This window comes from Notolepis coatsorum (genome assembly GCF_963971535.1).
Source record: "Notolepis coatsorum genome assembly, chromosome: 1".
In the NCBI taxonomy this organism is placed as follows: Eukaryota; Metazoa; Chordata; class Actinopteri; order Aulopiformes; family Paralepididae; genus Notolepis; species Notolepis coatsorum.
This window is the reverse complement of record NC_140165.1, coordinates 154,181,919-154,253,753: the sequence shown is the minus strand read 5'-3', so window position 1 is coordinate 154,253,753 and position 71,835 is coordinate 154,181,919. Positions and strand designations below refer to the sequence as shown.

Genomic DNA, 71,835 nt, shown 5'->3' with positions numbered 1-71,835 from the left:
TCTTTCCTCCACATTGCCTGTGGTGCATTTTCTTCCTATTGCTAGGTTTTAGTGAGTTTTTCCTTACCTTCGCGTGGGGTATGTCTGGGAGTGTTGCATTTATTTAGCATTTATTTAAAAAATGTTGTTGTTTGTTTTGTTTTAACACTTGTTTTGTTCTTGACTTATTGTGATGTTTTTTCTTGACTTGTTTAAAGAAGACATGTCCGGCCCATGGGGACATTAACATGCGTTGTCGGGCCTTACAAATAAATTTGATTTGATTTGATTTGATTTGATCCCTGTGGGACACCTTTCCTTATACTGTTGGTGGAAACTGACTGGGCAATTCCAATTTTGACACATTGAAGTAGCTTTTGAACCAACTGCAGAACCAACATTATGTAATCTTTGTAAAAGAAAAGAAGGGTCAACTGTGTCGAATGCCTGTGTGACCGGTGTGATAAGGCTCTGCATTGTCTCATACAACGGAGACACTAACGTACTTATCAAAAACAGATCGAATACGTGCTGCGGGAGGAATTGCCGATTTCAAAATAAAAGACTTAGCTTCCAAAAGTGCCAATAAATAATAACAAAGCAATAAAAATAAAAACAAAGCAATGAAATAAAAGATTAAGGATTATTGGTGGGATGTATTAAAGTGTATTTTGTGATGGGGTGTAATTATCCATACAAGGCAACAAGGCACTTGTTACATACATTCACACCCCAGAATTACACCCACATTGAAGAAAAAAAACTGTGCCTGCCTCGTGTCACACTAGTTACAAGCTTACTATGAGAACCACACACTGCAGAACAATCCAACGATACCTGTTGCCTTATAAAAGGCCAGGAGGGCACCAGGAGTGGCCAACTCCCACCATACCTCCAGGGATAACGACGGTGCCTTATACACCATCCAGCTATAACTTGACTATCCCTTGACGAGGGCACATACACAAAAATAAAAACGATACTCCTTTGCACACAAAGGACACTGTATCAGGCTGTAAGTGCTATACACAGTACTGTGCTTGATAGAGGCTTGTGGCTCAAAGCCCATCATACTCTCAAGCTGGACCATGGTCTCTATCAGCCGAAAGGTGCGATCCCCATCAGGTCCATCTCCCATGGAAGGCTCTGCTGCCACACTGTCCATGTCTGAGGCGCTAGCTTCAGGCATGACTGAGAGGGAGGCTTCACCAGGCGCACAGGTGTCGCTGCCTGAGGTCAGACCAGCATCATCGAACGACCCATCCAAGGGGAGGAAGTTGACCTGAAGCAGAAGGTTTCTGTGGACTGTCTTCTCCCATCCAGTCCGGTCTCTGATCCGATATATGTGGCACTGTGGTCTGGAAGCGATGACAGTGTAGACGTCCGGCTCCCATTTGTTGGCCAGCTTCCGCTTCCCTCTGCCACCCTTGTTCGCCACCAGGACCCGATCACCCACGGAGAGGGGCAAGCCCTTGGTCTTCTTGTTGTACTGCTCGGCCTGATGCCCCTGCTCCACTGAGGTGTGCCTCTGGGCCAACAGCATAGCAGACTGGAGATCGGCCGCCAGGGACTTCACATAGGCATCATAGTCACAGACCACCTCGTCCTGGAGCACATTCTTAAACAGCAGATCAACTGGCAGACGTGGGACCCTCCCGAACATCAGGTAAAAGGGGGCAAAGCCAGTCGTCTCATGCTGTGTACAATTGTAGGTGAAGGTCAGGCTCTGGACCATCTGGGGCCATCTGTGCTTAGACTCCGGTGGCAGGGAGCGCAGCATTCCACCCAGGGTTCGATTGAATCTCTCAGTGCCACCATTCCCCATAGGGTGATACGGAGTGGTCCGGGACTGGGCAACCCCTGCTAACTCCAGCAGTTCCGCCATCAACTCACTCAGGAAGTTCGCTCCCTGGTCAGAGTACAGACACTGTGGGAAGCCATACACGCAGAAGAAGTTGTCCGACAGCTTTTTAGCAACCTTCTTCGCAGTTTGGTCTTTGCAGCGGAAGGCGTGGGCCAGCTTTGTAAAGGGGTCAGTTATGACCAGGACATCCACCGACTTGTTGTTATTATCTTCAGCTGACCAGAAGTCGATGCACTCCAGCTCCAGCGGTGCAGAGTTTGTTATGCTCTCCAGAGGGGCTCTGGCTGCCGGCTCTGGAGTCTTGCTGAGTTGCTCACGTGGCCCGCACATCCTTCTCCATGTCATACCAGTAAAAACGCTGACGTACGAGAGACAGTGTTCTAGGTTGACCTTGGTGACCAGCCAAGTCATGCACTCCAGACAGTGCCTCCGACTTCAAGGACTCAGGTAGAACATACCTCTTGCACCTGGTCATGTGGTCCTTAGTAACCCTGTACAAGATGCCGTTTTGCATAGCGAGCCTCTCCCACTGTTTCAGCATCCTCAAGGCGGGCTGATTTTCATGGCTGCGCTTGCATCTGGAGGGTCTGCGGCCCCTCTCTACGTAAAAGATGACTCTGGAGATGGTGGCGTCTTTTCGCTGGCGGGCCTGAAGATCGGCCAACGACAAGGAGGAGACAGGCGGCCCGCCATAGATACAGCCCTGTGTCTTGGTGCAGAGTCCCAGTCCTCCTGGGAGGAAAGCACCATGGAGGTCTCATCTGCCGACATGGACACACCAGCAACTGCACACACAGAAGGGGTCTCTAGAGCTTGGGGCTGTCATGTTAGACGAAAGATATCCTGCACCCCCCCCATTCTCCACATCACACACTTGCTCCAGAAGAACAGAGTAAGGCTCAGTCAAGAGACGCCGGCTGAGCGGCCTCACGAAGGGATCTCTGCTCAGTGCATCAGCCACTGTATTCAGTCTTCCAGGCACATGCTTGATGTCAAAGCAGTAAGGGGCCAGCTTGGACATCCAGCGCTGCTTGCATGCGTCAAGTTTAGGCTTGGTCATGATGTATGTGAGCGGATTATTATCAGTCCACACAGTGAACTTGTGACCCTTGAGCCAGTGACTTAATTTGTCACACACTGACCACTTGAGGGCCAGGAACTCCAATATGTGGGCAGGATAGTTTGCTTGACTGCGGCTGAGCGACTTGCTCGCAAAGGCGATTGGTCTGGCCTTCTCCTCCCCGACAGGGACTTGAGAGAGCACTGCATCAGTGGAGAGGATGAATGGCCTCTCAAAGTCCGGGTGAGCCAGCACTACACAGTTGACGAGCACCCTCAAACGCAGTCTCACAGGCGGGAGTCCAGTGCTCAGGAGTCAGCTTGCGGAACGTACCAGCTCTCGTATGACCACCACTGGTCTTCCCTTTTCTCTTCTGGCCAGCTGTCAAGGCGAAGAGGGGCTTGGCTATACTGGAGCAGCCATGGATGAAATTCTGGTAATATAACACCATGCCGAGGAAGGATCTTACTCTCTTCTGAGATGGAGTGCGGCCATCAGACTCCATCAGATCCTCTCTCTGGAAGCCAGAGATGACAGAGACCTTTTCTTGGTCGACTGAGACTCCACTGGCATCGACCACATGACCCAGGAACCTGACCGACCTCTGTAAGAAGTTGCATTTTTTCTGTGAGCTTGAGGTTGTTCACTCTGAGTCTGGAGAAGACCACCTCCAATAGCTTCAGCGCCTCCTCCTCAGACAACGCAAACACCAGCAAGTCATCTAAGTAGCACAAGAGGCTGGAGTAGTTGAGGTCGCCAAAGATGCCAAGCATCATACGCATGAAAGATGCTGGACTGTTGCACAGGCCTTGTGGGAGTCTGTTGTACTCGTATAAGCCTAGTGGTGTTGTGAAGGCAGTGTACCGTCTGTCAGACACATGGAGAGGGACATTGTAGAACCCTGAGGTCAGGTCCATGGTGCTAAAGAAGGCGTTCCCACCAAGGGCAGCAAGGCAGTCGGATTGATGGGGCAACGGATGAGCATCTTTGGTGGTCTTTGCGTTGAGCCAGCGGAAATCTGTACAGATTTTTCATCCACACCATGACCAGAGGCGAGGTCCTTCTGTGGGACTTACCTTCACAGAAGGACCCGCGACCACTCAGTTGCGCATCCCACATGCCACTAGGGAACAAACAGCAAGGGGGAAAAAAACCTGTTACAGCCCCCAACATCACAGGGTCAAGGTCAAGAACCCAACCCCATGGCAAGGCCATAGCAGCGGAGCGCGGAGGAGGACCCAGCCCCAGGAACAGCCTGAGGGCCAAGACCCCCCGAAAAAGGGGGCCCGGTGAGGTCAACGATGCCGTAGCATCGGGACCCCACCAGACGGTCACTGATGACACCACCCCCCACATCGCCAGCGTATCGGACAGGGCCCAAATCAAGAGTAGGCCCTTCCCCCCTTTGGCACGCCGCTCTGAAGCACTCTAGCTTACTGCACCTGGTATTCCCAGGGGGTCCCCCATCCAAGAACTACCAGGGCCGAACCTGCTTAGTTTCCGAGATCTGACAAGATCTGGCGTGTCCAGGTTGGCATGGCCGTAAGCCCCAAGAGGCTACCCCCCCACAATACTGTGGGGCCAGATGGCGCACCGGGGAGACAACCCCCAAGGGGGTTGATCCCTCAATCCAGGCAACAGGCCAGAACTCGACCTGTGCCTGGAGCACTGCAGACTAGACAGGCGCCTAAAGGGTCTACTGCAACAGTACCCGGTGGAAGGGGTGTTCGGTATGCTGTGCATCATGACCTCAACAAACCCGACCCCTCCAGCGGGGTCTAGGTTCAAAGGAGAGGCCGACACAATTGGCAGACGTCATGAAAAATGCGGAGGCACACTCTCGGGCAGACGGGGTCAAGCCCGGCCTCAACCCGAGAGTCGACTCTGCTACCAACACACCGGAGAACCGACCACCTCCCTATGTTTAGTTTAACAGGAGGCGGTTGTTCCCTTAACCCACCAAGAAAAACCTAGAAAACAAAGTGTTTCAGTTTTCAAAGGGTTAACCCAGGCCAACAGGTCGACAGGAACGAGTCCGGACCTGGGCCTGGCGGACCGGGACCTACACAGGGATGCCTAGAGGGGTTGACAGCAACCACCTCGACAGCCCCCTCCCATACCTGCCCAGCAGGGGGAGGGATGAGCGAAACAATGGAGAAGGACCAGTCCCCCTAACACAGCACAAGTTACAACACAGTATGGACCAAGCACGTCACTGTTATGGGCAAGCCGTAGTGGCATACACATGACACACATATTCACAACATCAATCCCCGCGAAGCCCGGACCGACCCGGCATTTTCCCCCCGGAAAAGCACAAAGTCCTTCGGGGGACCAGAACAGCAGATCTGCGCCCCGGCGGACAACGGGTTAACTGACTTGGTCCGGCATGACCCGAACCAGTCCCGTGTCCTAGTCACGCCACCATCCCCAGTCCTAAGAGGGGGGTAGGTACGCGTGTCGATCTAAAACATCACAGAGGGCGCCACAAAGATGGACAGAACGTGAATGCGCTGCTCCTGGTGGCCCACCTCATGGGCGTGAGACCCCTCCACCAATGTAATGATCTACTCCGTCATCTCCCGCCGGAGATGCACGTGAGTCATCGAGTCTTGCACTGGCGCTCGGTAGAGATCAAAAATCCCCTTCCTAGTCGCCCACATAAAAAACGCCGTTTTTATGAATTGGGCAACCAAGGCGTGCCGGCCCAAAACGTGGTTCCACATTGGAAGCACCCAGGGCCAGCGCTATATGCACGTCAAGAACCCGAAACACATCAATGGTGAATTTTTTTTTTTATCTACTTTTTTCTCCCATTTTCTATTTTTCTCCCATCCCAATTTCCGTATTGTCCAATTCTACCCTCCCCTGTCTCGAACGCTGTTAGGCCATGCCTCCCACAAGCCGGCTGCAATGTGTATAAAGCATTACATCACGTGTCCCCTCCGGTACTCGAGGAAGCAGCCGTCGCATCTTTTCACCTGCACAGCGCGATCTCTCAGCGGCGGGGTCTGCGTGGGAGGGACATGCCGCCCCTGTTGCTTCCTGATTCTGCTGCACAGGTGCACCAACCGACCTGTAGGAGTCGCTGTCCACAATGTCCGATCCCCACCCATCAGCTTTCCCACCCCTAACACTGCCAATTGTGTTAGTATGAACAACCAGCCAAGCTGATAGCAATGCGGAGAGCTGGGCTCGAACCCAGCGTCTCCTGCATTGGTGGCGAGCGCCTTGCCCACTACACCACCTAGCCGCCCCATCAATGGTGAATTCTAATAAGAAAACACCAGACGACATTCCCGCCATGCTGTCTGGGACGAGCAGCAGGAAGCCGGTCAATAAGACACAGACACAGGCCTTATATGACGCGACTGAGGGCAACCCTGTCAATTCCGCTCCTCACATAAGAGGGGAAGACAGCAGTTCCCCCAGAGAGACCTCCATGTGAGTACAATTGAAAAAGATACATGCAATAATAATTGGGCCAAGTGACCAACGGCCCAATACACACTGTAATAGAGAGCAGAGCAGAAAACAAACAGTTTTCGAATGCAACGCATCATCCAACTTTGACAAAGACAGCGGTCGGCAGCACAGAGCCTGTAACCTCACGGATGTCTCCTGGCCAATAGGAAACGCACCTAGTGACGTATCCCATGGCCGGGGGGAAATCCCGTGACCCACCCATCCTAACAGGGAGTGGAACCAGGGAAAATTTTTCAGAGAAATTGCCTCCCTCTAAGCAAGAGCACAACCCCAGCAGAAGCTGAGGGATTTACACTGTATCCCCAAATTTGAGGGGAGTGGCGGCCAGGGGCCAGGGGCAAACCGGGGAGTCATTTCACCCACCCACCCCTCACCACCTTACCCCTGATAAACCCAGTTCATTTTTACTCACGTAAAAAACAACGCTGTTCCTAGTGTAGCAACCTGAATATGTCTGGCTATTATTCAGATTGGCTAACGTAATCTTTTGCATTCCCCGTGTTCACGAAGACGTTGTGGACATTTAACGTGCTGTTCTCTTTGATCACCCCTTCATAACATTGGCTTCATAGCAAGACAGGATTACAAGTGCCGGCAGGCGGCGGTGGTGGTGGTGGTGGTCGCTGGGTAGGAAGGATATCGGGAGAAGAAGAAATCATTCATCGCAAGGTGCAACGGGGAGTGGCTTCCTCTTCGGCGTTGGACAGATATGAGGATGGACATCAACACCGGAGAGCACCAGTGAAGCGAGCGTGCGAGGGATATACTCCATTCCAGTTATTCCAGAAATATCTGCGGTAGCTTAGCGTTTGGTCCGTGTGCCAGAGACACGGTGAAGGCTTCACCCGGCGAGGAAAACCGAAGACCAGGTGATAGACATTGGTCACCTCGCGGTAGCTGTGTATATAGGCGTCATAGTAGGAGGGTGCAATACGACCCGCAGTTTAGTTGTGTGTAGGACAGCACCACAGTTTAGCATGCGTGGCGGCTCCCCTCTTCAGCCCAGCAGAGGACGCCATTACACTGCACGTTTCTCCAGCCTCTGCAAGCTGTTGCCCGCAGCACCTGCTCCAGCGTCTACCCCGCCCCGCTGGCTGTTATCGCCGGATCTCCGTCTGCCATCTTAGCATCCGGACTAGTGGTGCTAAGATTGGGCCCCATCTTGGATAAGTATCAGAGGTGCTCTGAGTATTGGAACGTGTTCGGTAGACAGTACACTGTGTGGAGCGAGCTCTCTATAGGGGTGAAGATAAACAGTGCTTTGAGTGCACACTGGGGAGCGGTGTAAAAGGGGTGCCCCACCCATTACAGCCGGCTTTATTTATATATATAATAGGAGTTTATGTGCTAAAGGTGGGCCCACTGTTAATTTCTTTTGAGTGTAATAACATGTGTGTTCCTTTATAAAATTCCCATTCAGTAACACCTTTTATCCCTTCCCTTTCCTCCCCTCTCTCCCCACATTTGGAGTAGTGGAACAGTATATGTAAACCCTTAAAGGGAAGGTCTTGTTACTGTGTCTAGCCCAGGGTGGGAAGCAATTTAGTCTGTGTTACAGAGCGAGAGCACTTGGTGCCCGGGGCGTAATTAACTGGAATCAGACTGTATTTATTTGTAACTTGAATCAGACTGTATTTATTTGTAACTTGAATCAGACTTCTCACTAAACAGATACTGAATGGGAGCACTGTGTGCGTGTCTGTTACTGAGTCTGTGTCCTAATCAGGGCTTGACGTTAACTTTTTGGCTCACTAGCCACTGTGGCTAGTGGTTTTCCAAAGTCACTAGCCACTCAGCATTTTCACTAGCCAAAAATCCCTGCACTTGCGCCCCCACCCAAAAAGTAATAAATATAGGTAATTTCTTCTTCACTAACCCCTGCTGGGGACAGTATAATTGTAATCATACTGCTACACGCCAACTGTACAACTGTGCTTCTGACTGTTGACTCCATTGTTTACTACTGCCTCCGACCAGTGACTCAGCCGCAAAAGGAGCTCCAGTTGGGGCAACGGCTGACTGGGACAAGATGGAGGGTGTAGATGTGGAAGAGTTGTGTTGAACCTAGCAATTACATTGTTGCTCCAAACGCTGTGAACATTATCATTGACACACCTATGCCTTGGCTGTGTTGAACCTAGCAATTATATTATTGCTCCAAACGCCGTGAACATCATCATTGACACACCTATGCAGGGCTTGACGTTAACTTTTTGGCTCACTAGCCACTGTGGCTAGTGGTTTTCCAAAGTCACTAGCCACTCAGCATTTTCACTAGCCCTGGGCAGGTGGGCAGGTGTCAACGTCAAGCCCTGGTCCTAACCCTTTTTGCCCGGGTAATGCTCATCATTATTTAACCCTTTCCCCACCCCTGTCTATAATTCATTGTTAAATGTCTCTACAGGTCATTAAGGAAGGGTACTGCTTTGGGGAGCGAAAACATTATCCATCTTACTGCCATCAGGTGTGGGAGGGCTAAGGAAGTATTGGGGGAAGTGGGGGTGTGTGGGGAGTTACTGATGATCGCCCTGGAGGGCAAGAAGGACCAGAGTACCACCCCTAGGTCAGTGAATCCTAGGCCCCATCCGCTCCTGCTGCTTGACCTCCATTTCGACATTCCTGGCCTAAAGTCGGGGGTCCAGCTAGACTCAGCTCTGCTGCGTCCCGCTACCAGGTGGCCGTGTACAACCACTCCCATAAAGCAGGGATAATCCACCCTGCTACACTAGGTAGAGAGAAAGGCACAAGCCTTGGCCAACGCTAACCCAAGCTATACAAGCGACCAAGACAATTCTCACACAGCACACATCGTATCTCCAAATGTAGTGAAGTAATATGTTTTGTAGACAAAGACATCGTTATTAACAAAAACATTCGGGAGGGGAAGGAAGGAAGAGTGGGGTAATGTCCATTGGACATCTTACCTGCACCAAGGAATGCAGGACGAAAGGCCGCAACACAAGTTGGTCCACCACGTCGATGAAGGCCTCTCGCTGGCTAGGCCAGAAGAAGCAATGGCCGGTGCCTACCTCCGGTGTGACACCCCCCTCCTGCAGCCGGTCATGGCGCAGGCCCGACGACATCTTCTGCCAAAGATGACATCATAGTCAGAGTGCCAGGGCCTGCTATTCTCACGGCTACGCCAATGGTTGTAGCACAAGCTAAACAGCTAACTCTAGGCTAACTGATAGCATCAAGCTAACGTTCCCAGCCGAGCGCAGCCGGCAGCTAACGTTGTAGCTAAACAGCTAACTGGCTAACAGTTAGCTCAAACCGGCTATCGCTAGCCACTAGCTCACGCAGAAGCAAGCTAAGCGGCTACTACTGAAAACGGTACAACGTGAGAAAAGCAATACAGGCCAACACTTCAGACAGCTGCTGTCTTTTCCTCTTCTTATCCGAAGAAAAAAGGGAAAAAGGCAACACACGTCCCTCTTCAGAACGGTGTTTACCAGACACAGCGGTGTCGGCAACAAGCCCCTCGCAGGCTATAGCCGACCTGAGCATGGAGATATTCTCATAACGAACACCAAGCTCACCTCCCTCGTACCGGGTGTTTTTTATCTTGAAAAGCGGGGCCAGCACTGCGACAGTGGGTATCCGTTTGTCCAGAGACCCGGGGAATTGAACCGCAGATTAGGAATCACGGTCCCACGAAAACAAAGCTCTTACTTGAGGAGGAGCTAATGTTATCGTGGGGCATCAAACTAGAACCCCCTCCACGCCGCTAAGGGGCAGTGAAAAGGATCCTAGCCTGGAGCCGACCTTCGTAAGCTGTGTAGTTGTTCCCCCCACAACCGACACACCTGGCGCCCGCGTCGCAAAAAACATCACCCGCCCAGAGAGGCCGTCAGCCCCCACACGGCCGATCGCCTCCCAAGCAAAGTGTCCAGCTGGAGGCAATGCCGGCGGGGATTGCTCAGCGACGCGAGCCCCTAATGCGAAGCGCCGGTGGAGGTCAGAATGATCATCATCTTCTAGACACTCCGGTGGCGAAGACATTATCGCTGTATTTCCTCGAAAAATTGTGAGAGAGAAAATAAAGATATAATGTCAACGCAGCTCCTTTTCTCCAATAACGTAACTCCTTTCCAATAACTATTTCGGCATTAAACTAAAGTGGTGTATACAGTCACTTTTCGGTGGTGAAAATAGGGAAGGAGCTGTTAGTATGGCCATGACCCCGCTTATGTAGAGGAGCGGATGTAGGTGTGGCCAGGCGGATGGGTGTGTACATGTGGAGAAAATTATTCAGTATTAGATTGATAAGGGATGTGGTTCCACTAGAGTGCAGAGCGTAAGCTATACGATAATATAACTGGACTGGTGTATCATGTATGGCATGTAGAGTAGATGTAATTTGTTCTCCTATTTGTATAGCAAGGTCTGTGACTAGGCTACCTAAATCCTCTGACCTAGCGGGCTGCAGGGCTACGTCATCGCCACGCGTGATGGGAGTAGATGTAGCCACTGGCCCAACTGCATCTAACACTGACTGGTGAACTGTGAACTGACTCAGTTCTGCAGGACCCACTGGCCTTCCCCTCCCATACATAAAAGCTGACCGACCCCTGCCGTATACAGGAGTTATACCCACCATCTCCAGACCTTGGTATGACAGCATCACTACTACTGACTGTATCTGCCCCAGACATGGCTAAGAATAATAAAAAAAATTCAGAGTGCCATAAACTAAAAAAGTGATGTGTGAATGTGTTAAATAGCAACACTCATGTTACTGCTCAGACTTTGAACATTAGACTACACACAAATATATGTAGGCTATCAATTCACAATATACCAGAACAGAAGAGAAATATATATATCTCATTACCAGCCAACCATATAAACGAATTACTTCCTAATTATATTTATATCTATACAGTGGTCATGTGTTAAATAGCAACACTCGTTACTGCTCAGACTTTGAACATTATACTACACACAAATACATGTAGGCTATCCATTCACAATATACCAGAGCAGGAGAAAAGAAAAGAAATATATATATATTGGTCATGTACAGTACAACTAGTGTCGTATCCTATTATTAATATGTATAATTATAATAGTATTCTACTAATAATATTTATAATTACAATCTATAGCATATCAAACAACCAACATGTGCGCTTATCCTATGCGCACACCCTAATCATTCCTCGAAGCTGTAACGTTACTCAGCACGACCAGTTGGGTGAAGAGGCGTGAGTCCAGGCAGACGGAGTGTAGCATCCCCGGGGGACCAGACGAGTGTTGTCCGTAGTCGCGGATGTCGCGGCACCAAGTGTGACCGGTGTGATAAGGCTCTGCGTTGTGTTTAGACTGGTGATCGACAGACAAGGAGATTGATTGATTGAAAACTTTATTAACAGATTGCAGAATGGGTACAGTACAGTACAGCTCAATACACACAATTGTTAAGGGGATGCAGACCAGAGAAAGACTTTCGTCTTGTTTACATCAGGGTCCCCCATTTTCAATTCATCATAACATATGACATACATGACATACAGATAGACAGTACTGCTACATCTATATGTAGCAGGGTGGATTATCCCTCCTTTATGAGAGTAGATGTACACTGTCACCAGGTAGTGGGAACGCAGCAGATCTGAGTCCGGCTGAATCCCCAACTGTAGTGCAGGAGTATTAGAGTGGAGCTTTAGCAGAGGGAGTGGATGGGGCCTAGGATTTACTAACCTAGGGGTGGTGCGCTGGTCCTTCTTGCCCTCCAGGGCGACTCGCAGTAATTCCCCACACACCCACACTTCTCCTAATACTTCCCGCACCCTCCCACACCCGGTGGCAGTAGTGATAGATGATATACTTTCTCCCCAAAGCAGTACCTTTCCTTGATGTATAGGCTGTGGGTAAGAAGGGGTTAAACAATAATAATATACCTTACCCGAAAGGAAGGGGTTAAACAAGACAACACATTAACAGACACGCACACAGTGATCCCATTTAGTTCTCTTTACTGAAGCTACTATCCTCTTGTCAACACAAGGCACAATGACTAAAGCTGTTCCCGCTTACACAACACAATGATTAAAGCTCTTCCCACTTACACGAGGCACAATGATTAAAGCTCTTCCCACTTACACGAGGCACAATGATTAAAGCTTGTCCCACTTACGCAACACAATAAGCAAAGCTCTTCCCACACTGGTCAATAGTAATGGAACCCGTCCCTTTAAGGGTTGAAATACCAGGGCACCTAGTGCTCTCACTCTACGGTAGGGAACAAAGCTCTTCCCGCACTAGTCAAGATACAGTAATGACACCCGTCCCTTTAAGGGTTGAAATACCTGTTCATTCACCCGTAGGTGGGGAGAGAGGGGAGAAAGAGGGAGAGGGGTACGGGAGCTACTAAATGGGATTTTATAAAGGCACACACGCTATCACACAACACATTTAACCAAAAGACAGTGGGCCCACAGTTGAAACAAAAAGTCCTATCTAAGCCGGCAGTCCCCAAAATAACAAACGTCGGGGCGCCCCTAATCAATGGTACACGGGCCAGTTCAAAGTACTGATTCTCTTCGCTTCTGAAAGGGCACGCGCCGCACATAGAGAATGTTTACCCCAGGCTCCAGCACTCGGAGTGCTCACTGTAACTGGCTTGTGTGTACTTAACCCAGGCTGGCCTGCTCCCGCAATGAATGTCCGCGTTGCGAGATGGCCGTCGAACGGTCCCGTGTTTGTCACCTGCGACAGGCAGGGGCGGGCTGGGTTGACGTTAGGCAGGCGACGGCTGGAGGTGGGTGTAGTCCGGCGACGTCCGTTTGGGGAGTCCGCTGCTGTGACACGCGGGCTAAACTGTGGTGCTAGGCCTAACTGAAGCTAAGCTGTGGATCGAAACGATCCCCTGTCCTGTCGCCTATACTTTAACTAAAACGCAACGTGTGCAATATCTACCACACTCTTCAGCAGTAACACGTCTGCTTCTTTGTTCACAATGTCTCTTTAGCATTAACTGGAAGCTAAGCTATCGCATACGACATTACTAACCCGCTCCGCTCTACGCATCCGCTCGCTTCTGTGTCAAAGCGATGAAGAGGCTGTTCCGCTGTCGGAGTTCTACCTTCAACCCTCTCTTCTTCTACTGCTGTCTCTCCTGTCCAACGTCACACCAGCTCCCCCTGGCGGCAGTCCAGTGCATGCTCCACTATTAACTGTCAATGTTAGATAGGGGAGTTTACACAACGTTATCCTGAACACAGTAGGGTACAAGGAATTAGGTTAGACACATTGAATTATTGTTAGACATATTCAGGTGTCTACATATACATTTATGACATACCAGATTTGTACAGTACTGTTTGTACAGTACTGTTTGTGATACAAAATTAGTCTAAAAAAGAGAGTATATACATTTGACGTAGAAACTGTACATTGGAGGAGGTTGGGTAGGTGGGGTGGGGGGGGACTGTACATTGGAGGTGGTTGGGTGGGTGGGGTGGGGGGGGGGGGTTGGGTAGGCGGGGTGGGTGAGGGAAACTGTACAACTGTACAAGCAAAACTGTACATTGGAATATTGACGAAACCATACTTGGTTCCAAGAGGAGGGTCTTGTGTATTCTTGGGTTAGGTCATTTACTGTACATTGGAGGGGGTTGGGTTAGGACATTTACAGGGGCCAGTTTCGAATTGCAGTCTCCCGTAGGTGTTCTTGGAGAGTGGTTTTGAAAGTGGGTAGTGATTCACATTCCTTTACAGCTTTGGGTAGGGCGTTCCACATTGATGTGGCATAATTGCGAAACGTGTCTGTTTAGTCCCTTGTTTGAGCCAAATCTGGGTTTAACATGATTTGTGGAGCTCCCTCAGGTGTTGTGATCGTGGTATTCACTGACTGATTGATTGATTGATTGATTGATTAAAAACTTTATTAACAGATTGCAGAATGGGTACAATACAGTACAGCTCAATACACACAATTGTTAAGGGGATGCAGACCAGAGAAAGACTTTCGTCTTGTTTACATCATTGAGGGGGGGGGGGGGGGAAGACACTGTACAAACAAACAAAATTGTACATTGGACTATTGACAAAACCATACTAGGTAAATGACTGTACATTGGCAAAACTGTACATTGAGGGGGGGGGGGGGAGACACTGTACAAACAAACAAAATTGTACATTGGACTATTGACAAAACCATACTAGGTAAATGACTGTACATTGGAGGGGGTTGGGTTTGGGAATTATTTTGACATGTACATGGGTACCTTAGTCGTGTAGTGTATCTTGTAGACCAGGCCCATTGCAAGTTGCTGTACTCTGTCGTCTACTCTAAGCCATCCTAGGTTGTCAAAGTGGGCAGGGGTGAGGTGGGTTTTAGGAGTAAGGTCAAGCAGTAGTCTGACCAGTTTGTTTTGAGATGTTTGTAATTTTGTTTTTAGCGCCTTTGAGGTGCTTTGGTACCATGAGGTACTATGAGACTGTTGGTTGTCTTTAGCCGAATGGTGACGTGTTTATTACAGCAGGTCTGTCTACTCTATACCAAGGAGACACTAACGTACTTATCAGTAAAAACAGATCGAATACGTGCTGCGGGAGGAAGTGCTGATTTCAAAATAAAAGACTTAGCTCCCAAAAGTGCCAATAAATAATAACAAAGCAATAAAAAATAAAAACAAAGCAATGAAATAAAACGTTAGGGATTATTGGTGGAATGTATTAAAGTGTATTTTGTGATAGGGTGTAATTATCCATACAATGAAGGCAACAAGGCACTTGTTACACCTGCGGCAGATCTACAAACAATAGATGGGTTTAATTGAATATTTTGAGAGAAATGCTTTAAATTGGTTATTTTACAATGATTCCAATGATTTTTGCTAGGCGGGATACCTTAGAGATTGGTTGATAGTTATTTACATTTACATTCACATTTTGTCATTTTGCTGACACTTTTATCCAAAGCGACTTACAAATTGTGAACAACAAGTTGTCATAATCACGGCAAGAGCCTTCCTCACCCCTCCTCCTTCCACACCATCACAGCGAAAGCCTTCCTCACCCCTCATCCTTCCACACCCTTATATGGGCAGCATCTGACCCCAGCATTCCCACGCTGCCAGAGGGACATCAATCAGCGTGGCTGTGAGGGATTCCCTCATCAACAAACCCCTACATCAGCCCACGGATCCTGCTCTCCCTCGTCACAGTGTTAACCTAACAACCTAGGTATGACGACGCACACTAGCCTTGCTACTCTATCCTTGTTGCCTGCCTTGTCCTAATATTTGTTATATTATCGTACTTGGCCATCGCATCCCGCTCTTAAGCCATACCGAGATATACCTCATCTCATGTACCTACTGTACACCATCAACGAAAAACAAATACACCCACCACCTGCCAGGCCCAGCCCCTATAGAGGCGTACTATAAAGTAGGCGTGGTCACCACTCACTCTTCCTCTATTTCGTTTCCATCATAGCGGTCGCAAGTCGCCCTATGTAACTAGTGCTATGAAAAGATTAGAGAAATTGCGTAATGTTGAATGCTTACCGGAGGTTTGCTTACCCCTGGAATCTTCGGGGGCATGTTTCAGCGACACACCGGGCCTATTCTGATGTTTCCTCGTCTTGTGGCAGCAGATCGAGGAACAGCGTGCGAGGTTGGCTATCGAGCCGGCTCGCACACAGGTGAGCCCTGTGTCATCAGGCATTGATGCTAGTGTTAGTAATGCTGGTTTGTTTTGTTACACAACCATGTTGTGTGTCGGCGCCAGGGGCGGGATGGTTTGGTGAACGTTTCACTGCAGTGGACGGGTTCCAGGCGATCCTGGAAGCGTGCTGCTAAACAACTAATGCTAACGCTAAATTCTAATGCTAATGCTAAATGCTAACACTACTGCTACACTGTTCTAATGTCTCCGCCGTGGGATGTTGCCGCTTTTCCCTCCTCTTGCCCGGTTCATCAATGAAGGTCAGTCGGTAGCTAATGTGGGGGTTTTGCTGAGTCCTATTTTACCCTTTTTACGGGTAAATGGGTTGACAACAGGGTGTGCCGTGGCTAGGTAGCCTAGCCAAGTAGCGTTAATCCTGTGCCCCGGCGGGGTTTGAGCGGTGTTCCCACCCGGAAGCCGATGCTTGAGGCTCGGCGGGTCGCAGTAGAGCTATACTACTGCAGGATGGGACTTAGCGGCGGCCCGTTTTGTGGCTCAGCTGACTGTGTTCTGTCCATAGTAGCGTTGAACGCTATGCTATAGTGCAGTGGTCCCCAAAGTCGGGGTCGCGACCCAAAGGTGGGCCGCGAGCAGCCACGGGAGGGCCGTGAGATTATTTAAAAAAAAAAGAAAAAAAAAAAGAAATCCCCATTTATTTTTTTATTTTTTTGTCACTGAACTTAGAAGAAGGCCAGGACAGTGTTTCTAGTTGTGTTCTAAAATTCTATTCTATTGTATTCTAAAATGTGACTATATGGTTTTATATTAACTTAATACCACATCACCCCTGTCCTTGCCTCCCTTCATTGGCTCCCAGTACGCTACAGGATAGATTTTAAGGTTCTCCTATTTGTTTTTAAAGCCCTTAATGGTCACACACCCTCCTACATCTCAGACCTCCTATCCCCCTATTCCAACACCAGGTCCCTCAGGTCAGCCGATCAGAGGCTCCTGACAGTCCGGAGGTCTAACCTCAAGCTCAGGGGGGGCCGTGCCTTTGCTATCGCAGCCCCTGAACTGTGGAACAGCATCCCCACCTCCATTAGGCTCGCCCCCTCGATAGATGCCTTCAAATCGAGGCTCAAAACCCACTTCTACCTACTAGCCTTTCCCGTTCACTGACTCATGCCCTGTTTTTCTATGTGTTTGCCTGTGTGCCCTCCCATAAAACGGAGTGTGATTGTTGTCTATATGTATCTTGTGTATTTACCCTCTGTACAGCACTTTGGTTGACACGCGTCATGTGAAATGTGCTTTATAAATAAATTTGATTGATTGATTGATTGATAATAAATAAACAAAAACGAAAAATCTACTTATTTCAACCAACATTTCAAACTAAATAACAGATTGTGCACATAAAACGCTGAAAACAACCGAAGCAACAATAGTATTTTAATGAGGCTATTATTATTATCATTATTATTTTGCAACAAGTTAGCCCTCTCATAAATAGCACATATAAATGAATAACTAACTTGAACTAACTTAATAGGATTGAAGTGATATTTGGCTTAAAAAATCGGTCGCCTGACAAAAAAATAAAAATAAAAGCCTGACGATGTGCATTGGGCCGCGGCTCTCTGACGCCTTATTTTCTGGGTCCCGGCCTGAAAAGTTTGGGAACCCCTGCTATAGTGGGCTACTGTTTTGTTCTGTCTCTCTGCTACGAGAATGTCTGTCTATGCTACAGTTTTCTCTCCTCTCAACCATTCATGCTGACGGTCAATCGGTGTCTATTGGGGGAGTAGTGCGGGGGGGGGCTTTGTTTACCTTCATGGGTAAATGGGCTAAGGTCTAGGGCTGGTGTGCTGTTGTGAATATTATGAATGAATGCAGGACTGGTTCTCTCTGGTCCGCCTCCCCTTAACGTTGTGTACATGGGCTTGCTCATTCTACAGTATTTTCGTGGTGTTAGTTCTTTTATTCATTAACCCCTTCATGGTGCACACCACAGTGGAGGTTGCTGTTTGCAACCACCACTGGTGCTCCGTGTTAACATCAGTCCTTTGCTTTTGACATATTGAAACAGTGCCCCGCCCGGCCGACGCCATGAGGTGGGTCGGCCTGGCGAGTGGCTGGTGGGCTGCTAAAGCCTGTACCGCCACGGTATGGAATTGGCAGCGATTAGTAACTGTGTTCGAATTGCTGTTTTTTCTATCAAAAAAAATTGTGTCTGGTGGCGGGGCCTTGAGGGCCAGCCGACGTCGACACATCGCGCAAGGTTGTTGACGTTATTAGCTTTGACCTAGCTGCAAGCTATAAACCGCTCAGGGTTCCCCTCTCCGCAGAGGATTTTGGTCTTCTGCTGGAGCGCGGGCGGTATTGTCCTAGGCCCCACACCGTCTCACACCGCGCAGCCAGAAGAAGAGAGAGCACGGCCTCGTCAGCGGCAATGACAAGGCCCTCGACAGGCGGCCATGTTTTCCCCCGCCAGAGGTATCCTGGGCGTTGAATCGACAGGTGTCCACAAGGCCGACAGCCTTGGCGGCCGAGGGATCGGCCATGTTGGATGGGCTCGGCTTGAGAAACAAGCCGTTGCCGTCCTGCCGCAAGCAGCCCGCTCTCCGATCACTCCCTCCCCCAACACCAGCGGAAAAAGGGGGCTCTGATTGTTTCCTTTGGCTGCGGGCCGCGTGCCTTCGTTGAAGCGCGGGCGGCCCCACTTTTCGCTTCTCATGGGGACAGGGGCTGACACCCAGTTGATGGCTGAGCCTGGGTCTGTCCGTGAGAATGTTGTGCTGTCAAGCGGCTCCCACACCATAAGCTGTGTTGGTTCAGCCTGGTGTTACGTCTGTCAACTATAAGTGTTGTCAGCAGGGGGGCTCGAAACCTTTTGAGGCACACAGTGCAGGCTTCCCCGGCCTCGCCTTCGCCAGGCCAAGTATCATGTTGGTGCCTCCCACTCCTGAAAGATTGGCAGTGGTCTCGCAGGCGCGCGTGATTTGGGTGGTAGTAATATCACTGCAGGGCTACGGTGTGTAGGAACCCATGGGGTCCTCACGCCTTGCATGTCCGGCTGCAGAACAACTCCTCAGCATGTTCTGGAGGGGTGTTCAGTGGGGGGGCTTTTGTCACCTAGATTGATGTCAGCTTCCCCCGTATCAAACCGGCCCTTTCTGTCGGGTCCCCCCTTGGGTGCGATTGCCTCGTGGGTAGTGTCAGGTTCTGACCCGACTCCACGGAACGCTCTGCTCGCAAGGGTCCAGGGTTGGCTACGCACAGCGGGTGGGACCGGGCCGACTATCTACAGTTCCTGGCGGACCTGCGCCACATGGCGGCGGGTGCGTTGGGAGTGTCATCACATATGACTACGGCAGTACCATATGTCGAGGTGGATGGAGAGAACGCTGAGGCGGGGACTTGTGTTTACACAACCCCACCCGTTTTCGGGTTTGGTACAGACCCTATTGTCAGGGTCACCAGCAGTGACAGCTCTGGTCAACAAGATCCAATCTCTGTGGACGAAGCAAGCCATCATCGTGGCGTTCTCCTCCCGGTGTTCTCTGGTGCCTGAGAAATAGGGAGGGGGGGTGTCAGACCCATGCTGGACCTGTCCCATGGGAAGGTTCAGCATTTTTTGAATCGTCTCCTACCTGTTGAACACTGTCAGGTGGGGGTCTGGTTCTCCTCCATGGACCTGTAGGATGCGTATTCGCATCTCCGATCTTCCATCCTAGGGCTTACCTACGCTTCCTTTGCAGGGTTAGCGTATGAGTACCAGAGGCTGCCGTTCGGTTTTCTCTGGCTCCCCGCATCTTCACCAAGTGCGTGGAGGCCGCACTGGGGCCTCTGCGTCGTCAGGGGTTACGAAGTGTATTCTGCCCTGACGACGTTCTGGTCCTTCGCGGTCAAGGTGGATCGTCGGGTCTCGTACCAGGCAGGTCCCTACCAGCCTGGGGTTTGCTGTAGACTGGAAGTAGAGTACTCCTCTTCCCAGTCAACGGTTGGAGTGCTATGGGCATCCCTCTCAGAGCGTGTTGTCGACACGCTCGGGAGGTTCCGTCCTAGGACGGTTACGGCGCTGTCTCACGTCACGTTTTTCACCGACGCCTCCCTTGCTGGAGACGTGTTGGGCCAACGCAGTAGGGGGCAGCTGGCAAACCATGCTGCCCGGTCTGCGCTACGTTCAATGTGTTGGTATTGAAAGCGGTCCTTCTGGTCCTCAAATGGTGTTGATCAGGACGGACAATACGACGTCAGTGTCGTATATCGACAGACAGGGAGGAGTACGCTCCCCCCGTCTGCACCGGGCGGCGGGCGGCTGGCTATGGGCGTCCTCCATCTGCGCGGCCTGAGGGCTCCCCACATCCCCGGCAGGGTGAATGTGGGTACAGGTGTACTGTCGCAGGGCGGTCCTCATCCTGACGGGTGGGGATTACGTCCGGACATAGCCAGGCAGGTCTGGGACCGATGCCGTGCCGCCTGGGATTCTTTCCCCATACATCTGTTAGGTCAGTTGTTGGGACGGGTACGTTGAGGAGCGCAGGTCCTTGATCCTGATTGCGCCGGACCGGGGCGCAGCTGTGTGGTTCCCGGTCCTGATCCAGCTACTGGTAGCTCCGCCATGGCCTATTCCTTGGTCAGCGAAGGCTCTCACTCAAGCACACGGGTCGCTGTTCAGCACCTGGTGTTGTGCCAACGTCTGATGGTTTGGCTGGTGAGAGGGTAAGTCTGGAGAGGATGGACCCTTCTGTGGTTGATACCATCCGGAATGCGCATGCTCCCTCCACTGTCGCGCTTACGCGGGCAGATGGCGTATGTTCCAAGAGTGGTGTAAGGTGGGGGGCAGGGACCGGTGTCCTGCCCCCTGGATACTGTCCTTGTTACCTCCAGTCTCTCCTTGATAGACTGTCGGCTTCGACGGTGAGGGTATATGCAGCAGCTATATCCTCTTATCATGAGGGATTTGAGGGTGATGTTTTGTTCAGCCACCCTCTTGTGAAGCGTTTCCTGCTTGGCGCCCGACGCGTTAAGCCGGTAAAACGCTCTTTGGCTCCGAGTTGGGATCTTCAATTGGTCCTCGGTCGGTTGTCCTTGGCCCCGTTTGAGCCTCTTGAGCAAGCGCCATTGGAACAGCTGTCGTTCAAGACCGCGTTCTTGCTGGCCGTCACCTCCGCTGAACGCGTGGGTGTGCTTTGTGCTCTCTCGGTACGACCAGAGTGCCTGTCTTTCATTCCGATTGCGGTGCCACTCTGCGGCCTAATCCTGCCTTCGTGCCTAAAAATATCCGGAGTTCCTTCCGCTCCAGGGATATTGTGGTTCAGGCGTTTCATCCACCTCCTCACGCTAGTGAGTTGGAGGCGGGCCTTCACCTGTCATGTCCGGTCCGTGCTTGGGGATTTACCTCAGCCGTACTCAGGGCCTCAGGGCTACCGATCAGTTTTTTGTCTGTTACGGTGGTTCTCGTGCCGGTAAGGCACTATCGAAACAGCGCCTGTCCCATTGGTTGTGCGAGGGCATTGCCCTCTGCTACACGTTGACCGGGCTGGATCCCCCTGGGGGCGTCAGGGCGCACTCCACTCGTGGGGTGGCGGCCTCTGCCGCTCTGCTGGGTGGGGCCTCGGTGGAGGACATCTGTGCTGCAACTTCATGGTCCTCCCCGGGTCCCTTCGTAAGGTTTTACCTCATGGACATGACCGGGGGTTCTGTCTCCCAGGCGGTTCTGGGGTCTGTGGCCTTTCCTGCTTCCCGTCCTTTGGTAGGGTAGCAGGGGTGTGTGGGTATGGGCCACAGTGTGTTGGGTCACACGTGGTTCCGCCTGTGCTGTGTGTTCAAGGGGTTCTAGTTCCCTCTTGCTCGCACTCGGGTGGAGTTGACTGCGCCCCCCCTTCATTAGGAAGGATGGGGTGACGGGACTCCCCAACCCCTTGATGTGGGCTTACGGGTCCTCAGGGGGTGCATCTGTCGGGCCAAGTACGATAATATAACGACAGGTTATGTATATAACCTAGTTATATGAGTACTGGCTAAGCGTCCCGCTCTTAAGCGGCCCTGAGTTCCCTTGGGGAATCTTTTCCTGGAAACAGGTTTTTTACGAGGAAGAGTGAGTGGTGACCACGCCTAGTACTTTGTAGTACGCCTCTATAGGGGCGGGGCCTGGCAGGTGGTGGGTGTATTTGTTTTTCGTTGATGGTGTACAGTAGGTACATGAGATGAGGTATATCTCGGTATGGCTTAAGAGCGGGACGCTTAGCCAGTACTCATATAACTAGGTTATATACATAACCTGTCGTTCTCCCTGTGCCCAGGACCACCGCTCCCGAGACACCACCCGCCTGGACACGTCTGTGCTGCACGAGGAGTGCACCTGTTCGCGTCTATTTGTACATTCCTGTACTGTCAACCCTGTCTGCTTGGTGCCTACAATTAAAACCAACCTAAAACGCTCCATTCTCTCTCCTCCTGTGTTCTGCTATTAGGCTCCGCCACTGCTGCCCTAACACAAGTCAGCAGGAAGGAGTCCCTTCATATGAAATGCTTTGCTAACAGAATAGCCAATAGCTGTTAATGCAAATTAGTTCAAAGCCGCTACAAAGCTTCTGTATGGAGTTCCTGCTGAACAGGCTAGGCATGTTTTTGTTTAGAGATACTCTCATTGCATTGTTAAATTGGTAATCTCTTCCTGTGTCTTATACAGGCAATATTAAAATCAATACTGTCAGAGTTGGGGGGTGGAGTAATGATTACAGTCTAATTGTGGAAATATAATACATTTATCAAACGTAAAAAAAGAAAAGAAAAGAGTGTTGAATTATAATACACATTATACTGTACCTTATTGATTTGTAACTCCATTCTTATTATCAATGTCAATCGCATTCAACTTAATTTATTGATCTAAATTATTTGTCAATGTAGATCTATTTAAACTAAAGTTTAAATGTCCATTTTAATAATTCACAAATGTTCTTCCTATGTCTGATTGATTGATTGATTGATTGATTGATTGATTGATTGATTGATTGATTGATTGAAAAGTTTATTAACAGAATGCAGAATGGGTACAGTACAGTACAGCTCAATACATACAATTGTTAAGGGGATGCAGACCAGAGAAAGACTTTTGTCTTGTTTACATCAGGGTCCCCCATTTTCAATTCATCATATGACACACACGACATACAGATAGACAGTACTGCTACATCTATACATTTATGACATACCAGATTTGCAAATACAGTACTGTTTGTGATACAAAAAGTGTCCAGAAAAAGAGTGTATATACATTTGACATAGAAACTGTACATTGGGTAGGTGGGGTGGGGTTGGGTGGGTGGGGCTGTACATTGGAGGTGGGGGGGGGGGGGGGGGGGGGTTGGGTAGGGGGGGGACACTGTACACTGTACATTGGAATACTGACAAAGCCATACTTGGTCTTTACTGTACAACTGGGTTAGGACATTTGTAGGGGCCAGTTTCGAATTGCAGTCTCCCGTAGGTGTTCTTTGAGAGTGTTTTTGAAAGTGGGTAGTGATTCACATTCCTTTACAGCTTTGGGTAGGGCGTTCCACATTGATGTGGCATAATTGCAAAACGTGTTTAGTCCCTTGTTTGAGCCGAATCTGGGTTTAAAATGATTTGTGGAGCTCCCTCTGGTGTTGTGATCGTGGTATTCACTGACCTTTGGGAAGTATTTTGACATGTACATGGGTACCTTGGTCGTGTGCAGCGGTTCCCAAACTTTTTTGGCCGTGCACCCCCTGTCACCTCCTGACCTAGCTGACGCACCCCCCAGTGGGTTTCTGTTAGAAAAAATTGTTGCTGGTCTCCGTGCACAGATTTAATAATTTGTTTTATCTCTTCCCACCGCGACTATGGATAGGGAATTTCTTTATTTAATTAAAATGTTCACGACAACATGGATGCATGTACTCTGCCAGCATGTTTAATATCCATAATACTAAAGGTTTGACTAAGATTTTTTTGAAATTTTATTGTAAAAAGAAAAAAGAAAAAATTACCATGTCACGCACCACCTAGAGGGCGCTCACGCACCACAGTTCGAGAACCTAGACCAGGCCCATTGCAAGTTGCTGTACTCTGTCATCTACTCTAAGCCATCCTAGGTTGGCAAAGTGGGCAGGGGTGAGGTGGGTTCTAGGAGTCAGGTCAAGCAGTAGTCTGACTAGTTTGTTTTGAGATGTTTGTAATTTGTTTTTTAGTGCCTTTGAGGTGCTTTGGTACCATGAGGTGCAAGCATAGTCGTAGTACCCTTGAATGAGTGCTCCTGCTAGAGTCTTCAGGGTATTCTTGTTTACCAGAGAGGAGATCTGGTACAAGAATCGAGTTCGTTGGTTGACTTTTTTTATTACATTGGATGCCATTTTGTCACAGGAAAGATTAGCCTCTAGGATGGAACCCAGGTAGGTAATTTCATCTTTCCTTGTGACAATATTGTCACCCACTGTAACTGAGAAGCTGTCGGTCTTGCTGAGTTTGTTATTTGAACCGAAGAGAATGGACTCTGTTTTGCCCATGTGTAATGATAGTTTGTTGTCAGCGAGCCATATGCAGATTTTGCCTAGTTCCGAGCTGAGGGTTTTTTCAACCTGTAACTTGTTCTTGTCAGAGACCAGCAGGGCTGAGTCGTCCGCAAACAGGAACAAGTTGTCACAGGGCTGTTCAGTCAGTATTTGTGAATATGCACTGCTCTAACGCTAGAAATCAGAGAAACCCCTCCAAATGTGATATAACTGGGACGTAAACACAAAAATGTTATGGCCTCGCAAAGGAGCAGCCCCCGATTTTACGGGATCATCCCTATGTTCCCCGGGTCCTATGTTCCCCGGGTCCTATGTTCCCCGGGTCCTATGTTCCCTGCTTGATTGATTAATAGATTGAACATTTTATAAATTTTTATTATTTTATTAATTATTAATGTCCGCCTTGTTTTGAACTGGTTAAGTTTAGGCCCTCTTTCGAACTGGTTAAGGTTAGAGTTAGGAATCAGGGCTGGTGGTCTCAAATGTTCAATCAATCAAAGCGGGGAACATAGAACCCGGGACGGGGAACATAGGACCCGGGGAACATAGACATGCTCCCGATTTTACAGCCCGGTTTCATCACTGATTAGACTAGGATTCTCTCTGATTTCTTGCTTTGGGAGAGTGGTGTGTGTTCACAAATATTGACTGAGCTTCTTGGACTTGGGCATAAGAAGGACACAGTGGGAATTCTCAAAATGGGCGACATTCCCCTTTAAGCAAGCGTCCAGTTTTTTTTGTTTATTAAATTATTTATTTTAATTTTAATATTTCCAAGTGCTGTAAAATAACAGAATTTGTAGTCTTGGCGGCTCCATGCAAGTGACAAACATCTGATGGGCACAACATTTCCACCAGGGCACATTATGCATTGAAAACACACAGAAAAGAAGCCACTAGCGAGGAGGACAGAGCAACGACTGGGATGTTGCTTGCAAGGATGGAACTGCAACAGCTGCAAAAACGCTGGACATGTGACCCCCACAGGAAGAAGACTCAAGAATGAGTCGGAGCGAAAAGAATTCATCTCAAACCAAATGTCTTGCAAACTGCTGAACATATGCCAGTATGAAACAAATAAACTGGTCCGAATAGAAAGCGTAAGACTTGGGTCGCTGAAATGGATGCTAAACGGAGTGATTTTGTTGTTTATTTGGTGAGTAGCTTGCAAGAAATGATTCAGCCTGGAACGCCCCCGCATCTTTAGTTCGCAATGTGTATGCATTGCAAATGTGTTAGCTAAGCTAAATAATATAATACAAAAGAAAATAAAATGTCGTATGGTTAGATCTATTTAAATGCACAACGTATAGGCCTACTGGTTATTCTTACTATTTATGAAGTTGGACAAAGTGAGATTAGCCTACTGTTATAATTTATCATCATGATAAGTGTGTTAAAATTACTAGTAGTAATATGTAGTGACAGCAGCGGGAGCCTATTGTATATTACTAATTGTTGTGGTGGAATTATAGTAGTAGTAGTAGTAGTAGTAGTAGTAGTAGTAGTAGTAGTAGTAGTAGTAGTAGTAGTAGTAGTAACAGTATAGTAGTAGTAATAATAGTAATAATTATAATACAAACAGTTGCTTGAAAAAGTTTAGCTATAAATATTCACTATTTATGATCTGTATGTATTTAATAACCTTACTTCACATTTTTTGTTTGTTTTTATTTATAATTTTTCAGCATCATGATGCTATGGAACAAGAGTTATCAAGAGTTTGACTATGTGGTGAGCTCTGTCACCACCAAGGTGAAGGGGGTGGCCCTGACCAGCCTTCCTGGTGTTGGTCAAGTAGTGTGGGATGTGGTGGATTACAGCGGGCCATTTCAGGTGATCACTGGCACATTTGGGTGTGATTGATAGGCTGGTATAATCCTTGATTTGAATGGAATTTGAACTTTTCTTTCCTTCTTTCAGGAGAAAAATTCTTTTTTTGTGGTGACCAATGTCATTGTTACAAACAAACAAAAGCAAGGAAAATGCCCAGAGGTGATAGTCCCATTCTGTACAAAATATATTTATTGATTTTCCATCACATTCAACCAGCACTTTCAGCAATACTGATCAATAACGAAGGCATTTAAAAACAGCTGATCTTGCAGAAGTGCTTACATTGCAGGTCCCTTCATATGGCAAAGTGTGTCGCACAGACAAGGACTGTGAGAAAGGACTGTGGGATCTGCACAACCATGGTATAGTAACCTTCCTAGTCTTCCTCCTCCACTTGCATTACAGACCAACTGGCTTTACCGGGGGTTGGCTAAAAGACCCCAACTTCTACAAGAGGTAGAGGAATTTGCCATTAATGTGTTACAACCATGTTTCTATTTGGGCTCAATTCTCTACTGCCAACCGATTAGATCTTATCATGTGGAATTATTTACCAGTGGGAGACACTATGCTACACTATACCAACACACTCTTGTTTATGTGTGTTTCAGGAATTCAGACTGGGGTATGTGTTAAGTCTGATGTGATGAGGAAGACCTGTGAAGTGTCTGCATGGTGTCCAGTAGAAGCCAAGAAGAAGCCACCAAGGTAAACTACAATGTTCACTATTACACTAAAGTCTTTCTACCATGTTCCTCGTATTAAAACCTACATGACATCATTACATTCTATTATCTGCACAGGTCAACATTGATTGATTGATTGATTGAAAAGTTTATTAACAGATTGCAGAATGGGTACAGTACAGTACAGCTCAATACATACAATTGTTAAGGGAATGCAGACCAGGGAAAGACTTTCGTCTTGTTTACATCAGGCCCAGGGTCCCCCATTTTCAATTCATCATAACATATAGATAGACAGTACTGCTACATCTATACATTTATGACATATCAGATTTGCAAATACAGTACTGTTTGTGATACAAAAGTGTCCAGAAAAAGAGTGTATATACATTTGACGTAGAAACTGTACATTGGAGGAGGTTGGGTGGGTGGGTTGGGGTTGGGTGGGTGGGCTGTACATTGGAGGTGGAATACTGACAAAGCCATACTTGGTCATTTACTGTACAACTGGGTTAGGACATTTGTAGGGGCCAGTTTCGAATTGCAGTCTCCCGTAGGTGTTTTTTGAGAGTGTTTTTGAAAGTGGGTAGTGATTCACATTCCTTTACAGCTTTGGGTAGGGTGTTCCACATTGATGTGGCATAATTGCGAAACGTGTTTAGTCCCTTGTTTGAGCCGAATCTGGGTTTAACATGATTTGTGGAGCTCCCTCTGGTGTTGTGAACTTGTGATCGTGGTATTCACTGACCTTTGGGAAGTATTTTGACATGTACATGGGTACCTTGGTCGCGTAGTGTATCTTGTAGACCAGGCCCATTGCAAGTTGCTGTACTCTGTCGTCTACTCTAAGCCATCCTAGGTTGTCAAAGTGGGCAGGGGTGAGGTGGGTTCTAGGAGTCAGGTCAAGCAGTAGTCTGACTAGCTTGTTTTGAGATGTTTGTAATTTGTTTTTTAGTGCCTTTGAGGTGCTTTGGTACCATGAGGTGCAAGCATAGTCGTAGTACCCTTGAATGAGTGCTCCTGCTAGAGTCTTCAGGGTATTCTTGTTTACCAGAGAGGAGATCCGGTACAAGAATCGAGTTCGTTGGTTGACTTTTTTTTATTACATTGGATGCCATTTTGTCACAGGAAAGATTAGCCTCTAGGATGGAACCCAGGTAGGTAATTTCATCTTTCCTTGTGACAATATTGTCACCCACTGTAACCGACAAGCCGCCGGTCTTGCTGAGTTTGTTATTTGAACCGAAGAGAATGGACTCTGTTTTGCCCATGTGTAATGATAGTTTGTTGTCGGCGAGCCATATGCAGATTTTGCCTAGTTCTGAGCTGAGGGCTTTTTCAACCTGTAACTTGTTCTTGTCAGAGACCAGCAGGGCTGATTTTGATTTGATTTGATTTTATTAGGGATCCCCATTAGCTGGTGCGATAGCAACCAGCTAGTCTTCCTGGGGTCCACACAAAAAAAAACATAAACAATCACCATTGCAAAAAAACAAAATTATTAAAAGTCAGTACACACAATGCATAATGAACCTACCATAACAATTAATATAGCTAAAATTACATTAGTGTAAAACAAAAACAAAAAACCACTTTACAGTGTTAAAAACAATTTAAAAACAATTTAAAAACAATTTAAGATTCTTTTTAAAAGTGAATCTACTGTAAATGCAGCAGAGGTTCCGAGGCAGGCCATTCCACAGAGTTGAGTCGTGGCAGGCCATTCCGCTGAGTCGTCCGCAAACAGGAACAAGTTGCAGTCACAAGCTGACGACATGTCATTTGCATAAATTAGGAATAGTAGCGGTCCTAGTATGCTTCCTTGTGGAACACCACAGCTCACTGTGAGGGGGGGGGGGGGGGGGGGGGTAGGGTACCGTTTACCTCCACCATCTGTTCTCTCCCCTCCAGGTAGGATTGTATCCAGCTCACTGATAGACTCAAAAAGATCAAAACCAATTGCTTTTAGCTTGTCAATCAGAATGGTGTGATTGACAGTGTCGAAGGCCTTTTGTAGGTCCAGCATGACCATGCCGCAGTATTTGCCCGCGTCCACCTCTTGTTTGATGTGGTCGTTCAAATAGAGAAGGCATGTGTCAGTGGAGTGGGATGTTCTGAAGCCAGATTGGAATTCGTAGATTAGATTTTTTTCCGCAAGGTACTTTTCGATCTGTTCGTATACTATTTTTTCCATGACTTTCGAGATGGATGTAAGGATAGAAACAGGGCGGTAGTTGCCTGGGTCTAATTTACTGCCCTTTTTGTGCAGGGGTGTTACTCTCGCAATTTTGAAGTCCTTGGGGACGTGTCCCTGTTTTATGGAGAGGTTTATTATGTGTGTGATGACTGGGGTGATGGCTGCTGCTGAGTCTCTGAGGAATTTGGAGGGGATGTTGTCATGGCCAGTGGCCTTGTTAGGTTGGAGGGCGCTCAGTTTTTTGAGTACCTCATCTGTAGTTACCATTTCCAGTTTGAAGTCGTCTTTGTGGATGCCTAGGTTCTTGTAGTATGCTACTACTATGCTACTATGTGTTCTACCCCATACTGCCCTGAGTGGGAGGGTAGTTTGTTTACCAGTGTTGTGGCTATGTTTGTGAAGAAAGTGTTTAAGTAATTGGCTACATCCAGCTTGTCTGTGATGAGCGTGTTGTCCGTCTTTATGTTTATGTTTGAGAATCTGGTTTTAAGTTTTTTACTGCAGCCTAGTTGATTGTTGAGTAATTTCCAAAGTTCACATGGTTTATTTTTGTTTTCCTCAGTTTTGTCATTGATGAATTTTTTTTTAGCAGTTTTGATCATGGAGTTTACGTCATTTCTTAGTCTGTTTCTTTCTAGTTTGAGTTCAGTCACGTGGTCTTGGAGTTCACTGCTCGTGCTTTTGGTAAGCTTTGACTGACTTTTACGAAACTCAGAGCATTTTTTGTCTCTGGCTTTCATAGCGGTCAGTATTTCAGTGTGCATCCATGGCTCAGCGCGATTTTTTACCCTGGTGGTTCTTAGGGGGGCCATGTTGTTTAGTATTGATGAAAATTTGGAACATTTTATTTACCTTCCCCATTTACTGTAAACAGCAGCTACAAAAACCAAACTTTCACTTCTTCTAGTGTTGAGGAAGTTCGTCCGGCTGGAGCCAATGTATCAGGGTAGTATAATTAAAATGTTGTCTGTCTGCGAAACTTTGTATCAGAATCAGAATCACTTTTATTTGCAGAGTACATTGAATGCATAAGGTATGGGGTCATTTTGATACATCATAACAATTTCTCACATTACAAAGTACAAGGACATCATAGAAGTACAGATAAACAGTGCAGTTAGTCAAACAAAATGCCACATAATATGATATCATATTATGTGTTCAGTATGTGTACACTCAACATCAATATAAATTCCAAAGGTATACAGTGTTGTTGCTATTGTTTGAATCTGTCACCCAGGCCTGCTCTGTTGGCAGCCGCTGAGAACTTCACTGTCCTGATAAAAAACAACATCCGATTTCCTGCCTTTAACTTCATCAGGTGAGCCTGGTTTGTCGTTTTGATCATCTCTGAAAAGGTGTTTGCTGGGATAACACACTTATCACAGTTATCTTTTGTCTAACAGAAGGAACATTCTCCCAGGGATGAATGATAGCTACCTAAAGACCTGTCAGAGGAGAGGGGACCCTCTGTGTCCTATCTTTCGTCTGGGGGACATAGTGCAAGAGGCCAAAGAGAAATTCTCTGAGATGGCGGTGGAGGTGAGATTATCATTAAAGCTGCAATAACCATTTTCCTACCTTTGTTTTCACATTTTCAAAACTTCTTAATATTATGACTACCTGCCATCAGAAGGTCTCATTGAGTCATGGTGTCCTTCTCAAACAACCCACGCTACCAGCAGCCATCATTTATTGTCTTTTGTTGACAAAATCTGGCCCATGCTTTACCTATTTGATAAATTATGCATTTTTTTTTTTACTTTTATTTATAGCATTTTCAGCATTTTCTGGCCACGCAGGACCGATAGAGGGAGATAGGGAGAACGGGAGGAGAGGTAGGGAAGACATGCAGCAAATGGTCACCGGGACTGGGAAACGAACCCGGGACGACTGCTTCGCGACTCAGCGCGCTATGTGGTGTGCTCAGGGTTCGAAATTAACGGGGGCTTGGGGCATAATGCCCTTGAAAATGGACAAAATGCCCTCGAAAACCAGTTAAGGGGGGCACTTAATGCCCCCGACAGTTTACTAATTATATATATTTATCCGGTAATGGAGCGTCTGTATCGTACGGTTCAGATGACGTGCAAATAAAAAAAATCATTTGGCGGAGCCTGTGTTCTGCACTGGCTGCAGGCAGCAGCAGCAGCAGCAGCAGTCAGTTTGTGTAAAAATGGCACGCACAATATAAATCAATCTTCATTACGACTTTAAAAACATAGCCATTAACATTACATAGGCCTACACACATCTTGCCATAGCGTTAGCAGTTTGTAAACACAACGCACGTTTTAACTATGGTAGCCCGACGCAGCCCGCAAGCTAATACTGTACAGTCAATGAAATGTCACCGTAGCTACTAGCTACTGTAGCAGAGGAGGAAATGGGAGTCTGAGAGGCGGGGTGTTTAAAGACAATGATAGGCGTTTATTCAACATCCAAGAAGGCTAACATACAACTGTGTTTTACTAACTCCAACCGGGACTATTGCCGCTTTCGCGCTGCTTGTTGATGTTATGAACGTCATAGATATCTATGATGAACGTGACCGGAACTGAAGGTGCCACACGCTAAAATGTCCGTGGGGACCCGGCGCCAACCCATAGATAGTTCCAACTCACCGAATTACTTAATCCACCACAGTTGCACTCAATATTTAAATAATGTTAGTCTAAATAAATGTAGACAGAAACATAATAATTTCAAGCAGAAAATGAATCTTTCCATTAAGAACTGACAATCAGGGAATTGGGCGGCGTGGCTCAGGGGTAGAGCGGGTTGTCCAATGATCGAAGGGTTGGTGGTTCGAATCCCGCTCAAGCCCATGTCCATCCCACTGCCGTTGTGTCCTTGGGCAAGACACTTAACCTACTTGCCTCGTATGAATGTGTATGCATGTGAATGAATGTTGGTGGTGGTCGGAGGGGCCGTAGGCGATGATTATTCGCCACGCTTCCGTGAGTCTGCCTCAGGGCAGCTCTGGCTGCAATTGTAGCTTACCACCACCGGTATGACTGTGTATGAATGAATAATGGACTCTGTGAAGCGCTCTGGGTCTCATGAAGAGCGCTATATAAATCCAAGTCATTATTATTATTATTATTATTATTATTATTATTATTATTATTATTATTATTATTATTATTATTATTGTTTTTGTGTGTTTATATTAATTAAAGAAAGGAAAGTCTAGTGCTGGCTGAGCATATTGTTTGTTTGCACTAAGTTAATACTTTGACAAATGTAGCCTATATTTTTCAGTCAGTTCGGTCTTTGTGTGCCAAACATTATTTAAGGCTGTAAACACTGTAAACCTTTTATTTTATTTTTAATAAATGAGAAGCATGTTTAGATTTGAGTGTTACATTTTTTTTAATAAAAATTAACGTATATCGAACTGAAAACCGTGACCCTAAAATCGTGATACGAACCAAACCGTCCATTTTGTGAACCGTCCCACCCCTACCGTTTATCATAAAAATTCAGTGCCCCCGAAATACAAAAAAAAGCCCCCGAAAATCAATTAAGGGGGGCAAAAAAAGCCCTTGAAATTTTTTTTTAATTTCTAACCCTGGGTGTGCTACTGGAGCGTCCCTAAATTATGCATTTCTATGCATTTATTTCCACCAGAGAATCTCTTAAAGGGGAACTATCTTACTGTTTCTTTCACTATTTGGGCCATTTTACACAATTCCTGTGAGTCTACGGGTTTGTGTGTAAATGCTCCGAGACGAGGGAGAGAGAGAGAGGAGAGATGCGTACCGAAACACACACACACACAGTCGGGTTTGTGTGTAAATGCTCAGAGACGAGGGAGAGAGAGAGAGGAGAGATGCGTCCCGAAACACACACACACCCAGTCGGGTTTGTGTGTAAATGCTCCGAGACGAGAGAGAGAGAGAGAGGAGAGATGCGTACCGAAACACACACACACAGTCGGGTTTGTGTGTAAATGCTCCGAGACGAGGGAGAGAGAGAGAGGAGAGATGCGTCCCGAAACACACACACACCCAGTCGGGTTTGTGTGTAAATGCTCCGAGACGAGAGAGAGGAGAGATGCGTCCCGAAACACACACACACAGTCGAGTTTGTGTGTAAATGCTCCGAGACGAGAGAGAGGAGAGATGCGTCCCGAAACACACACACACGCAGTCGAGTTTGTGTGTAAATGCTCCCGTTGCTCCGTATCCCTCTCTCCCTCGCCACCCACGCCACGTCAACCCGTTTGAGGAAGTGTCAGTATTTCCACTCGCTCTGTTGTTGAGCGAATGGTTGAGTGTGCGCTACAAACATAGAGTGGGCGGGCGTTATTATGCAGATGAGAATTCTTGGACGTCAGAGGTACGCCAGTTTCAGAATGACTCAGTTCAGTGAGGGAGAATCTAGTGACCTGTGAATTGGAAGAATGCGCTAAAATGAGAACTAGAGACATAGACCCCATTGATACAAACCCACATTGCTAGAGAACAATGCTAAACACTGGAAAAGGCCATTTATAAGATAGTTCCCCTTTAATTACAACAATATTGTGCTGTCTAAACAGTATTATGTTTGTAGATGAAGTAACCCTTATTCAAATTCCCAAGAGAAAGTTGTATGTATTGTAGTTGAAATCTTGTAATCCATGAACAAAAACAATAGTTTTTCCCCCAACAAATCTCTTAGTTACAACAAGATTCTGCCAGTAAAGCATTTTTATGTTTATACATGACGAGGCTTCATCTGGGGAAAATGGAGTGTGTTTAGAGTAAACATAAATATATCACGATATCTGCTGAGGTAGGTATGGAAAATCACATAATCCAACCATGGGTAATCCAATAGATGTTCATCATGTTGGGCTGCATGGTAGTGGGAAGTGTGATAAAGTCATCAGAAGATTCTCAAATATATCAGATTTTTTTGTGTGAAAAGTCTGACTTATTTGCTTTTTTGTAATTAATTTAGACAAAAGTTTTCACAAATACATGGGCTGTCCAAAAATGTCTAAATGGACTCATATGGTTCTTCAGTGCAAGGGTTCAATGAACTCTTTAACTTATGAACTCATTACTCAACCCTAGTCATACTGCTGTTCCTCTGTGTTGTCCAAACTAGCATTTTCTGAATCATATACAAGGTTTGGGTAAAAAAAACACTGTTCTTTGTCTCTATAGGGAGGCGTTATTGGTATCCAAATTAAGTGGGACTGTAACCTTGACAGTTTTACACAGGGGTGTCTGCCCACATACTCCTTCAGACGGTTGGATGAGAAGGAGAGCAATAAAACACTCTACCCTGGACTCAACTTCAGGTGACAGTTACTTGGCTTCTCTCAGAGGTCAAAGGTTGTGTTCTGTCATACATCAATTCACCACTATGCCATTTATAATCATATCTATTACTACTTCCTTATACACTGTTCCTGCTGGAATGGACATATCTCAAGCTCCGCCCTCCTTTCTTGATCCTCCAATCACAAATGTTGCTTCCCTCAGACCAACAGTTGTGATTGCAGGATCAAGAAAAGAGGGTAGGGTTTGGTAACATTTTTGCCAAAGAGGCAATAAAAGATGATCAGCACGAGTATTGAGCTCTATTCACACTCACAAAAAAGTGAGAACATTTTATTGTTTTCTTCATAATGAAATCGTTCACCCTGCTTTCACCATGCATTAAGATAGAAATGGATGCTTTATAGTGACGTTAAAGATTGATAGAATATAGCTCATTGCTTGTGTTGCTTACTGTATACACACTGTATTACCACTTTGTTAATAAATCACATCTAGCTGTCAGCATTACATTATTATTACTGTTCTATAACCAGGTATGCAAGGTACAACACCGAGGGAGGAGTGGAGGAACGAACGCTGTACAAAGTGTTCGGAATCAGGTTTGACGTCATGGTGTTTGGAAAGGTTTGTTAAAACAAAATCATTAAAAAAGTGTAATCCTCACCAGTATTGCATGATTTTTTGGTGTGAACATAGACACCTTTGTTTTTGTTCTCTGTTTTAGGCGGGCAAGTTCAGCTTTATCCAACTGATCATTTACATTGGATCAACGCTCTCGTATTATGCTCTGGTGAGAGTCGACAAGCTGAATTCACACTGTACAGTGAAACTGTCAGTCACACAGGCTCTGAGTTTCACCAGAGGCATGGGAGAAAGTAATAAATGTAATCCTTCCCCAGACGACCATGTTCATTGACTGGCTGATTGGGACCAGCTGCTACTCCATAGAGGCCAGGCAGAACTACTCTGAGAGAAAAGTGGAATCTGTCCAAGATAAGCAGCAGGTAGCCCCCAGATAACCAACTTTATTTGACAAAAGCATGGCATGAGTATCCACTTAAAGACTGTGGGGGGGGAAATGCCAGCAGTGACAAAGTCATGCATGTCCAAAGATGCACGTATAGAAGTATATTAGTGTTAGTTTGTTCGCCTGTGGTGCGCTTTATCTTTATTTTATGTATTTTGAAAGCATGTCCTAACATGGAGATAACTGCTCAGAGTCAAATATACTGTACGAAGGAGAAACATTAAATCGAGTGGAAAGATTTCTTTGTTTGTTGTATAATTCATCTTTATTGTAGTGTCTGCATTCATCACATTGTTGCCCACATAACAAAAAGATATATCAATAGGGTCATTGTACAAATGGGAGTGGAAAGATATACATGCTCTGTGACCAGTAGCTGAATTTGCATCTGGAATATCTGAACGCTGGATGTAAATGTGGGGCGAGATGTTAAACAAAGGCTTCATTCTCCTCTCTTCCCAGTGCATTCTGTCTGTATCCTTTGTGGATGAGAAGCATGTCAGGCTGGTGAAAAGATCTCAGAAGAAATGTTTACAGAACATCAAGCCGATGTCGATACAGCAGAGCAAGGTCAGCATATGTTTAGTTTTCCAAAAGAAAAAAATTAGTCACCCCTCCAAACCCTTCAAACCTTGTAAACCCTTCAAACAATATTTATTTAGTGTTTACAAGGAGCAGAATTTGTCATAGATTTGACACATGTATGTTGTGGTCCCCAGGAGGACACGGGGCACCTGAGAGCCATGGTGGGTGTTCTGCAGCAAGGCCTCAGCACGGACAGGCAGCCTCTCCCGAGCCCCAACCCTAGCCGGCCAGCATGGTGCCAGTGTGGCTCTTGTCGTCCTTCTGCTCGTCCCCAGGAGCAGCTGTGCTGCAGACGAAGTGGCGGCCGCTGCATCACCACCTCCCCTCTGTTTGAGCAGCTGGTGCTCAGCCGCTCTCTGCTAGAGGCTGTGCTTCTCTATTGGGACCCTCTCTGTCAGCTGTCTGAGGAGGACCAGACCACGGCCCTGCGCCACTGTGCCTACACGCAGTACATCAGCTGGCGGTTTGGAGTCCCACCCATAGACACCCACCCTGTTATCCCCAGCTGCTGTGTGTGGAGGGTCAGGGAGGAGTACTCCAGCCTGGAAGGACAGTACAGTGGCTTCAGCCCCAGTAGAATGACATCCATGCAGGACTGCTCTAATGGAAAGCTCTAAAGGGCAGAGTTCAATGTTACTGCCCCTGGACACCAGAGACCTGCCAAAAGACTGGCCTTCTAAAAGTGCTGCATACATTTAGTAGCATTTACGCTAACATCAACATTAACATGAACTCAAAGCAGTGGTTCTCACCAGGGATGCATGTTCAAGACCCCCCTACATAGTCAAACATAGACAGAATGGTCAACTTTAACACAAGATAATGATTTTTATTTCCCCTTTTCGGGCAAAGATTTAGACTTATGATCTTCATCATTATAAACATGATGATGTATATGTATTTCTTTCCATGACCGCCTAAAATCATCTCGTGACCCACTTGGGGGTCCTGACTCCCAGGTTGAGAACCACTGACTCACATTTAAGTTGCTTGGAATATGTGTCTATCATACCGTATGGGAACCTTGAACCAAGACACATGTGGTGCTCCTTTTAATAAGCATTTTGTCCTCAATTTATCAGTAGGAATTGAATGAAAAGTACTTCATGTCTAACTTATAGGAACACTCCAACATTTTGGGAAATACACTTATTTGCCATCTTCTCCAGAGTCAGACGAGAAGATTAATATCAATTTCATTACTGTGCATCAGTTTTGGAGCAGTAGGAAGTTAATGGAGCCAGGCTAGCTGCTCCCTACTGCTTCCAGTCCTTGTGCTACTGGGGCTACTGGACACACACAGATGAAACTGATATCAATCTTTTTTATCTTACTCTGGGGAAGATTGCAAATATGTGTATTTCCCAAAATATTGGAATGTTCCTTTAAAGAAATGATGTGGGAGATTAAAGCATCACTTGGCTATCGCCACAGAGGTTTTGTTTGCATTGACAGCAGGGTGACGCAGGATAAACATTGTACATGCTTGAAATGGAGAGAATTGACAAGTTCAAAATAATTTCCCAGTGATGCAGAAATGGCCAATATAATTTTCTTTACGTTTTACTTGTAGTACCTAAAATGGCCATGTTATTTCAGAAAGATCTGTGGTGATTGTATTCAGATTCAGATTCGGATTGTAACTTAAAATGTCATTCAGGCAATCATTGACCCAACCAGATATAGCACAGTGTTTAGAATCTTCTGTGAAGGAAAAGGACCATTGATATGCTTTAGACTGAGGAACTTTGTGTCAGTAATCCACGAGGAACACATTACACTTGGGAGAAAATGTTTACATTATTGTTGCTATTTGGAGTTTTGTCTTGGAGGTTGCCAAATGTTTGGCTTCAGAGTATCAGAATAATTAAGCTGCTAATATCAACTAATGTTAATTTAATAAATAGTGATTAAGCAGCAAATTTGTAATGGGTGACTGTAAACATTGTCCAACACATGCTAACATTTTCTAATGGAACACTTTAATTAATATTGGGGGGAAACGTACAGTTTATGTACACAATGAAAACTAAATAACTAACAAGTCTAATTGTCTAAGCTGAATTTTCTTTTCCATATTTTTACTTTTTTTATCTGTTTTTGATATGCCTGTAATCCCGACGGCATTGTAAATGAGAGAAACCTCAACTGCCCTTTTTCGAGAATAAATAAAGGCTTGAATTAATGAACAAGTACATTTAATGAGTAGCCTACTATTATGCTGTTTGGCACAGGCCGCCATTTACACTAAAGATTACAATGAAGATGATTTGAATACTATCTGAAACAGTGAGATATGCTTGTGCTGAAGTCAAGTGCACAGTCATGTTCACTATACTGCAGTCATGACTAAAGGCAAGAGCTGCTGCCAAAGCTATTCCCAGTATATCTTCGAGTATGAAACAGCCAAGACACTGGTCATTCAAAACAAAGGAGTGGGATTTATCTTCAGATTCTGCCAGATTCTGATCCTATTCTATGTGATTGGGTAAGTAAGGGTTTTACAAATGTAGATCAGAGTGTTGCACTACTACAGTATGTGGTCTGTTATGTACATAGATCAATGTGTTGCACTACTACAGTATGTGGTCTGTTGTATACGTAGATCAGAGTGTTGCACTACTACAGTATGTGGTCTGTTATGTATGTAGATCAGATTGATTGATTGATTGAAAACTTTATTAACAGATTACAGAATGGGTACAATACAGTACGGCTCAATACAAACCTGCTAAGAGGATGCTGACCAGAAAAAGACTTTCGTCTTGTTTACATAAGGGTCATCCATTTTCAATTAATCAAGACATTTATGACAATACAAGACATACAAATATACAGGGACAAGTTGCAGGTTGAAAAAGCCCTCAGCTCTGAACTCGGCAGAATCTGCACCTGGCTCGCTGATAACAATCATTACATCTGGGTAAAACAGAGTCCATTCTCTTTGGATCAAATAACAAACTCAGCAAGGCCAATGGCTTCTCTGTTACAGTGGGTGACAATATTGTCACAAGGAAAGATGAAATTACATACCTATGTTCCATCCTAGAGGCAAATCTTTCCTGTGACAAGATGGCAACCAATGTAATCAAAAAAGTCAACCAACGAACAAGATTCTTGTACCGGATCTCCTCCCTGGTAAACAAGAATACCCTGAAGACTCTAACAGGAGCACTCATTCAAGGGTACTACGACTATGTTTGCACCTCATGGTACCAAACACCTCAAAGGCACTAAAAACAAGATTACAAACATCACAAAACAAACCTAGGATGGCTTAGAATAGACGACAGAGTACAGCAACTTGCAATGGACCTGGTCTACAAGATACACTACACCACTAAGGTACCCATGTAGATGTTGAAATACTTCCCAAAGGTCAGTGAATACCACGACCACAACACCAGAGGGAGTTCCACAAATCATGTTCAACCCAGATTCGGCTCAAACAAGGGACTAAACACGTTTCGCAACTATACAATGTGGAACGCCCTACCCTCAGCCGTAAAATAATGTGAATCCCTACCCACCTTCAAAACCGCTCTAAAAGAGCACCTACGGGAGGCCGCAATTCGAAACCGATAAATGTCCAAACCCCCCCCACCCAATGTAGTTTCCTCCCCCTCAAATGTATATATTCTCTTTTAGAAACTCTGTCTGTAAATAAACAGTACTGCATAGGCACGCAGGGGCATTTTCATAGGCACAGGGGGCAGCAGTAAAAAATAGTGAAATATTTTGCACTGTTGTCGCATTTATCTTGTTGAAATCCTCCCACAGGTTCTTTTTACTACCACATATTTAATTGAGACCCTTTATTTGTTTATTATTTCAATTTACCTGGAAATACATTGCTACATCATTCAGTAACATTTGCAGAGCCTTATAACAAAAACATTATTACGGTCACCATTGTGACCAGTGGGATTAATCAACACATTTTATTATTTATTTTTCTATTTCATTGAACATTGCACGTGTTAAAAGCCATTTTTTTCTCAAAATGTGCGTATTACCAAGTCAACGTGTTCTTAAAACCATGACAATAAACATAGTTTTATTAGGTTGAAATAATGTGGTTGTGTACTTATTTTTCTGTTAACTTATTATGGATTGAAAACTGAAAACCTTAATGCACAGTAAGTGAACTCAATATTTTAAAGTTCTGGTAACTTATTATTTATTTTTTTACAGTGTAGTCTTGCGATCAATCAAAACTTATTTACACGATATACCTCACATTCACCCTCCATTCACATCCTGGTGTTCTCCTGGTGTTCTCCATTAGGCCTGTAGGTGGTGCTATGACAGCACACGTACAGTACACACACCGATGGTGTGTGATGTGTCCAAAAATGAATGGGCAAATGTGAGTGAAATGGTTGCACTGTATGCAGCTGTTTGTCTGCATTGCACCCCCCCCCCCCCCCCCCCCCAACTCAGATTTAGGGTTGATACAACCATCATAATAATATTGTTAATAATAACAATAACAATAATGATGTAATAATGTAAAAATTATCATTAAAAAGACCTGATTATGAGAAGAAAAAAATTACAATGCATGGAATATTGTTGAGGCACACTAGTTACAACTATATTTCAAACAGGCACTCCATGTCAAAAAGGTTGCTGACCCCTGGTCTACAATCTTGTGTGGCATAAATGTCTGGATGTAACAGTAGCCTACTGTATGTCGTGTATGTCATAAATGTTATGATGAGTTGAAAATGGGGGACCCTGATGTAAACAAGACGAAAGTCTTTCTCTGGTCAGCATTCCCTTAAAGGGGAACTCCAACATTTTGGGAAATTAGCTTATTTAAGATCTTCCCTGGAGTTAGACAAGAAGATACATACCTTTTTTGTCTCTGTGCGTGCATTTTAGCTTTGGGAATAGACGCTCCGTTAGCATAGCTTAGCTTCATCACTGGAAGTGAGGCAGGACAGTAGCCTTACAGTGCCTTACAGTGTATTGCAAGGTCTGACATTGACCAAATTTGATATGCATGACCTTGGTGGGCTCTAGGTCAACTCCTGAAAAGGGGGTCAATGTCAGACCTTGCAATCAAAAGTTAGGGGGCGCACTGAAATTATGGCAAGGGTTATTAGCCCCCTAACTTTTGATTGCAAAGTCTGACATTGACCCCCTTTTCAGGAGTTGACCTAGAGCCCACCAAGGTCATGCATATCAAGTTTGGTCAATGTCAGACCTTGCAATACACTGTAAGGCACTGTAAGGCTACTGTCCTGCCTCACTTCCAGTGATGAAGCTAAGCTATGCTAACGGAGCGTCTATTCCTAAAATGCACGCACAGAGACAAAAAAGGTATGTATCTTCTTGTCTAACTCCAGGGAAGATGTTAAATAAGCTAATTTCCCCAAATGTTGGAGTTCCCCTTTAACAATTGTGTGTATTGAGCCGTACTGTATTGTACCCATTCTGCAATCTGTTAATAAGATTTTCAATCAATCAATCAATGTTGCACTACTACAGTATGTGGTCTGTTAGTTTCAAGTTCAAGTTTTTTATTCAAGTTTGTTCTGTCCATAGAAGTTTGTTTCTGTTTGTTACTTTTCGTTTGTTAAAAATGATGGGTTGGATTTTTATAAATGTATGAATTCTATATTCATATTGTGTGCTGTGAACCTACCAGGTATGTGTGCATAGTGCAGAAGGCCTACCAGGAGACAGACTCCGTCGTCAGTACCGTCACAACCAAGGTGAAAGGCTATGCCTTCACCAACACGTCTGACCTGGAGCATCGTTTCTGGGATGTGGCTGATTATATTATACCCCCTCAGGTACCTGAACTTACTGCATGTCCTCCATTACACACCCTTGTACAAAAAGCTGGGCGTCATGTAGTAACCAGGCACATATGCACCAGAAGTGTCTGAAACATGAATTAATTATATAAATATTCCAGAGGTTCAACGTGGTTTATTGTATGTTGTTGGTGTTTACTGCTAAGAGCTGATACAGACGCGTGCACACACACACACACACATAACTACTGCATGCTCTCATCATTCATAGATTACACACGCAGTGTTGTGGAAACAACTCTAAAATTGCAGTTTACCAAAGTACTACTACTAGTACTTACACTGAGATGAAAGATAAAATAAAAAAAATTATCAAATACTCTTAGAAATGTTTTATTTGGACTGCGGTCCATGTGTGAAAAGTGCTATATAGATAAGAGTTATTAATATTTATTGTAAAAAAATTTAAAAAAATGTATGCATTGAAATGTCTGTATGTCTTGACGACATTGAAAATGAGGTGACCTCAATTGTCCTTTCGAGAATAAATAAAGATTTGAATTAATTTGTCAAAAACAAACACTACTTTGAAAAGGTAGTTCAATTACATCCAAACTACATTGTGGAAAATTATCACAATCTGAGCCTGGAAAGTCATATAGGCTTTGGGATGGGTACTGTACTGTAGTTTTTGAAGTGGAATCAGGAAAATACAAACATTTTAGGGAAATATGTAGTTTGTAATTAACTACCTTAACTGCTGTAAAACGATTACATTTTAACTATAATTTGAATGTAGTTTAAACTACCACCAAACTACATTTTACATTTACATTTAGTCATTTAGCTGACTTTTATCCAAAGCGACTTACAAGTTCTGTACGACAAGTCAGCAGGAAGGGTATAACTCTTTCAGCTGAGTAACAATGTTCATCAAACTCAAAGTGTTGAAACTTGAGTGCTGCAGTGTTGAGTGCATAGTAGTGGAGACATATTAGTATAGTAGGTAGTAATATAGGCAAGGAAGATTATTTAGTGGAAGAGTGCATGATAGTAGTAGTAAGAAGGTTAGATTTTTTTCTTCTTTTTTTCCCATTTTTTTTTTCTTAATTTCAGATATTGATTGAAGAAGTGTGTTTTTAATCGACCGTGAAAAATTGGTTGGGTTTCGGCTGTCCTAACTGGTGGGAAGTTCGTTCCACCAAAGCTGTATAGTAAGGGCATTAAGTCATAGACCCATAGAATGACTGTGCTAAAGGGGCGGCTACGTGGCGTAGTGGGCAAGGCGCTCGCCACGAATGCGGAGACGCTGGGCTCGCATGTTCGAGCCCAGCGCTCCACATTGCTTTCAGTTTAGCTGGTCGTCCGTACTAATACACATTGGCCGTATTAGGGGGTGGGAAACTGATTGGTGGGGATCGGGCGTTGTGGACAGCGACTCCTACAGGTCGGTTGGTGCGCCTGCGCAGTAGAATCAGGAAGTGTCGGGGGCAGCGTGAGCCTCCCACGCGTTACTCCTCGCCACTGAGAGATCGAGCTGCGCAGGTGAAAAGATGCGACTGCTGTTACCTCAAGTACCGGAGGGGACTTGTGCTATGTATGACTTAGTCCACATTGCAGCCGGCTTGTGGGAGGCAAGAAACAGCGTTCGTGACAGGGGAGGGTTGAATTGGATGATACGAAATTGGGATGGGAGAAAATATAGAAAAATGGGAGAAAAAGTGGATAAAAAAAAAAGAATGACTGTGCTAAACATCTTCTCGCTGCCTTGTTGTGACACTGCTTCTACTCTCTTGTCTGACAGGGTGATCATACATTCTTTGTGTTGACTAATATGGTTGTCACACCTAATCAGACTCAGTCAAGGTGTCCCGAGGTGAGTTACTGCTGGTGTGTGTTCTCTGGCCCGTAACTTGACTGAGCCATTGGATTTCTACTGGGTTCATTGCTAGCACATGCCAGTGCTCTTATTGCATCCTGACTATGACTAATGTAGGCCTACTCAAATGTTGAAACTGGATAGCAGTACTGTCTATCTGTATGTTGTGTATGTCATATATGTTATGATGAATTGAAAATGGGGGACCCTGATGTAAACAAGACGAAAGTCTTTCTCTGGTCTGCATCCCCTTAACAATTGTATGTATTGAGCTGTACTGTACCCATTCTGCAATCTGTTAATAAACTTTTCAATCAATCAATCAATATCTGTCCTCCAGTTTCCTAATCCATCCACGATTTGCATTGATGATTGTGACTGCACAGAGGGAGAAAGTGATTCCCGCGGCAGTGGTAGGCCTTCCACTAATCTTTTCAGATTAATTTGATCTCTCAGTATTTCTCTCACTACTCAACTTTCTCTGAATGGATCAACTGTACAATGCCTTTTGCAACATAATCAGTCCATGGGATGATCAAAGTAATATCTTCATCTAATATCATGTCATATACTGTAGTTGACAAACTTATTTTCCATGAAGGTATCCAAACAGGACAATGTGTGAACTATTCAGACACTGTCCGGACCTGTGAGGTGCTTTCTTGGTGTCCACTTGAAAATGACAGTCGACTACTTGAGTAAGAAGAACGTACACATTACATCTTGTGAAATTAATTGATGTGTGATGTAACAGAAAGGTTTTTTATGTTTGCTCTGACTTTGTAAGCAGTTATGGTTTCTAAACAGGCCTAATGTATTTCTCACAGACACGCACTGCTGGGAGAGGATTTCACAGTGTTGGTCAAAAACAGTGTGACATACCCCAAGTTCAACTTCAACAGGTTTAGTACTGTAGATTTTCTTTTGACAATGGCCACCTGACAGAAAGATACTGTAATTGGTGAGATAAATGCATTTTTATCATTGTTAGTCCATTATGTTGAATCAAGTCAAGTCAAGTGTCAACTATCAAGTGTTCCTTTATTAATACCCTTGGGGGAATCCAGGCATCATAGCAGCATGGGCAATTGGGGAGGGGAGTACAGGCAGGAAAAAAGATGATAATATAAATAATAATAATGTAAAATAATACAATTAAACAATATAAAATAATAATATATCATATAAAATGAAATAATATAAATAATAATAGAATGGCAGTATATTATATTGATAATAGTATACATGGTATACATAGTTGTAGCGCCCTGCACCAGAGTTTGTGCCGTGTTTAGTAATTAAGAGTCCTAACAGTTCTCCAGTGTGCACAATACTATATGCTACTGTACTGTCTTATCTATGATATTATCCATGTAGCCTATATATCTGCTGTTTTCCTCCATCAGGAGAAACATCAAGCCGCACATTAACTCCTCATACTTGCAGAGTTGCGAGTTCCACCCTACAGCCGAGCCCAACTGTCCCATATTCCGCCTCAAACGCATAGCTTCAGAGGCAGGGGAGGACTTTCAAACCATGGCTTCCAAGGTAGGCCCAGGGTTTCTGACACAATTTTTGTATAATTTATAACTCCGTTATTGGAATTTTGAGTCTGATGATTAACTGTTTGTTAAGGGTGGCATCCTTGGTATTATAATTGACTGGACCTGTGACCTGGACTGGTGGGCTGGTCAATGTTACCCTAAGTACAGCTTCCGAAGGCTGGACAGCACCAACAAAGACAACAATGTGGCTCCAGGATACAACTTCAGGTGTGATTACTTTGCAATGCATATGGTATTTGTGTTACGGAGGAGAATGAAACTCTGACAAAGAGTGTTGCTTACACAGGTTTGCAAAATACTACAAAAACCCAGATGGTAAAGAAATAAGAACCTTGATCAAAGCGTATGGAATCCGGTTTGAAGTAATTGTATTTGGAACGGTGAGGCTTTTCTTTAGTAATAAACATTGTTTCCAATTTATTATAATGAGGCAAACAACCACATTGCCTATTTTCTGTACAATTACAGCTGACCTTCATCTTATCCTACAGGCTGGTAAATTTAGCATTGTACCAACTGTAGTGAACTTGGGGGCAGCACTCACATTCCTCAGTTTGGTAAATACGGCTGTCTCTCTCTGTGTCTCTGCAACTCGTATATTTTTCTCCAAAGTAAAAGTTGCACTTTTCTGGAAAATGTTACTGTATCTAGAAATACATTTGTGTCCAAATGCCCCCAGGTGCCTGCAGTGACTGACTGGTTTTTGTTGACATGCTCAAAGAAAAAGGATGCATACGCTAAACACAAAGTCACGCATCTAAGTGATGATGGTGAAGAATCAGTAGGTGTTTGATTCCTTAGTCTTTAGTTTCAGATGACTTCAAGCTATTATTCATGTTATATGAATGTTCTTATTTGCTTTGGGTCAATCTATCAATTACATGATAATTACATGATTTTTTTTTTTATTATACAGGTGTCCATGGCTACCATCTATGGAACTCAGTAGAATCTGCATTCCATTGATCTCTAGACTCTGCAGTGATGCAGCTATTCCCACATCATGCTTTGGAAATGTCCCTTTAAAATCGAAAATACAGATTCTTCCAACAAAAATCTGCAATAAAGAGTTGTGTGAACTATTTCAATATAATACTAGTCATGCTGCCCATATGCTTCTTGGGCGAAAAGTGTCCACCAAAGGCCAGAATATTTAAATGAGCTAAAATGAAAATGTAGCTAATATAATAAAAAACAGATGAAGGTTTGCAGACTGTAGCTCCCTTATTTTGCAAGTGGTGACGTTTCGAGCTACTAGGGTTGGGCAGAAAATGTAGATGTCAAATTAATATTTAAATATATAAAAATGTATATAGATATAATGTTAAAATCTATATAAAGACCATATGTATTGTAGGATCTGGAGTTCCAAACTTGACTTTAAAGGCTCATCCACCTTCAATCTCTTGCAGACAGGTGCAGAAGGACATTTCCATAGGTACTTGATGGAGGACCGAAACGTTTGTTTGAATAAAGTTGATCGCATATAAAGGGACGGGAGTGTGCGGGAGTTCTTTCTTCTCTGACCTAGGCAGGGCATAGAGTTACAAAAGGAAAATTTATTAATCTGAGACAGATACGATTTGGAATAACATCATCAACGCATGGGGGCAGTCTTATTTCACCCAACACTGCGTCGCAGCCAGATGTAATAATAAGCACAGGGACCTCCTCAGTGCTCTGGTCTAGCTCATGACTAGCCTAGGCCCTAGGCTAACAAGCTAGCAAACAACAGAGCAGTTGAACAAACAAGACAACAATTGAAGTGAGCGATTCAACTTCTATCCTGAAATTGGTTAGACCAACGATTAGATTGAATTTAAATTAAGACAGTAATGTAACGTACATTACTAACACAACGTACTAGCTAGCGTTAGCAGCAAACCTGCTAGCTTGCTAACTAGCTGGCTTGTAGGCTAACGCTAGTTGGCTCGCTAAACTCGCAACAATGGTAACGTTGGCTGATTTCTTTTGATGAGGCGATCCTACCCTGGATTACCTTCTGTAAACAATTCGGAGTCTCTAGCAGTTGGTTAACTAAGTTAGCTACCCGTCTAGCTAAGAAGAATAACCGACAATGACCGGTAAGTTACACCGAACTTCCTTGCTCTAACCCTATCATCATCATCATCAACAACAAGAATAAGCATACTAGCTTTCCACAGTTTAGCTTGATCGCATTATCTAACTTTAATTTAATATATGGTCATTTTGCAGATGATGATGTTGTTCTGCTGAATGTACCCGTCATTCGGCAGTTGTACCACTGGGACTGTGGATTAGCCTGCTCCAGAATGGTCTTGAAGTAAGTGCATTCTATTCGCTAGGCATACATGTCGACCTTTATTCAGCCCATATTCCATCAATTTACAGAGACTAATAACCCTGAAGAAATCCCATAGACTGTCAGAAATGGTTCGCTCCCTCTGACACATATTGTGTGTTGGCACTTGGGAAGATGATAGGCTGCTGTATCAAACTTTGCAGATACCTCCATCCTGTGAGTGATGAGGACTTCCAGACTGCGTGCTGGGAGCTGAAGCTGACGGAGAGTGTGTGGACTATTGACCTGGCCTACCTCATGTGCCAGCTGGGGATCAGGCATCGTTTTTGCACTCAGACTCTGGGTGTTGACAAGGGCTTTAAGAATCAGGTACAGTGCCAGGCCAAAAGTTAGTATAATCCAGGCCCATTTGACTAGATTAAATGGACATGTGGACTTTATTGTTATGTTGTTTTTCTTTTCAAATTCGCAGTCCTTTTATAAAAAGCATTTTGATACTGAAGAAGACAGAGTGAATGAGCTCTTTCTTACGGCAGAGAGCAAGGGCGTGGTGGTGAAAAAATGGTGAGTTTCTCAATTACTTTTCCATTTAACTGAGCCAAAAAAAAAGTATATCAAAGCATGGTCAACGCTGCTGAATGTCTTTGTGATTGTTACTTATAGCTCAGTGACAATTCAGGAAATCCAGACTCATCTGGACCAGGGACATGTCGCCATCGTGCTGGTCAACGCTGTAGTCTTGACGTGTGAACTCTGCTCTTCGCCTGTCAAATACTGCTGTTTTCTTCCCGTGGGCCAGAAGTGCTTCTGCAGGAAGCCAGAGTATCAAGGTCACTTTGTGGTCGTGTGTGGTTTCAACCGGAACACCGGCTGCATCTTCTACAACAATCCCGCATATTCAGACCGTGAGTATCCCGTCTTCAATTAGTATTGAATTGCAACCGGGAGAACTGTCTGCAATTAACTTGAGCATCCAGAAAAAAGGTTTGCTCAAATGTGGTTCATTTGGCTAGATTATTTGGTTGGAAATATCAATCAGTAGGATGATAGAAGCTGAAGCCAGTCGGTTAAGAACTGGGACAATGCTGAAAATATTTACCAAACAAAGTCATGCAGACAAACAGATTATGTTCGTGGATAAGGGTAGTGCTCAACTAGTTGACAATTTTTTTTTTAGTTGATTTAGTCTTAAAGGGTCAGGGTAATTCTGGACCCCTTGCCTATTTCCTACTTACTAATGATGCTGTCGATTGGTAGAGTCCTTTTTCAGCACAATCCATGCTGGTCTTCATACTGGAGCCACAGCTCCAGCTAGTCGGCTACTAAAATAATGTTGTGGGGCTATGGCTATGCCTCACTCTACAGGCTCTGCATTAAACTGCTGAAACCTTCTCCACAGTGCACCCAAACATAGAAGTGTGAGTTTTTTTAAGTGCTTTTTACAGTGGCCCATTAACTTACTATTAGCTTTGTGGCTAACTAAGGAGGAGCTGGGTATCCAGTATGAAGCACAGCATCATTGTACTGAGAAAGGACTCTAGGGGTCCAAAATTCTGAACTTATCCTTTAATATATGTTTTTGTATTTATTGGACAACAATAAGAACATTATGCATGCATTGTCATTTGATAAACCCTAATAAATGCATTCATATGCACGATAATGCAAGGCAGATCTCCTTAACAGAATTCATTGTTTGTGCTCTTCAGGAGTGTGCTGCACCAGCATCAGTAACTTTGAGGAGGCTCGGCGGAGTTATGGGACGGACGAGGACATCCTGTTCACTTTCAAGGGGAGTTGATGGACTCAGGAACATTGAATGTTGCATATATGGATTCTGACCCCATTGACATTGTAGTGATACCATGGTGCATCTGCAGCCCCCCTTACCCCTGTCTGGGACAAGTGATTCCAGCTCCAGCCAAGTCTGTTTTCATTTCCCTGGGCTGTCTTACCTGGTGCTAACATGGCTGACTACTCACAGAAGAACACTACGCCACTCCAAAGTTACCCATCCTCGTTCCCCAGTATCATATAGCCAATACCACTTAACGTGTAAAAGGATTAACAGCTGCAAAATTCAACAAAAGACGTTTTCTTTGTTGGTTTTTATCTGTTGGACACAAACGGATACTTTAAACGGAATAGATACATTTTATTTTTGTCTTTGTTCCATTTTTTATGTTGGAGTTTGACATCTGACACTGTGAGCAGCAACCTATTTGAAACTGAAGAAACGAGGATGTGGATGAGTATTTTGCTATAATGTAGGAATGGAAGGTCAATTGAGTGCACATTGATAAGGGCTGATGGCAACATTAATATTGTTTTAGCAGGTTTTCTTTTCAGTGTACCAAGTCTTATGGGGTTTATGTATTTTGCCACAAGCCCCCGCCCTCACTAGCCTTTTCCTATTATCTATAGAACTACTTTGACACTTTGTTGGGTGTTTTTGTCACTTCTTAAGTCAGATTATTCTATGAACAGGGAATCAAGGGAGTAATCGTTGTTTTGAAAGACTCAGGTAATTAATGTCCTTCAAAGTGATGTATGCGTGCATTGACAGACCATGTCACACGTGCAAATTATTTTCAATGCAATACACCATGGCCTGTCTATGGAACCAAAGCGACGTGGACTTTCAACGCAGAGCCTGCTTCTTCGGACAGACATGCTCATCGTGCGCTAATGTGAGTTAAGGTCATCCACAAGTTTTATTCACATTGTACGGCTGAGAAGCTCAACGTATCCCAGAACGAGTGGGCATGAAACGGGTGGGAACATTGAGGTTGATGCCTTGCCGGTTTAGTTTGATCTTGTGATTGAACATTGTTAAAATGATGATACTTATCATGTTTTCTGTTGAAAACAGCGATCATTGGAGACTAGATAAAATAACATTTTTTATTTCTTTGTCACTCAAATTCTTTTGTATTTTATTTTAGTGTCATGGATGAAGTTATTGCACTATGGTTTTTGTACCAGACATAATTATGTATTTAAATTATAAATTTTACCATGAAATGGCTTATCTGAATCTATATGAAAAGTCAGATTTCTTTCCTGCGTGTGCATTTTTGGTATGAACAAATGGAATGTTTGAAGCAACAAACTTTATTTTTTATGAAACATTACAGTTACAATTGCATTTATTATGAACTGTAATCAATAAAGGATTTTGAACACAGGCCTCATGCTATTTGTCATGTGAATTAAGTAATATGCCCTATATTTAACACACATGTCATGTAATGCATTCATACCAGACCTGGGATGAATTATGAGTTGAATTGTATTTTATCTTAGATTAAAATATATTTACTGGCACCTGGGAACCCTTCAGATTGGCCTAGAGATGCAAACACTGGTCTTTGGTATTCAGGTAGACACAGCAAACAAGCATTGTAATTGCAAGCATTGACCTGGGTCTATTTCAAACTGAAGTGTCCTCTACTCCCTCACTATGTTGGGTTTGAAGTCATGTTTGACAACCTTGGTGAGCTCCTCTGCATACTCTGCATACCTCCCAGTCATCTGCAGATAATTAGTACAACATGGTGAGGAAGCAGATACCATATTGATGAACAGGTTATCAAAATGTAAAACTGCTCCAAAGGTTAATTGAATTTACAGTTAAAGGTGCTGTAAGTGATATATTTTTGTTAAATGGTCAAATAAGTGTTACGCAGCTCTACATTATGACAGCCATCACTGAGTGGTCAGTAACAGAAAAAGCATTAATTGTTAAAGAGAAATTTTTTCTGAAAATAAATAAAAACAAGTTTTACTGCCAGTGCAGTAAGCAAGTTTGGCTTGGCAAGATTTCTTGAAATAAGTAAGAATATCTACAGTAGGGTTCTCTCCTGATTGGATAAAGTAGGAACGGGATACCTGATATTTTTTTTCTGTTTACTGCAGAACGGAGGGACTAGGAGACCCATGTTACTGACCAACCACTCTATATCAGTGATGGCTGTCGGAATGTAGAGCTATTTAACACATATTTTAACAAGCAGCACCTTTAAATTTACCTTAAAACTCCACTTGTCGCTGATTTGTCGGTTTAGGTTGAGATCTAGCTCTGCCACCAGGAGGCCATCTTGCGTTCTAGAGAGCCCAGGTGAGCGGCTGCCATCAGGAGCAGCCACATAACTTGAACCATAGAAGTGTCCAAAATCTTGGTGAGCTGCAAGAGGCAGGGAGAATAAACACAGAGTGGAACTACTGGCCACTTTGGGTCCATTTCATGATGCTTGAAAGAGTCAAAGCATTGAGAGGATTATATTTTTGCACTTCTAGGTCCAGGGTTCCCAAATGTCATTTGAATGATTAGCTGATAGCTTTAGTTTATATCCCATATACTTTTATTAGACCTCTTATTTACACTTGTACAGCCCTATCTATATATTTTATTTCATAATTATATTATTCTATTGTGCTTAACTTAGCTCATATTTAATTACATTTTACTCCACCTCTTTATTGTATTATCTGTCCGTGTCTGTCCGCTAATGTCGCACCGATAACGTCCAAAGCAAATTCCTTGTATGTGAAAACTACTTGGCAATAAAGACCTTTCTGATTCTGATTCTGAAATAGATATGCATTAGGCCATGGATCAGCATTTTTATTTTTATTTTTTTGTATCCACTTTTTCTCCCATCCCAATTTAGTCGTGCCAATTCCCCCCTCCCCTGTCTTGATCGTTGCTCGCATGTGCCCCCCACTGGTCGGTCGTAGGGAGGGTTGAAGAATCTATCGCATGTCCCCTCCGATACATGCAGAGTCAGCCAGCCACTTCTTTCCACCTGCCAGCGCGGACTCTCATTGGCGAGGTGTAACGTGTGGGAGGCTCACACTACCCTCGACATCTCCTGTCCTTGCTGTGCAGGCGCCCTGACCGACCTGTAGGAGTCGCTGTTTACAACAACCAGATTACCACCCATCGACTCCCCTCCCGCTGACTCTGCCAATTGAGTCAGTATGACGGCCGGCCCAAGCCGGAGGCAACGCTGACAGCCGGATTCGATACCGGTGTCTCACGCGTTGGTGACGAGCGCTTAGACTGCTGCGCCACCCAGCCGCCCATGGATCTGCATTTGAAAAGATTCCATGCAGAATAACAACTGTCTGGATAGATGGGAAGATAAGTGGAAGTGAAACTTATAATCAGAAGTATCATTCTTATTATTATTATTATTATTATTATTATTATTATTATTATTATAATCTCTTTATTTGTCAAGTACATTTGACATATACAAGGAATGTATATCCTCTGCATTTAACCCATATTTTTAAGGGGCAGGGGGCAGCCAGTTTGGGTGCCACAGGACCAACTTCAGTTCTAATGCCAGTACCAATGGCAGCAGTATGTACCTAGCACGGCTGTCTTTTATGCATGTATTTTAATATTTTGCACTAACTGGCTGAAAACTGAAAATAATTCTATACCTTTTTTTCCATCACCGGAAGTGAACTCGTTTTTGAAGTGTTCCTGCATGAAATCAGATGAAATTCAGGTGAAGCAACAATGATAACATTCAACTTCACAGTGAGACAGCTAAGCAGGCGCTTGGAAATCTAAACAGCGAATGAAGAGTTCCCTGAAATGTCCCAAAGGCAAATTTTTACAATACCCTACTTAACAAAGCTGTCATTAACCTACTAGAACATAGCCTACTTCCACGGCCGCCGGAAGGCTGTAAAAGAGACAGTGTATCATAGACATGCTTACCGTCCCAACACGGTTGATTCCACAGGTAAAGCAGTGGTTTGCTATCGCTGCATTCCTGGCCTCAATAGGCCACATAGGCTCACTGTAAAGTCATTTGAGTTAAGTATAGGGTTGTCTTTAAGTATGTATTTCTGCATGAATGACAGGGTGAAATCCACATTTCCACAACATACCTAAGGCCCCCAACAGTAGCTGAGGGATTGAAGATGATCTCAGCTCCATTCATACCATACATGAACCAGTTGAGGGGATGATGGCGCCCGTAGCAGATGTTCACAGCTATCTTTCCAAACGGAGTCTGGAACACTGTGTGGCCAGTGTCACCCTCCATGTAATATGTGGACTAAGTGGAATTGAAAGAAGGTACATATTGTAGTACAAATCTGTTTGTATACATATAAACATACAGTGACTCAGACACTACTGAGAATAAATGAAATAATATTGTGTTAATGCGGTGTAAAATATCTTCACAGGGGGAAACTGATATGGGAAATTTACATCAGTGCAGCACAGTTAAGTGTTGAAATGACATTATTACAGTAAAACTAAGACTACCATTTGTATATATTCTTACAGTCCTTTGTCTTTGGCAAATAACATGATTTGGATTCAAATGAACCACTCCGGACAGTAATGACAGCTCCAGTGTTTTCTCTGGTAGGCAATTATATCCAAGCTCTAACCTGAAGGTGGTGCTAGCAGCATGTACATGTCTTTTGTGAGTGAGTAAGACAGTGCGAAAGTTAACATGATAGTACTGAGATCCTACTCTGATCCAAAGATGTGTAGGCTGGAACAGACCTAAAAGTCCCAACTATCATCAGCTGTCTTTGTCTTTATTGTGTGTTGTGTTGTGATGCAGTGGTCAAAGAAAACATATCTCCAGTCGATACACACACAAATTATATATATTATTTTCCAGAATATAATTATTTTGTTTTATTTCCTTAGAAAAAAAATATTTTCATGTAAAATAAATGTGATACTACTTACTATCATCTATACTATGAATTTAAATAATAAAGATTTATATGTATCAGCTTAAAGAAGGTGGGTAAACTATTTAGCCAATAGGAAGGTGGGTAAACCCAGTTTAATGTGTTTACATTACATTCCTGGTTGTGAACAGAGGGAATCTGGATCAAACGCATGCCAGGGAGATTTGTTGTGTAGTTTAATAAGGTAACTATACTGTAGCTCTAGCCAAGAAGAGATTCCATGGGCTTTTCTGATTATTAACACATGATCTGACTCAGGGTTTTGTTGCTTTCCATAATATATTATAGGAAGCATAGAGCTTTCAACATACAGTCCAGGACATACTGTGTACACACAAGTCAAACAAATTACACCAAAGTAGGCCATGTACACTTAGTAGACTTTTCAAAATAAAGGCCTCATATTGTGTCCACTGATAAGATTGTGTATTGTGTTTCATGTCAGAGATCACAAACCCACCTCATTAAAGTCTCCGACCCTGGGAATATGGTTCTTCCTGGTCTTGCCCAGCACGGCTCCGGAGTTGGAGATCACCACGGCCGTGTTCCACAGGGTGCTGCGGAACTCATCACGCTCCAGGATAGGAGACACAACTACCATGTTGTATTTCTTGGCCAGCTGATAAGAGAATACATCTTTGAAAGTTAATGAATTTGTGGAAATGCAGTAATAATTCAGACATTGTGGTGGCAGGGTGGTCCAGAGGTCACTGGTTAAATCCCCGGCACAGACAGGAGGATGTATTCCAACTGTGATATAGTAACTGGAGGGTGTATTCCAGCTGTGATATAGTAACTGGAGGGTGTATTCCAGCTGTGATATAGTAACTGGAGGGTGTATTCCAGCTGTAATATAGTAACTGGAGGGTGTATTCCAGCTGTGATATAGTAACTGGAGGGTGTATTCCAGCTGTGATATAGTAACTGGAGGGTGTATTCCAGCTGTGATATAGTAACTGGAGGGTGTATTCCAGCTGTAATATAGTAACTGGAGGGTGTATTCCAGCTGTGATATAGTAACTGGAGGGTGTATTCCAGCTGTAATATAGTAACTGGAGGGTGTATTCCAGCTGTGATATAGTAACTGGAGGGTGTATTCCAGCTGTGATATAGTAACTGGAGGGTGTATTCCAGCTGTGATATAGTAACTGGAGGGTGTATTCCAGCTGTGATATAGTAACTGGAGGGTGTATTCCAGCTGTGATATAGTAACTGGAGGGTGTATTCCAGCTGTGATATAGTAACTGGAGGGTGTATTCCAGCTGTGATATAGTAACTGGAGGGTGTATTCCAGCTGTGATATAGTAACTGGAGGGTGTATTCCAGCTGTGATATAGTAACTGGAGGGTGTATTCCAGCTGTAATATAGTAACTGGAGGGTGTATTCCAACTGTAATATAGTAACTGGAGGGTGTATTCCAGCTGTGATATAGTAACTGGAGGGTGTATTCCAGCTGTAATATAGTAACTGGAGGGTGTATTCCAGCTGTGATATAGTAACTGGAGGGTGTATTCCAGCTGTGATATAGTAACTGGAGGGTGTATTCCAGCTGTAATATAGTAACTGGAGGGTGTATTCCAGCCGTGATATAGTAACTGGAGGGTGTATTCCAGCTGTAATATAGTAACTGGAGGGTGTATTCCAGCTGTGATATAGTAACTGGAGGGTGTATTCCAGCTGTAATATAGTAACTGGAGGGTGTATTCCAGCTGTGATATAGTAACTGGAGGGTGTATTCCAGCTGTGATATAGTAACTGGAGGGTGTATTCCAGCTGTAATATAGTAACTGGAGGGTGTATTCCAACTGTAATATAGTAACTGGAGGGTGTATGCCAGCTGTGATATAGTAACTGGAGGGTGTATTCCAACTGTAATATAGTAACTGGAGGGTGTATTCCAGCTGTGATATAGTAACTGGAGGGTGTATTCCAGCTGTGATATAGTAACTGGAGGGTGTATTCCAGCTGTAATATAGTAACTGGAGGGTGTATTCCAGCTGTGATATAGTAACTGGAGGGTGTATTCCAGCTGTGATATAGTAACTGGAGGGTGTATTCCAGCTGTGATATAGTAACTGGAGGGTGTATTCCAGCTGTAATATAGTAACTGGAGGGTGTATTCCAACTGTAATATAGTAACTGGAGGGTGTATTCCAGCTGTGATATAGTAACTGGAGGGTGTATTCCAGCTGTGATATAGTAACTGGAGGGTGTATTCCAGCTGTGATATAGTAACTGGAGGGTGTATTCCAGCTGTAATATAGTAACTGGAGGGTGTATTCCAGCTGTGATATAGTAACTGGAGGGTGTATTCCAGCTGTAATATAGTAACTGGAGGGTGTATTCCAACTGTAATATAGTAACTGGAGGGTGTATTCCAGCTGTGATATAGTAACTGGAGGGTGTATTCCAGCTGTGATATAGTAACTGGAGGGTGTATTCCAACTGTAATATAGTAACTGGAGGGTGTATTCCAGCCGTGATATAGTAACTGGAGGGTGTATTCCAGCTGTAATATAGTAACTGGAGGGTGTATTCCAGCTGTGATATAGTAACTGGAGGGTGTATGCCAGCTGTGATATAGTAACTGGAGGGTGTATTCCAGCTGTGATATAGTAACTGGAGGGTGTATTCCAGCTGTGATATAGTAACTGGAGGGTGTATTCCAGCTGTGATATAGTAACTGGAGGGTGTATTCCAGCTGTGATATAGTAACTGGAGGGTGTATTCCAGCTGTGATATAGTAACTGGAGGGTGTATTCCAGCTGTAATATAGTAACTGGAGGGTGTATTCCAGCTGTGATATAGTAACTGGAGGGTGTATTCCAGCTGTGATATAGTAACTGGAGGGTGTATTCCAGCTGTAATATAGTAACTGAAGGGTGTATTCCAGCTGTGATATAGTAACTGGCGGGTGTATTCCAGCTATAATATAGTAACTGGAGGGTGTATTCCAGCTGTGATATAGTAACTGGAGGGTGTATTCCAGCTGTGATATAGTAACTGGAGGGTGTATTCCAGCTGTAATATAGTAACTGGAGGGTGTATGCCAGCTGTGATATAGTAACTGGAGGGTGTATTCCAGCTGTAATATAGTAACTGGAGGGTGTATTCCAGCTGTGATATAGTAACTGGAGGGTGTATGCCAGCTGTGATATAGTAACTGGAGGGTGTATTCCAGCCGTGAAATAGTAACTGGAGGGTGTATTCCAGCTGTGATATAGTAACTGGAGGGTGTATGCCAGCTGTAATATAGTAACTGGAGGGTGTATTCCAGCTGTAATATAGTAACTGGAGGGTGTATTCCAGCTGTGATATAGTAACTGGAGGGTGTATTCCAGCTGTGATATAGTAACTGGAGGGTGTATTCCAGCTGTGATATAGTAACTGGAGGGTGTATTCCAGCTGTAATATAGTAACTGGAGGGTGTATTCCAGCTGTAATATAGTAACTGAAGGGTGTATTCCAGCTGTGATATAGTAACTGGAGGGTGTATGCCAGCTGTGATATAGTAACTGGAGGGTGTATGCCAGCTGTGATATAGTAACTGGAGGGTGTATTCCAGCTGTAATATAGTAACTGGAGGGTGTATGCCAGCTGTAATATAGTAACTGGAGGGTGTATGCCAGCTGTGATATAGTAACTGGAGGGTGTATTCCAGCTGTAATATAGTAACTGGAGGGTGTATTCCAGCTGTGAAATAGTAACTGGAGGGTGTATTCCAGCTGTGAAATAGTAACTGGAGGGTGTATTCCAGCTGTGATATAGTAACTGGAGGGTGTATGCCAGCTGTAATATAGTAACTGGAGGGTGTATTCCAGCTGTAATATAGTAACTGGAGGGTGTATTCCAGCTGTAATATAGTAACTGGAGGGTGTATTCCAGCTGTAATATAGTAACTGGAGGGTGTATTCCAGCTGTGATATAGTAACTGGAGGGTGTATTCCAGCTGTAATATAGTAACTGGAGGGTGTATGCCAGCTGTAATATAGTAACTGGAGGGTGTATGCCAGCTGTAATATAGTAACTGGAGGGTGTATTCCAGCTGTGATATAGTAACTGGAGGGTGTATGCCAGCTGTGATATAGTAACTGGAGGGTGTAATCCAGCTGTAATATAGTAACTGGAGGGTGGCTGAACCTGCGCTCTGACCTTTGACCGTGCGCTCTGATCTCTCTGAATAAATGCGTACGCGTAGGGGACTATGTGTGTTTATTTGTATTTATTCATTTAACCTTTATTTAACCAGGCAGGTCAATTAACACTTTGAGTGCCAACCACGAGAAACTCGTTAGTTCATGCCATGCGTTGAGTGCCTAGCATTTATTTGAAAACTATTCATAAATAGGCTGAAAAATGACAACGTGTTTTGTGTATTCCACTAAAGAGCTATTATCACGGAATCTTTTTTTTTCTGGAAGTTTAAAAAAACTAGCGTTTTTCAAAATGGTATAAAACGGAAATGAACCAATTAAAAAACAATCCGTTTCGACAATGTTGACTGCAAACAAGTCATTGATAAGCGACGGGCGTATTAGACACATAGCCATCATTTAAGATATAGTTTATGCGTTCGCAAATATGATCGCCCTCCATTGACTACAGCGTTGGCACTCAAGCGCTTTTTCTGGCTCCCCCTGCTGGCACGGAAAGTGTTAAGAACAAATTCTTATTTACAATGACGGCCTGGATGTATAAGTGTCTGGTGTCTAAGAGGGATACAGTATATGTGAAAAGACTAATTTCAATTGCCTTGTAATTGTTGCCTTGTAAAGTAATCTTCTACTTTTAGTCCCAATTTGATTTTTGTTTTGTGGACTGAGACATGTCCACTGTTCTAGAGTGGGGCTTAACTCTAAACTCACCTCTTGACAGAATCGTGTGGTGTATCCTTCTTCAGCAGATTCTGCAAACTCTGTCCATGGTTCTTTCTCTCGTGTACAGAAAGCAAAGGGCATAGCTGCAGGTGTAAAAAGCAGATCAGTCTCTAACATTTTCCACACGTTAGTGCACATTGTAGCTACTTTGAATGAATGACAATAGGTGAGCATATCAGTCCAAGTTACACGTCTATGTGTTTATGACTGATTAAGCACTCACTCCAAGCCTCTTGGAAGCAGACAACGTTGACGCCACACATGGCTGCTACATTGACCATTTCCCCAATACGCTTATGGATGGCATTTATCTGTGAAGACAGAGTGAACAGGGTAATTGGTATACCTGCCTAAAAGTTGCAAAAGATAATAATAATAAAACGTGACTTGAGGATAGTTGACTCCATTTGACCTGGTCAAGGACAGGGGAGTCAGTGGGCAGGACGATGCGGTTCTGAATGAGTCCGACCCGGATGATCCTGGGGGGCCTAAGCTGCTCCTGCGCAGCCTCAAACACGCACCCCTGCAGCTCAAAGTCCCACTCTGCGGCGGCCTCCAGAGCACACACTGGGAGGTCCAACTTCCTACAGGAGGGTAATGAGGTGTGAAAGGCTGCATATGCTGGATGCTAGGTAGATAACAGCATGGCATGGTAGATAAGAGTGAAGAGAGAGATATGCAGAATCTACTAAATGAAAACAAGTGTGTGTGATAAAAGCTTTCTTCAGCCATTGTGTGTGTGCAAGGCAAACACGATATGATATGATATTGTATAATGGTATTATGATCACTGATGATCACTTTGCCATCAAACATTTGATTTGAGGCTTTGACTGTTGCTGACGTGGCCTGTGTGAGGTCTGGGGTTAAAGCAGGGCAAAGGTCATGTTTCATGCTCAACTTTGAGGTACCTCAAATCAAACCACAATCCCTGTCTCGTGTGGTATACTGTGAATGTGGAAGGGGTAACCTAATCTGTGTCATTCATGTAACATTATACAGAGTAGACCCTGCTGACCATTATCCTTGTCTAAAACATAGCTATGCATTCAGACCTAAAGAATATGAACATGTGGGTGATTTGAATTGTTATGCATGTTGACAGTTGATCTTCTCTGGTCGTTAAAATGCTTTATTGTAGCCAGACCACTGGAGCTGTACTAGAGGGGAATGTCACTCAGTTTAAGAATGCACATATATTATTCTTATATTCCCGAGACAGTCTAATCATATTTATGTGCATGAAGAGCTCTCTCCCAAAGCCATACATCAGAGAGACTGGTCTCTAATGTCTGGAGTCACTCCAGTGGCAGTGAATGGTGTGCCTTCAGCATTAGTGAAGTCATACAAGGTTTGGCTAAGTCCCAGAACAGAAAATGTGGTATATTCTGATCTAATCAGAATGTGGTCTATTCTGGTCTAATTATTATCATCACAGACAGATTTTCTTTGGTGTACAAACTCAAGTCCCAGTTTTCCAAAAAACCCTTAGCACTAAGATGTTCTTCGTGCCAAGATGCCTTTGGGAAATTGGGCCCAAGCTGAGCAAGTTTGAACAATGCTGTGGTATTCCCCTTTAATCCTGCAAACGTGAGTTTAATATAATTTTGACATTAATGTATCTATATTAAAAAGTAGATTTTTTAATGGATTACCTTTATCAGAGTATGTGATATTTGCTAAATCTGCCTATTTAATTCATATTTACTCAGTACTTTATCTTTGTAGGCTATACTTGCGAAATTGGTCAAAGTCCACTGAGCATAATAAACGACTCGTGAAACACAGCAGTGAAATAAGGCTAAAAGAAAGCTCTGCCATCTGGTCTGGGTAGCTAGTTGATCATATGATGGTAAACAAGAATACCCTGAAGACTCTGGCAGGAGCACTCATTCAAGGGTACTACGACTATGCTTGCACCTCATGGTACCAAAGCACCTCAAAGGCACTAAAAACCAAATTACAAACATCTCAAAACAAACTAGTCAGACTACTGCTTGACCTGACTCCTAGAACCCACCTCACCCCTGCCCACTTTGACAACCTAGGATGGCTTAGAGTAGACGACAGAGTACAGCAACTTGCAATGGGCCTGGTCTACAAGATACACTACATGACCAAGGTACCCATGTACATGTCAAAATACTTCCCAAATGTCAGTGAATACCACGATCACAACACCAGAGGGAGCTCCACAAATCATGTTAAACCCAGATTCGGCTCAAACAAGGGACTAAACACGTTTCGCAATTATGCCACATCAATGTGGAATGCCCTACCCAAAGCTCTAAAGGAATGTGAATCACTACCCACCTTCAAAAGCACTCTCAAAGAACACCTACGGGAGACTGCAAATCGAAACTGGCCCAGGAAATGCCCTAACCCAGTTGTACAGTAAATGACCAAGTATGGCTTTGTCAGTATTCCAATGTACAGTGTCCCCCACCTACCCAACCCCCCCCCCCCCCCCCAAATCTGGTATGTCATAAATGTATAGATGTAGCAGTACTGTCTATCTGTATGTCGTGTGTGTCATATATGTTATGATGAATTGAAAATGGGGGACCCTGATGTAAACAAGACGAAAGTCTTTCTCTGGTCTGCATCCCCTTAACAATTGTATGTATTGAGCTGTACTGTACTGTACCCATTCTGCAATCTGTTAATAAACTTTTCAATCAATCAATCAATCAATCATATTCGAACAAATTATACTGAACTTCATTGTAGTTTCAGAAGCACCGAGCACGTCAAAGTGAGCTCTCCGTCACATACAGCAACAAGACTCAGGTAGTTTAATCATTCACACTCTCATCATTCACACAACTCACTGAGTTTCCTTTCCAAATAAGATTCGTTTAACTTCTCTTAGCTCATCCCTGGGGATATGGGTCTCCAACGTTTTCTCCAATGATTCAAACTCAGATTCCGACATCATAAAACACTCTTCTCGTACAGTATGTCCAGTCTCTTGTGGTCCTCTGCTTGCCCACCAGGTCAATAACACACATGGGTTAAAGTTAAAGACAACATATTCTTTTACCTATTCCAAAGGTTATGCAACCACCTGTCTGTCTCTCTCACGTAGCTTCCTCGTTGGCTGTTAACCGTTTTTGAAGAGAATGCTCATTCCAAACTGACCCTGGATTGCAAACCATTTTCTTTGTGCTGTGAGCGTGTGGGCCGGTTGAGTCTAATTGACGCAGTTGCTTATATATTTTTTATGACGTTTAATTTTTATATACACAATATGGCGCATTTTCACAGTAGTGTGTTTCAGACATGATAACAGGTCTGCTAATGCTTATCGAATTGCATCGGGTGAAGATGTGCTTCTGCTACATCTAAAGAGATGTGTCGAAAATAATGTATTGTATATAATATCTACAAGTACAACTTCAGTTTGCTAGAGTATAGCCAAATTAACCACGCCCACTTTATTTAACAGATTGCAGAATGGGTACAAAGTACAATACAGTACGGCTCAATACACACAATGGTTAAGGGGAGGCAGACCAGAGAAAGACGTTTGTCTTGTTTACATCAGGGTCCCCCATTTTCAATTCGTAATGACATTTATGACATACACAACATCATAACATTTATGACATAGGGACATACATGACATACAGGTAGTACTGTTACATTTGTGACATATACGATATGCAAATATACAGTACTATTACCCAGAATCCTAACAGATAATATATACATATGATGGGGAGGAGACTGTACATTAGGAGGGGGTGGGAGGGGGGGTTTGCACATTTACGGTGGCCAGTTTTGAATTGCAGCCTCCTGTGCTCTTTGAGAGCGGTTTTGAATGTGGGTAGGGATTAAAAATGTTTTTACGGCTGTGGGTAGGGCGTTCCACATTGCTGTGGCATAATTGTGAAACGTGTTTAGTCCCTTAATTGTGCCGAATCTGGGTTGCACATGATTTGTGGAACTCCCTCTGGTGTTGTGGTCGTGGTATTCACTGACCTTTGGGAAGTATTTCGACATGTACATGGGTACCTGAGTGGTGTAGTGTATCTTGTAGACCAGGCCCATTGCAAGTTGCTGTACTCTGTTGTCTACTCTAAGCCATCCTAGGTTGTCAAAGTGGGCAGGTGTGAGGTGGGTTTTACAGTAGGAGTAAGGTCAAGCAGTAGTCTGACCAGTTTGTTTTGTGATGTTTGTAATCTTGTTTTTAGCACCTTTGAGGTGCTTTGGTACCATGAGGTGCAAGCATAGGCGTAGTACCCTTGAATGAGTGCTCCTGACAGAGTCTTCAGGGTATTCTTGTTTACCAGAAAGGAGATCCGGTACAAGAATCTAGTTCGTTGGTTTACTTTTTTGATTACATTGGATGCCATTTTGTCACATGAAAGATTTGCCTCTAGGATGGAACCCAGGTAGGTAATTTCATCTTTACTTGTGACAATATTGTCACCCACTACAGAGAAGCCGTTGGTCTTGCTGAGTTTGTTATTTGATCCGAAGATAATGGACTCTGTTTTACCCAGGTGTAATGATAGTTTGTTATCAGAGAGCCAGGTGCAGATTCTGCCGAGTTCCGAGCTGAGGGTTTTTTCAACCTGTAACTTGTTCTTGTCAGAGACCAGCAGGGCTGAGTCGTCCGCGAACAGTAACAAGTTGCAGTCACAAGCTGACGACATGTCATTTGCATAATAATAAATTAGGAACAGTTCCTATAGTATAGTATGCTTCCTTGTGGAACAACACAGCTCACTGGGAGGGGGGGGATAGAGTACCGTTTACCTCCACCATCTGTTCTCTCCCCTCCAGGTAGGATTGCATCCAGCTCACTGATTGACCTCTTGTTTGATGTGGTCGTTCAAATAGAGAAGACATGTGTCAGTGGAGTGGGATGTTCTGAAGCCAGATTTTTTTCGTAGATTAGTTTTTTGAGTACCTCATCTGTTGTTACCATTTCAAGTTTGAAATCGTCTTTGCTGACCCCTAGGTTTTTGTGTTCTACCCCAAAATGCCCTGAGTGGGAGGTATAGTTTATTAACCAGTGTTGTGGCTGAAGAATATGTTTGCATATCATATGCAAAGATTCCATTGTATCTATCTACACACTTCCTAGATTCAACCCAGGTTGATTTTCTGAAGACCTCGAGTCCAAAAATAAGTATGTACATGTAGCACTGAGCAGGGTGGATTATCCCTGCTTCGTGGGAACGGTTGCTGGCAGTCACAAGGTAGCTGGACACAGTAGAGCTCCGTCTGACTGCACCCTCGTCTTTGGGCCTGGAGCGTCAAACCGGGACCCGGTAGTGGGAGTGAATGGGGCCCGGGATTTACCAACCTGGTTTGGTACTCTGGTCCTCCTCGCCTCTCCGGGGCGGTCAGCAGTACTCCCCAACTCGCTCTCACTTCCCTGATTACCTCCGGGGGCCCTCCCACACCTAGTGACTGATATGCCTAAATGGATTCGTCCCTCCCGCAAGCAGTACCCTCCCTTGATGACCACTAGAAACCTTACAATGAAAAGGGGAGAGTTGGGTAGGAAGGGGTCAATCATATATATACGTTACCCACACCAAAAGAGTTAATACTGGGCACAGGAATGGACACGCACACACAACAATTCCCGTCTTAGTTGTTTAGTATTAATTATACTGGGCAGTGACAAGTATTACTGCAATGAGTCAAATGGCATACACTATCATTATTCCTAATTACTAATAATTAGAATAATAACATATATAGCACTTATACAATAATACCTTCGACCCCAGGGAGAAACAGTTGGAACAAGACGGGAAGTTAAGAGGCATGACAGTCAATCAAACCATACACTTTATCACACTCAAAAGAACTCAAAAATGTGGGCCCACTGTACCAGAACAAAAGTCCTATGCTAATGCCGGCATGTAATGTGTATGGGGTACCCCTGTGGACTATGGTTAGCAACCATTAGCTTCACCCGTAGGCCGCAGCACACTGTGTAATAGATCCAGAGCATCGAAGCCCTCTTGTACTCAACCATAATGGTGGCCTCGCCGCGTCACCACCGTCCAGGTAGTAAGATGGCGTTGAACGCTCTCGTCATGGGCGCCAGCAAGCGGGGCTGGAGCAGGGGCAGTGGTGGGCTGAGAGCGCGTGCTGTGTGATGGCGACCTCTGCTGGACGGGACGACTCCCGTGCTGGCTGAACACAGCCGGTGCAGAGCAGATGCAGAACGCCGGTGAAGACGGCTGCTGACAGCCGGTGCTGGGTTGGCGGACTTGGCGCGCAGCAATACTCTTGCCCACCCTTCTGCTATACGGTTATACTGTCACGCAATGTGGCTGACTACACCACCGGTCTCTTCAGCGCCTCGCGCCCGGGGTATAAGTCTATATAGCCGTTAGCAGCATGCTAACTATACCGGTCACACTGCTACTATACCACGCTATCTATGGACGTTAGTCCTTGGGTCGGTTTCTCTTACTCACGCACTATCACGGATGCTTCTAGAATAACCCGTCACTAGCAAGTATGTCTCGTCACCCGTCGCTCGCTCCGGCGGGGCTCTCTGGCTCACTTCTCTCACGGGGCTATTCCAAAGCACCTCCCGTTGTAGCTGCGACTGTTCATGGCTACATCCCACACCGAAGAGGCTCTCCTTCCCTCTTCCGTCCCCATTTACTTGCTCCAGGGAGGCTGGGTGAGTGAATATGGTCCAGCGATACTGTTCATAATCCATATTCCAGCGAGTAGACCAAGGAGGAGCCTGCGTCATTGTTCAAGGGAATATTAATGGAAACTAATTAGAATGTCTTGGTGCACAAAGGGGAGATAAAAGGCAAGTCAGCACATCTGAATAATAGGCATTTTCAGGTTGCTACATACAGAAGAAGAAGAAGAAGAAGAAGAAGAAGAAGAAGAAGAAGAAGAAGAAGAAGAAGAAGAAGAAGAAGAAGAAGAAGAAGAAGAAGAAGAAGAAAAAGAAGAAGTCTTTATTTGTCATGCAGATTTAACACACACACATGCGATGGTGACCCACACACACACACACACACACACACACACACACACACACACACAACACACAACACACAACACACACACACGCGTGCACTTCTAGGGTCCATACAAGGGGGCCTGTTTAATGAATTTAATCTTTAATCTTCCTGAACAAACACTTTTCAAAGCTTAGCTTTCTTATGACCTCATTTCTCAAGGCAAACTTCACATGGTTCATTCTGAAATATGTTTTTTATTTATTATTATTTGATCTGAGAGTTCTTCTTGTTCTTGCTCACTGACGTCACTGGTGCGCCGGCTGTTGTGGAGGGGGGGGGGGGGGGGGGGGGGCATCCGCGGGGGGGGGGGGGGGGGACGCTCTCTCATTGACGGTACACAGTGTGAGAAGAGCATTTATGCAGGTGAACACCAGGAAGGCTGCTGGCCCAGATGGTATAACAGGACACATACTTAAGTCCTGTGCCAACCAGCTTGCCCCGGTGTTCACCGCCATATTTAATCAATCCCTGGCGGAGTCGGTGGTCCCTGCCTGCTTCAAGATGTCTACCATCATCCCTGTACCGAAGAAACCCTCCCCAACATGTCCAAATGACTACAGACCGGTGGCACTCACCTCTGTGGTCATGAAATGTTTTGAGAGGCTGGTCAAGGACCACATTTGTGCCTCCCTCCCCAGTGATATGGACCCTATGCAATTTGCATACAGGACAAACAGGTCCACTGACGACGCGGTCTCCCAGGTACTGCACAGCACCCTCTCCCACCTTGACCGTCAGAAGGGGGGCTATGTGAGACTGTTGTTCATTGACTACAGCTCAGCGTTCAACACCATAGTCCCCACCAGACTGGTGGACAAGCTGATCGAGCTGGGTCTGAGCTCCGCCCTGAGCGCCTGGGTACTGGACTTTTTTTTTTTTTTTTAAACTTTGGCCATTCCCCTGGCTCTTTTATACGTTTATCGCATTTATTCTGGTCAAGGATGACCGACAGAAACAGGCTGAAAGGGTTCAGATGGGGGGGAAGACACTCTTGGAAAGGCACGGCTGCAGTCCGGGATTCGAACTCGCTAAACCCCAGATCCGTGACGAGCACGGTTGTCCACGGCGCTGAAATAGCGCTCGCGGTACGTGGTGAGCTACTGGAGCTCCCCTGGGTACTGGACTTTCTGAGTGAAAGACCCCAGGCGGTCAGGGTGGGGCGTCAGACCTCCAACACCATCACCCTGAGCATCGGGTCCCCCCAGGGCTGTGTTCTAAGCCCCCTGCTGTACTCACTCTACACACACGACTGTGTGGCCAAGTTCAGCTCCAACTCCATAGTGAAGTTCGCAGACGACACGGTGGTGGTGGGGCTGATCTCGGACAACGACGAGAAGGCCTACCGGGAGGAGGTTGAGGTACTGGAACGCTGGTGCCAGGACAACAGCCTGCTCCTGAACATTGGTAAAACCAAGGAGCTGATCGTGGATTATAGGAGAGGACAGCAGGAGACACACACACCACTGATGATTAACGGGGCTACCGTGGACAGGGTGAGCAGCTTTAAGTACCTGGGGGTCCACATCTCAGAGGATCTGACATGGTCAACACACATAGACACAGTAGTAAAGAAGGCGAAACAGCGCCTCTACCACCTGAGACAGTTAAGGAAGTTCAGAGTATCGGGGAAGATACTCCAGTCCTTCTACTCAGGAGCTGTAGAGAGCATCTTGACTGGAAACATCACTGCCTGGTATGGAAACAGCACGGCACAAGACAAGAAGGCCCTACAGAGAGTGGTGCGCTCAGCCGAGCGTACCACGGGTACTGCAGGTTCTATACAACAAGAGGTGCAAATCCAGAGCCTGCAGGATAATGAAAGACCCTCACCACCCCAATAACAGCCTGTTCCAGCTGCTGAGGTCAGGCAGACGCCTGCGAACCCCAGCTACTAGGACAGAGAGGCTTAGGCTCAGCTTCTTCCCCCAGGCCATCAGAGTCCTGAACAATGAACATTGAGTACCACTGTAACACTTTAGCATGAGCGGGCACACACTCAGGCCGCACGCACCCTCACTTATTGCCAAAAGGAAAGACCACTTTAATTTAGTATTAGCAACAGTAACAGTGTATTGCACTACTATTGCTACTACTGTTAACTGTTAACTGTTACCCGTTATTGCACACATTTATTGTTACCTGCTACCTGTTATTGCACAATTTTATTGCAAAATCTTTTTTGTATTGGATTCTATTATATGTTGTACCAATTGCACATCGTTGCGGGCAAGACCACCCGCATTTCATTGTATATCCGTATGCCGTGACAAATAAAACTCTTGACTTGACTTGACTTGATAGAGTTTTCACTTCCTGGCGTGTGCATTCCTAGATGGGCCAACCTTATTGGGGTTGGACATCTTCCACAGGATGTCTGAAACACAAACATCAGCTAATTAAACAAACATACTGTTGTGTATTGACGTACCACGCTGTTACGTGGTTACGTCATAGGAGTTGACGCGGGGCGTTCACTCCAGAGTTTGCAGACTGAGAGTAAGTCGCGTGCGGGAGCACGAGAACGGACGATGCAAATAAAAGACTATTGTTTAAATACTGAGTCGTTCTTAAATGAAGAGATACTAAATATCTAACACATACAGGCCTACACAAAGGCATACAGTACATGATATGATAAACTATTGTAGGAATGATATTTGATCAATAGGAAGCCACAGAGCCACATAATTTGAATCTAAACAGAGGCCCATTCAGGCCATGTTGCTCATTGTGTCCATCTTCAATGTCTACAGAGGAATCTCTGGGGGCTTTCTCATTAGGAACGGGTGCTCCGCTCCGTCCTCGCTCCCCCCTCCCTCTCCCCCCTCTGGTTTGTGTACACACACTGCAGTCTTGGTTTGCTCAGGGTTTTGATTACGGTTTGCGTTTTGAGCGTGTAAGCTGCCATAGGCGATGATGTCACACTCAAACGTCGTCAACATATGGAATAGTTGAACACACAGTGATGGAAACTGGATGCCGATATAAAGAAACGAATAACCAATAAATATGAAGTTATATTTGAATCTCTGTTGTCAAGCCTCGTCAATATAACCCACCCCCTTTTCTCACGAATGGAACTGGTGTCGTGGAGTCCGCTTTGAGCGTTTTCCAGGGTTAGCGGCTAACGCTAGTTAGCTTAGCCTAGTTATTGGATAACTTAGCAGCTAACGTTAGCCCATTGCTTGCGTCAATTATATTGCATGTCATTGAAGGTCCGCGCTGGTCTGTGTCTAATGAAATTACAATTGCATGTCATTGAAGGTCCGTGCTGGTCTGTGTCTATAATGAAATGAGAGGAAAGCTCTGCGCTAAAGCAAGTCTCATCTCAGCCGCGACGTGACAACATACTCGTTGTTATATAAAAATAATCTTGCGGTCTACTTAAAAATCAGCCTGCAATCTACCGGTCGATCACGGCCGACTGGTTGGGCACCACTGGTCTATAGAAATAAATGCATTAGAACAAGAAACCAATGTATAGACATAGCAATGGCAAAAAAATTGCCAGGCCTAATGCGAGCCAGGGAAGTCTTGGGCTTGTAACGTGGCTTCATCTCGAAGTTTTCATCCACTGAGCCATGAGGCTCAACATGCTTGTTTGGTTGAGGTCTGAACTCACCAAATTGCCCATAAATATAGTTTTTGTGGGTATTGTCCAGTTGTTGCTGTATGTTTTTATCTGCCCAAAATTCAAGCAAGCGTGAAAGCATTACAGTAAGCTTGCACACCACGCCCCGCTCCGTCGTCGGGAACGCTGGTTCGCACCCGAGACCACCTATTCCAGCGGTCCAGGTTTGGAGCGAATCAGCGTCCCTGGGGACGGGGGGGGGGGAGCGTTCTCATCACCCCTATTTTGGTGTGATCACACTCGAATTCGACCTCAAATGGCTAGTGTGAAAACCCCCTCTGAGTCTTGTTTCTTTCTTTCAAATTGTGTAGTTCAATGTTACACTTTTCCTCAGTGGTGTGAATGTGTGTTATTACCCGTTAGCTCAGGGTGTGTGAATGTGTGTTATTACCTGTTAGCTCAGGGTGGCTCTTACTGAGGTCATTTAGAAGAGGTACATACTTCTGTCCTTCACCTGAGGGAAACAAAAGAAAAGTCACCTGTGGAGGAAACTACTTGTTTGTCCCAACAACAGCTTAAATCTAACCAATCAACCATTATTTTGACAGTCAAGCTCACCACCCCACCTTAGTCCAAGCTCACCACCCCACCTTAGTCCAAGCTCACCTTTCCACCTTAATCCATTCCAAACTCACCTCCCCACCTTAATCCAAGCTCACCACCCCACCTTAGTCCAAGCTCACCACCCCACCTTAGTCCAAGCTCACCTTTCCACCTTAATCCATTCCAAACTCACCTCCCCACCTTAATCCAAGCTCACCACCCCACCTTAGTCCAAGCTCACCTTTCCACCTTAGTCCAAGCTCATCTCCCCACCTTAGTCCAAGTTTACCTCACCACCCTAGTCCAAGCTTGTTATATGTACCCTTCAAATATACAGAGATATTATCCACAATATTGTCCATCATTATAAAAAGAACGGACCATTTTAGGCATTTCCTTACACCTTCAAGTTCATCTTGTCAAGTAAACACAACAACTGCCGAGCAGCATTAGCCAAACAACCTATTAGAGGTATATCCCTCTAACCAAACCATGCTACTGATGTAAAGGACTTACTGCAGACCTGTAGAAGGACATAGCTATGGCGCTCAGTCAGCAGGCTGCTGGCCAGCTCAACACTCTGCTCGTTCTTTTATAGGTTCATCAGCACACCCAGTTCTTTGTCCATCAAGTCCACACAGTCTGTAGGGAGATTGTGGCAAGAAGGTGTCAGTATTTCATTGGGATGCGTTATAACTTTGAAAATCGATGATCACACAAATTATTTCTGTCATCTCTATTTTGGGTTAAGGTGGGGCAAGGTGTGTCCAGTGAGGGGAGGGTTAGGGTTAAATTAAGGGTTTGTGTAACACTTCCCCCGGTCCTGTGGGACCAGCCGGCAACTCTCCGCCCGGTTCGGTTGGTCCAGGACTCAGACATTCACAACCCCCTGTCAATACCCTTCACAATACAACATTGGCAACCGGTGGGCTGAGCCAGATGTGGCAGATCTGGCATCAGCTCACACACCTAATTAACATTGTCATCTGCCATTTATGTTTGTTATGTTCGTTGTCTATGTTGGACCCGGTCGCTCAGAGAGAGAGAGAGAGAGAGAGAGAGAGAGAGAGAGAGAGAGAGAGAGAGAGAGAGAGAGAGAGAGAGAGAGAGAGAGAGAGAGAGAGAGAGAGAGAGAGAGAGAGAGAGAGAGAGAGAGAGAGAGAGAGAGAGAGAGAGAGAGAGAGAGAGGCGGGGCGGGGGAGGGTCTGAGAATTGGGAGGAAGTATGTCGGCGGATGGACAAGAGGGTGCTGGCGCGGAGTTTGTAAGTTGATGACAGAAAGTTATGCGGAGATGTGGCGATGGATGTGGCCGCCTTGCTGATCCATGATGAACTGCTTTCGACGTCGGGAGCTGGGGCGGGTAGTG

The 71,835-nt window shown here is 44.8% G+C and overlaps 4 protein-coding genes across 5 annotated transcripts; 3 read left to right on the top strand and 1 right to left on the bottom strand.

Moving 5' to 3' along the window:
• The first annotated feature begins 25,502 nt into the window (after positions 1-25,502).
• p2rx7 (purinergic receptor P2X, ligand-gated ion channel, 7) lies at positions 25,503-38,331 on the top strand. 2 transcript variants are annotated; one of them, XM_084323569.1, is made up of 13 exons: positions 25,503-25,709; positions 26,242-26,389; positions 26,477-26,548; positions 26,679-26,751; positions 27,001-27,097; positions 30,513-30,593; positions 30,679-30,814; positions 34,432-34,568; positions 35,085-35,175; positions 35,276-35,341; positions 35,451-35,555; positions 36,041-36,148; positions 36,298-38,331. In XM_084323569.1, exons 1-13 carry the CDS (start codon positions 25,591-25,593, stop codon positions 36,778-36,780), a joined length of 1,716 nt encoding a protein of 571 aa, XP_084179695.1. In that variant the 5' UTR covers positions 25,503-25,590; the 3' UTR covers positions 36,781-38,331. The 2 variants fall into 2 exon arrangements, with proteins under 2 accessions (XP_084179695.1, XP_084179696.1); XM_084323570.1 differs by lacking the exon at positions 35,276-35,341.
• Positions 38,332-38,508: 177 nt separating this feature from the next.
• p2rx4b (purinergic receptor P2X, ligand-gated ion channel, 4b) lies at positions 38,509-46,168 on the top strand (the record flags this gene model as incomplete). The annotated part of the gene is made up of 11 exons (XM_084307975.1): positions 38,509-38,651; positions 41,820-41,967; positions 43,736-43,807; positions 44,151-44,223; positions 44,412-44,508; positions 44,638-44,712; positions 45,217-45,358; positions 45,446-45,582; positions 45,662-45,755; positions 45,867-45,932; positions 46,055-46,168. 11 exons carry the CDS (start codon positions 38,509-38,511, stop codon positions 46,166-46,168), a joined length of 1,161 nt encoding a protein of 386 aa, XP_084164101.1.
• Positions 46,169-47,051: 883 nt separating this feature from the next.
• Positions 47,052-50,847, top strand: gucd1 (guanylyl cyclase domain containing 1). The gene is made up of 6 exons (XM_084320939.1): positions 47,052-47,459; positions 47,593-47,680; positions 47,863-48,028; positions 48,132-48,223; positions 48,323-48,564; positions 49,369-50,847. Exons 1-6 carry the CDS (start codon positions 47,453-47,455, stop codon positions 49,458-49,460), a joined length of 687 nt encoding a protein of 228 aa, XP_084177065.1. The 5' UTR covers positions 47,052-47,452; the 3' UTR covers positions 49,461-50,847.
• A 262-nt stretch (positions 50,848-51,109) lies between these two features.
• upb1 (ureidopropionase, beta) lies at positions 51,110-62,213 on the bottom strand (the record flags this gene model as incomplete). The annotated part of the gene is made up of 10 exons (XM_084325032.1): positions 51,110-51,193; positions 51,691-51,845; positions 53,114-53,156; positions 53,397-53,478; positions 53,570-53,739; positions 54,858-55,016; positions 59,264-59,358; positions 59,499-59,586; positions 59,688-59,859; positions 62,107-62,213. The coding sequence occupies 10 exons, from the start codon at positions 62,211-62,213 to the stop codon at positions 51,110-51,112; spliced, it is 1,155 nt and encodes a 384-aa protein (XP_084181158.1).
• Between the last annotated feature and the right edge of the window lie 9,622 nt (positions 62,214-71,835).

Bases quoted from the DNA above. Each gene is read 5' to 3' on its own strand.
- p2rx7 (XM_084323569.1), top strand. From the start codon at position 25,591: ATGTCTTGCAAACTGCTGAACATATGCCAGTATGAAACAAATAAACTG. The intron at 35,176-35,275 runs GTTTGTTAAAAC...TCTCTGTTTTAG, and splicing joins ACGTCATGGTGTTTGGAAAG to GCGGGCAAGTTCAGCTTTAT. The intron at 35,556-36,040 runs GTAGCCCCCAGA...CTCTCTTCCCAG, and splicing joins CTGTCCAAGATAAGCAGCAG to TGCATTCTGTCTGTATCCTT.
- gucd1 (XM_084320939.1), top strand. The intron at 48,029-48,131 runs GTACAGTGCCAG...TCAAATTCGCAG, and splicing joins ACAAGGGCTTTAAGAATCAG to TCCTTTTATAAAAAGCATTT. The intron at 48,565-49,368 runs GTGAGTATCCCG...TGTGCTCTTCAG, and splicing joins CAATCCCGCATATTCAGACC to GAGTGTGCTGCACCAGCATC.